The sequence below is a fragment of the Anabrus simplex genome, chromosome 1, assembly GCF_040414725.1.
Source record: "Anabrus simplex isolate iqAnaSimp1 chromosome 1, ASM4041472v1, whole genome shotgun sequence".
NCBI classification, from domain to species: domain Eukaryota; kingdom Metazoa; phylum Arthropoda; class Insecta; order Orthoptera; family Tettigoniidae; genus Anabrus; species Anabrus simplex.
In genome coordinates, this window is record NC_090265.1 from 1,216,876,476 (window position 1) to 1,216,943,190 (window position 66,715).

General features: G+C 39.0%; 3 protein-coding genes across 3 annotated transcripts; 2 read left to right on the forward strand and 1 right to left on the reverse strand.

Annotated features, from left to right (window-relative positions):
- Window positions 1-4,213: 4,213 nt before the first annotated feature.
- LOC136858194 (NPC intracellular cholesterol transporter 2) lies at window positions 4,214-15,368 on the forward strand. The gene is made up of 4 exons (XM_068225444.1): window positions 4,214-4,365; window positions 6,363-6,470; window positions 11,199-11,377; window positions 15,197-15,368. Exons 1-4 carry the CDS (start codon window positions 4,302-4,304, stop codon window positions 15,281-15,283), a joined length of 438 nt encoding a protein of 145 aa, XP_068081545.1. The 5' UTR covers window positions 4,214-4,301; the 3' UTR covers window positions 15,284-15,368.
- Window positions 15,369-33,027: 17,659 nt separating this feature from the next.
- Window positions 33,028-41,913, reverse strand: LOC136877582 (NPC intracellular cholesterol transporter 2). The gene is made up of 4 exons (XM_067151743.2): window positions 41,785-41,913; window positions 40,430-40,537; window positions 33,563-33,741; window positions 33,028-33,219 (listed from the first exon to the last, which is right to left on the reverse strand). The coding sequence occupies exons 1-4, from the start codon at window positions 41,846-41,848 to the stop codon at window positions 33,133-33,135; spliced, it is 438 nt and encodes a 145-aa protein (XP_067007844.2). The 5' UTR covers window positions 41,849-41,913; the 3' UTR covers window positions 33,028-33,132.
- Window positions 41,914-46,508: 4,595 nt separating this feature from the next.
- LOC136877574 (NPC intracellular cholesterol transporter 2) lies at window positions 46,509-56,655 on the forward strand. Its single transcript, XM_067151731.2, has 4 exons — window positions 46,509-46,615; window positions 48,786-48,893; window positions 55,939-56,117; window positions 56,463-56,655. The coding sequence occupies exons 1-4, from the start codon at window positions 46,552-46,554 to the stop codon at window positions 56,547-56,549; spliced, it is 438 nt and encodes a 145-aa protein (XP_067007832.1). The 5' UTR covers window positions 46,509-46,551; the 3' UTR covers window positions 56,550-56,655.
- Window positions 56,656-66,715: the final 10,060 nt, after the last annotated feature.

Consider the following 66,715-nt stretch of genomic DNA (forward strand, 5'->3'; position numbering starts at 1 on the left):
CCAGCGGAAACGGTTGGAAACTACTTTAATCTTCTCCTCTATGGTCACGTAGGGGTTGCGACCGGGAGCTGATATAAACGATTTTACTTTCTATCCAGAAGCCAAAATTAGCAGTTCAGAATCATTAATCCCCATTATTATGAGCTTAAAACCTGTGTCCTGTCTACAATGTATTGAGAAGTTAAAAAAAAAAAAATATTAATGAAGATTGGGAGGACACGTGACCCTGTGACCTAATGGGCCGGCCGCCACTGGTCTTTGCATGAAGTGCGTTTGTGAAATTAAAACAGGGTGTACGGGATCATGAGCTCTGATTCGTCCGGCTCCATGGCTAAATGCTTAACGTGGCTGGCCCTTGGTCTCAGGGGTGCCGGGTTCGATTCCCGGCAGGGTCGGGAATTTTAACCATAATTAGTTAATTTTACTGGCGAGGGTGGGGGGGGGCTGGGTGTGTGTGTGTTGTCTTCATCAACATTTCATCCACATCACAAAGCGCAGGTCGCCTACGGGGGTCACATCAAAAGACCTACACCTGGAGAGCCAAACTTGTCTTCGGACACTCCCGGCACCTAACCCATAAGCCATTTCATTTTTTAAATCTGTGATTCAAAGCTCGTTGGTATGATGTAAGTGTCATGCTAAAGGTGATGCTTTGGAGTGTCGAAAGATGATCACAATGAATCGACTGGAGGCCTTTGAAATATTTAAGATCCCATGCCAGGGCCACGTCTCGAACTAGGGGAAACTCCGTCGCGCCGAGAAATCATCTGAAGCCTTAATCCTCACGAAACTTAGGAGAACAGCCTATTACAGACAAGCCATCCAAAATGATAAAGTACAGCCTGATAAAACCGATCATAGGATCATAGAAGCCACGATGCAAGGGGAATGTGAACGTGGGAGGAGAATTTTATCCTGAACGTGCTACCTCCGAAAGTGCTTCGATATCTACGATAGGCGAGAAATACAAATCCATGATGGTAATGGTCAACATCTCCTGTGAAGAGACAGTACAAGAAGAAGAAGAGGAAGAAGGAGAAGGAGGAGAAGAAGAAGAACTGCGTAGATTTCTTGAATCATAAGGAACTACTGAACTGATCTGCAACTTATATAGAATTTTTGCTGGTAATTTTGAAATAAAACATTTCATCATGCATTTCACTTGGTTATATAAACTTAATTCATATTAGCTTTTCATAGGTCACGAAATTTTCGGATAATACTGGTGGTAATTTCATCAACTACCAACACATGTCCATAATAGAATAAGCGAACCATCACACACAACCAACTGATCAAGAACGAAGAGAGCTTCATTATCTATAACTCCTGTGAACATTCTAGCACCATCTCAGTAAACACCCTTGATCGATATGCCAGCAGTTTTACTTTAAACATCTGCCAAATTAAAATATGAAAACTGACCACGAATCAAAGAAATTATGCCAATCGTCCACTTTTGTTTCATGTTCATATACGTGTTTCGTACTTTGTTTCTGATCACTTACTAAAGTCTCATCCTCGTGGATGTTATGGATGTTGGATTTTAAGCTGGTTTCAATTTTTTACATGTCTAATGTCTAGGGTTCATATGAAAATTTGGGTCACAAAATTAGCGATACAAAATATATAACGTAATGTTACATAGCAACCGTGCAGGCTGTGATGTGAAGAATTGCTGGATGAACATTACTGAAAGATACTGTCAAAGAGGGGAGTTAGAGTACAAATGATCGATGTGATCTTGCAAGCTGTGATGTGAAGTATTAGTAGACGAACCTAACTGTCAGAAATATACACGTACAACATTCTTTTATCGAAGAGGCCTCACTTCATCATACTGTAGAGACGTGCTTATTCCATACGTGGCAGTTTCATAGACCCTGAGTCAGTTCCCCACTTTCGATGCACTGAATCCTACTCTTGTCGTCTCCAAATTCTGTATACAATATAAGGCTTAAACATTTTCTGTCTTTATTTATAGCTTTGAAGGCTATTAGTTTCGTTAACTTAAAGCCCTAAAGACGTCTATCGAAAACCATTCGTTTAGGTGCAGATAAATTCATCGTTTTCAATCTGCGTTTCATTTATACGATCTTTTGATTTTCCCAAAGGGAAATTTGACACCATGTTTTCTTTTTGCTTGAGAATTTAGCATGTTGCCACCAGTTTTTGGGTATTCCCTGCAATATGATAACTCTGCTGATCTTATTTGAGGATCCAACTAGTCCTTGGGGCTGACGACCCAACAGACACACATGTAAGATATTCCCGATGGCTGTTAGATTTCACGACAATAATCTAAAAACGTGGAGAAAATATTTGCAGGCAGTTTGAAGAGTTCTTATTATAATTCTAGCAGTTTTTAATGTCTCATAATAATATTAATACATATAAAACAGAACAAAGGGAAGTGTAAAATTTAAGCTTTCGATGTCGTACAATAACGTGCCTGTGATTAAATTTCTATCAGCCTTTATTTCTTTCTTGTTCTTCTCCTTTTGCATCATGAAATTTTTTCTTAAATTTTTTCTTGCTGTTGTAATTTATTTTTTAATTTTCCTTGATATGCTATTGTAAGTTTGTTTCAATGTAATGTAGATTAATCAAAGAGAAATTATAAATTTTCACTTACCGAAAAATTATAAAATTATAGTTTGTTGTTCTGACCCGGGTAAAGGTGAGAACATTTAGAGATACCTCAAATTATTTTAATATCAGAAGTAAATACTCAAAGATTTATTCTAATAAACCATCGAAATGAAGTAGGTTTGATGGCCAGGAATATTTCTTGCTAAGAAGGTAGCCAGGTAATAGAACAAACAATCATGTTGAAAAATTGCTCATTTTCTTTTGCGACAGAAAGTCTGCACGGTTATCTTGTAAGAGTAGCAACATACTCGAAGTAATTCAAACATATATTATGGTTTGAGGTATTACTATTAGTAATAGTATTATTTATATTTGTAAAATAGTATAAAATTGTTACCAGTCACAAATTCTATCAAATTATTTATTCCACAACGAATTTCAGAGATTTTACTCCGTCGGCAGGTGGTGACATCGTGACATACACACAGTAATTGTTACTCTACTTCATACACAAGTGTTTTCAGATAATATTATACTATTGAATTTAAGAATAGCAACTATGCACGGTACATTATGAATTTATTGCATCTATGTTGGATCAACTATAGGTATGTGTCCGTCTCAGAAATACAGGTATGCAGTTACTGCGTAAGCTCAACATTGTTTTTAAATATCAATTTTCAATTTTATCATTGAGCATGTGTTGTGATTCTATTAATTGCTGACAGTAAAATTTCTATAAAACTGAAAATTAAGTTTAATAATTAGAAGCAATCACATATAAATTTCTACAAAACGTAAACATGAAATATTCCCTTAAATTTAGCATAACATAATCACAACGCAGCCACTCAGAAATTCACTCAGAATGTAACACTTTCTTACAACGCATTCATGAACAAATTCACAGATAACTCAAATATTTACAGTATCTCAACACCACGATTTACGATATAAAAAATGCGGAAAGTCTTCATTTGAAAAGGTGGTCGTGGTGGTGATTGCAGTTTAAGGGGAAACAGGGATGGCAAACCATTCTTTTTAACACCAATCAGGAGTGAAATAGGAAGAGGCCTAATCCTGTAGAGAATGAAGGCAGCGGCTGAAGAAAGGGAAGGATCACGAAGAGTGTGAACGTGAAAGAGACCCTCGGCCTCATAAACCTAATATCATCGGCGTCCAAAAAGAAGAAGAGTTGACCAAGGGAGGTTGGATATGAAAGATAAATGTGAGGAGCTTGCTTGTCAAAAATAAGTGTAAGCAATGCCAAACTCAACTATGCGACCCTGGTCACCAACTCACGCTCGCAAATTCACAGCCCCTGGTTCCCATTTTTAGTCACCTCATACGACAGCCAGAAGATACCGCAACCGCTCATGTCATTTGGACAGCAATTTTATTTGCTTGTTTTATAAATTAATCTAAGAGCATTCACCAAATATTAATAATTGGCATGACCATTAGCTATGCAACAATCAGTTTCTCATTGTTTGAAACAAAAGTAGGATTCCTAAAGTTTAAATTTTGTAAGCTGTTAGGAGTGGTGTTACAACATTGTCTCTAGGCACTTGAGATAACAGGTATCATCAGGCACTCAAGAAAGACCACGTGTGCAGCAGACGCCCAGTCGTGAATCGTATATATACCTTCACTATCAGTCATCTTCGCGCAGTCAATAGCAGTCGACTACAGCTCCATAACATCTCACCATGTTCCGTCTTCTAGCAGTCACTCTTCTGGTAGCAGCCGCCAGCGCTACCTCATTCGACAAGTGTGAGTAGAACATGAAAGGGACATCATAATGGATGTATGTTAATAGGTCTACTCCATGCATTTACACACGTTACTTGTGCCTAATGTTAATCTGTAAGTTTGAAAGAAGCCTGGATAAAAAATGAGCAATACGTTATGATAAAAATCGAAATCTTTCATTATACCGTCCTAAATATGTACTGAAGCAATTTTAACTTGATTATTTACGAGAATTTCAAGCTATGCCCTAAGAATTAAATCAGTGGGCTTCGATTCCAACTTCAGAATGGAACACTTTATTCACTGTCTATTAAGCTGTCGTAAACACATACTCCTCTGTAAGATATAATTAGGAATCTAATGCATGTTCATAACTGAATCAATGTTATAAGACATACCAATCAAGAAAAAAATTATTTACACTTGTTTACGGAAGTACGAGGGACAACGTGATAATCAACTTTGAAGTGATCAATTGTGCATTCATAAGGTCTGTTTATTGCGATATGTGAAGTACTGTATTATGTGATATTTTCACTTAAGAATCAAATTTGTCGAAGTAATAAAATATAGGAAACCGATACTCGAGCATCAAGATAGTTCCTTAAGGGTTTCGGTTTAATCTCCAACGTATAAAAGTGGTGGTTGTGATTATTGTACAACTAAGTAACCATCCTCCCAACGTACAAAGGCGAGTTGCCTAACTTGTGGCAATGGCTGCATGGGCAATCATGATTTCAACACGTATGTTGTTGTTCAAGTTGAATTTGAGATAATATCACTTTATAGATAAAGCATTAATTTGACACAATTTGTCATCATTTCTTTTAAATGTTATCTTATTTATCTAAGCTCTTGTAGGTTATTTATCTCTTTGCGAGAGTTAAAAACAATTAATATTATTCCACCTTACGATGCACCTTCACGTCTTACCCTTCTTTTCCAGGGTTTAATTAAGACGTTAATTCTGTATTTTCCACGGAATTATATTTAAGGAGTCAAACTGAACTTATCACGCACGAACTATCCTGATAAAATATGTTAACGCACTGATGTATATAGTACAAAATTAGTGTTTAAATCCATAACGTTATCGACATTTTGTTTTCGTTGTAGATTATCGTAAGTACAATTGTTATAATGATAGATAACGAACGGAATTCTCGACGAATGTGAAGATTATTGTTGAACTAAATTTTTATCACCTTAAGTGAAGCCGTACTCCTAAAGCCACCATAATAGATTAAATATTCTTTACCTCTAAAGAACTATATCAATTCTTTTAGATATTACATTAGGTAGCCACTGCTTTAGTCTATGGATTAATATACCTTCCCTTCCGGTTGTTCTGGAGTAGCTACACGGTTCTACGAATAATATAAGTTTGCTTTGAGAGCCTGATACAAGGTGCACTCGCCAATGTGAACACACCTAAGAACATGCTGGTTTAATATCCCAAATAGGCACAATTATAAGTTGTTTTCAGTATTTACAATTCCAGACGAGTGATGGATGGGAATTCAAACGCATTTATCATAATCATAGCCTCCATTAATTACAATTGCACGCACCAAGAACAGGTACTGCAGTCACGCAGAATATATACCACACTCATAATATATTTTCAGGGGTACTGACCACGATCATTAAAGTTCCTCGCATGAATAATTGCAAAAAAATAGATAGAATTCAATATAGCACAGATTATTTTTAAAAAAAGTTAAGGTGAGTGGCACTTCATACTAATCTCTATTGCTCACCAGTGTAAGTCGTTGGCGAATTAGTTACGATCTACATGTTACCTGGGTTTTCTTCGTCTGGAGACAACTCGCACACAGCGTATATTTCGAATATGATAATTGTCACTATGGACTATTAAACAGAAATCTATCTCAGAGGACAGGATGAGTCATATTGATTTAAAGGCACATTTACAGATACTTACACGGCTTAAGCGTTTTATCGCCTTACAAACACTTTTTTCTAATTAAATTACAACTTAATGTCATTCATTACAGGCACATCAGGACCATCTCCTTTGGAAGTGCGAGTCAGCGGCTGTGACACTCAGCCCTGTGAATTCAAGCGCGGAAAGAACATTGTCGCTGAGGTAGACTTCGCCATTGGTAAGTATAAATCATTATAATTATAGTATTAACTCTTTATGAAACCTTTCATACGATAAGTGTTTAATTTTCTGCTTCTTCTGACATGCTTAATGCTAAATATTGGATAATGACTCGTGGTTATTTTCCCCATGTGGTACTGATATTGGATATGAGAGTATCTTTTTCTGGGTAAATAATGGAACATAACTGGGATTACGAAAGTATCTGGTATCTAAATATTTCAAGATTTTTCTGAAAAAATCTAGAGAATGTCGATAGTCACCATAGACACTATAAACTGCGTGGTATATGTGTTCTACGTTGGTTCTTAAACGCTCACATTGTTCTTATGGGCATTCACACTGAGAGAACCGTGGTATAACTATTATATGACGAATTCTGAAGGCTGTTCAGTGTAATAATTTTTTTTACGGTTTAATCTTCTCCGTAATAGAAAACTTTACACACTGTGAGACAGATTAGAAATTATAAACAACTCAATCGTTGTGTGCTATGTTCAACTGAATAACGTTTCTGATTCAAATATTGGACAACAGAATTCATTGGGATAAGAATTTTAATGATAATGAAATCACGATATTTGAGAGAGTGGAAAGAGTGGTAAATAAACCACCGATTCGTAGAGTGACATAACTCGATAAAATTCAAACCGAAATGGTCAAATAAAGCGGCAAAGTGTGGGTATAATTTATTTCATTGATACATTCCAATTAGACGAAAGGAGTAATTACAGTGTTCAATAAGAACTGTAATAGAAAACATTTCTTCAACAGTCGAGGTACATGCATTTCGTCGAGTGGAAAAAGAGGTAATATGTTTGAGGTTATTTTAAGGAAGCTGGTGAGACCAATGATGGAGGGGATTGTGATCATTGTTTTAAGAATAAGTGCAACTGGGCAGCCATCCTCTCTAAAAGGAATCCTAAATGAAAACAGAAGAGCACCCTTCTATAAATTAAAGGTATTGGCCAAAGAAAGGAAAAGACCACGAAGGACGCGAACATTAAAACTCCCTTGGCTTCATAAACCTTATACCATTGGGATCGGAGAACAAGAGTTGCCCAGGGGAGTCGGATAGGCAAGATAAAAGTGAACAGTCTGGCTGGTGGATATTAAGATGATCACAGGACATGTAGCTACTGTTAGGACCATGCTTTCATAGAAAATGATAATTAATCTTGTATATATGGAGAATACATATGGTGGAATTCCAGGAAAAAGTATATTTGGCACGCTGAGTTTATGTGAGATCAAGGATAGTTTTTCACAGCCAGTCAATAATATTGAAACTTAGGCTATAGTGATAACGGATGTTAGAAAGCTTGATTCAATGTAGTTACAGACATTAGACAAGACTGTAATATTTCACGTTATTTTTTTTCTTTCGTTTACATGAGACATTCACTGAAAGGAAGAGAGGCTGAGTTGGAATCAGTTGGTTAAAAGTATAGTATCAACCTTTGCAATCTGGTATAATTATGCCACTGAACTGGTCGTAATGGTATACCGCTTTTGAATTTCACAATCTAACACCAATAAAAACCCATATAAATACTGGGAGCATGATATGAAAAGTAGAATTCCTGTGGCATAACTGGTTCCATTAGCAAGAAAACTAAGAGGATTGATTTTTAAGAAGGGAATACGAAGCTAACATGTAGGCCGTTTCAAATAATTAAGGGGACTGTGTGTAAAGTATATTATTACCTCTCAAAACATTAATAATCACTACCATCTCCACACCATTCAAATACTTAGGATGTGAGTTCTCCAAGGATGGTAGTCATCATATTAGGAATTCACTCAGGGTGGTAGTATGGTAAATCAAGATACATGAAAGTTTCCTTCCAGCTAATATGTCTTATTTAAAAGCAAGATATAATAGGCACGAATGTAGGCTATTGAGAATTATTGCTGGCACTTACAGGCGGGAACAATGGTGTAATGGTGCTCACAATGAACAAATAAGGGCTGAGTTAGGAATGAACTTGATGGATGAAGCTGTACTTCTAAATCCACTTGGTTGATGGGCTCATATGACGTGACTTGAAAGGGGTAGTTTTTCTAGGACACCACGCGACTTAATCGTCTAGTAGGAGAATATTGAAATCGACCTTTGCAGGCAAGAAAATGAGACGAAGACGTGGAAGGCGTTCATCATATTCCGTTTTAAATATTACTTCAGGGTAAGAAGCGTAAAGACAGATGAGACCACAGTAATAGTTGAAGACGCTTAGTTAACTCATGGAGGATTGCAGATTGAACACCGAAGGTATAAAAGTCTGTAATGTTGATAGATAAACGAAGACTAGACATCAGACAGTCGATTTTTACCAAGATGTAATATAAATTCATGCTCCTTCCCTAGGTGCCACAGCTCTTTTCACCCATACCTCCAATGCAGATGAGCTGTATAGAACCTTTTCAACCATCAACCAGCCCTCCTATCAACTTTAAATTATATAAACAGATCAACTCTTCACCAATATGTGCAATTGTTAAGACATTGTAACTATATTTATTGACATAAATGAACAACATCTACTACTGCATGGTAAGGCATTGGCTAATAAAATTTCAAATGTCAGTCACAGAAATATTTAAATTAAGATACCGGTACGTCTTTCGGAGGATGTTATATCGATATAACCCATGAATGAATTTCGAAGTATACTCTATGGAAATATAAACACGTATGGCCATATTTTAAATGAACAATAAAGTCACTCAAAAAGTCAGTCCAGAATAATGAATTCATTGATTCTTCTCCTTATTCTACCGCTGTTCGTACACCTGTGGGATTGCGGATGTGAACTGTGGCGGTCATGTGTATTTGGTCCTGTTTACGGCCGGATGCCCTTCCTAACGCCAACCTTATATGGGAGGATGTAATCACTTTTGCCTGTATGAATATGAAGAGGAATGTGTTAGGGAAAACAAAAACACCCAGTCCCCGAGTCAGAAGAATTAATAAAACAGGTTAAAATCCCCGACCCGGCCGGGAATCGAACCCGGGACCCTCTGAACCAAAGGCCTCAAAGATGACCATTCAGCCAATGAGTCGGATAATGAATGTATTGACTATGTTAGTGAAAAATATAAATGCATTAAAAATGGATTCATGAATTGTATATTTTACATTTCTGTAATAAAATTCAAAGAAACAATGCATTATTCAAAGAATAAAGAAAGGAGATTTTGAAAACGAACAGAATGTATAGGGATTTAGTTTGCTGACGAGACTGAGAATATTATTTGAAATAGTGATATTAATCCAAACACAGACAGATTTTATGTGAATAAGATGACTAACTTGAACGGCAACATTTTAACTCTATCACAATATCCCGGTAGCTTCGCTTCATTATCAGTTAAAAATCCACTTAGCTTCCTAAAATTTGATTTGATCTCTCTCTTATTAGTAAGGTTTGGGAAGAAACAAGTTCAAAATTCCACTTTGGTCATTCAGATTTAGGGGATCATAGTATTATTATTATTATTATTATTATTATTATTATTATTATTATTATTAAGTACAGAAAATTAAATTCATATTCACTGATGACACTAATTTAAGTGAGTGTATGGATAGTGTATTCAATACAAAGATGAATTAAGTTTCTTCAGGGGTTCAAGGATATAAAACTGTAAAATAATATAAATTTTAAGTGTGAATACCTTTCAAATTTAAATTAATTATATTGATAAACTTTCCTTAGACAAAATCATTTTCTGTGCTAATACGTATAAACGTTTTTTATTCTTCCTTTTCATGGTAATTCGTAACTCAAGCGACCAGTGTTTTTCTATACCGTCGTTGCGCCTTCAGAAATCGCTGTGTGAAATAATATTTCACCTTAGAACTTTGGCCGTTAAGGTTCAATATTGTGCGAATATTTCCAAGAAATTATCCCTCTTCATAGTACAGTATATGTCCTGTGAGTCAGTATTTCTCCAAAACTGTTATCATATAGCGGTTTTCGCAGGCGCAACAACGATACAAATATTGACTGTAAAATAAATGGATGCTGGTGTTTAATTCAAAAGAAAGATTTCCAAATAAAGATTTAAAATGAAACAGAACGGTATACTTATCCAAAACTGAATTTCCTTCATTGATAGAGAAATACTTTTGTCCGACTCGTTGGCTGAATGGTCAGCGTACTGGCCTTCGGTTCAGAGGGTCCCGGGTTCGATTCCCGGCTGGGTCGGGGATTTTAATCGCTTCTGATTAATTCTTCTGGCTCGGGGACTGGGTGTATATGTCCGTCCCAACACTCTCCTCATCATATTCAGACAACATACTACACTACCAACCACCACAGAAACACGCAATAGTGCTTACATCCCCCCATAGAGGGTTGGCGTCAGGAAGGGCATCCGGCCGTAAAACAGGGCCAAATCCACATGTGCGACGCAGTTCGCACCCGCGACCCCACAGGCGTGGGAAAAGCGGCAGGAAAAGAAGAAGAAGAAGAAGAAGATAGAGAAATACTTTTAGGTCCACACTTATTAAATTATACCATGTGTGTGCGGGCAGCACTTTTTGATTCTATCGTTCGCTGCTGTTATATCAAAATTCATTAACTCCCTCCACTGAATTTTATGTACTCAGAACTTAAATAAGTGTGAGCAGTTTACTACCTGGAGAAGGTACATGAAATATTGATTGAAGAACGAGGGTTATTTGACCTCTGGTTACGTCTTAAAACCCTTTTCTTTTCAGACCATACTGTGAGCAAGTTGACTCCTCAAGTAAAGGCCACCGCTGCAGGTATCACCATCGACTATCCACTGCCCCAGCAGGATGGCTGCAAGAGCATCACCAACTCTGAGTGTCCTCTAGGTGCTGGTGAAGAAGTAACCTACCGCCTGGAGATGCCCATTCTGCAAGCTTATCCCTTGGTAAGACTAGAGCACTTTACAGCACATGGATCCGTGAGGACCCATAATATTTCACCTTGTATTAATTTTCAATTCATGACCACCAATTTGTATTGGTCAATATGCACAAAATACCTGTGTTTTAGTCAATGACGTTATCCAGAGAGAGTGTTCAAGGAATGATGGTCGTGTTTGTTGTCTTAAGAAGTGCAACTGTGCAACCATCCTCTCTTAATACTAATCAGAAAAGAAAGTGAAAGAATGAAGTTCTCGGAATTAAGGGGGCAAGGGACAGAGAACCAAAATGGAGGTCACCGTAGGCTCGGAAGGATGTAGTAAAAGAGGTCAAATGGTAAAGATGTAAGTGGAAACAATGCCAGACTCAGTTAGGGACTCTCTGATCACCAACCGACGCTCCTTTGTTGAGAGACTCTCGAGGTTTCCCCATCAGTTACCTCTTACGATATGTGGGGAATACCGCGGATGTATTTTAACGCTCTTACTCGCAGTGGGTAATCCGACCACTGAATATCTTCAGAATGATATTACGTTCATTCTCAATGCTACTGGAGAACAATTTATGGTGGTACCTTACACGTACTACACGTACATTTCCGTTCCTATTTCCTCTCTCGAGCACTCCTTTGCCTAAAGGCATGTGATGTCGATTTGTAGCAGCGATTAGCGATACATATACACTTTTCCTTTGGCTAGGATTCAGTGTGAAATTTATGTATTGCCCATTCCAAAAACTATGCCATCTGTGAAATGAAAATACATAAGAGGGAGTAAAATTTAAACTGACCTATGAAAGCAACCTTCATTATAACATGTTAATTAGAACAACATAGACGCATTATTAATAATTACGGAAGAACATGTTTTGTCCAATCAAATGGACACCTTTAGATTCCTCAGAGCATTTTGTGTTGTTTATTTTGTTAGTAGCGTTCAACAGACTGGAAAAGTTTCCAGTGGCGGCTCGTTTGGGAGGCGCTAAGGCGCGCGCCCCCCACGGGGTTCCATTAAATTCGGGAATTTTAATCTTAAATGTTAACAAGGGAAATATTTTACTATAAGATTATTATCAAGGGCGCGAGTTGTACTGTGCTGCGGCGCGATGCGCTGCTGGCCCTACGCAGGAGGGCGCTCTCTCACAGCGGACCAAATACTCCCGAGTCTCGCTTGACTGGCCTTGAGGGAGCCAATCAGAGGCGCAGTAGAGATGTGCTGTTCTACGGAGATTCCGGCGCGTTTCTGCCGCGGCCCATCGTTGCAGCCAACCTACCCGAAACATTGGTGATCTGATTTCTATTTAACAGGGGTCAGTTTATGCCATTTCTCTCCTAAAACTAGGAACTATTTTACTGAGGCACTTACCTGAGTTAAATGTGCCGGTATACATTTAAAATTGTCTTGTAATTTTTAGGATTATTAACTAACGAAACGAGTAACGACTGTAACTACTGGCTCCTCGCACTTGACTCATGTTGGCCATACTCACTGGAGAGCGCGATGTTTAACTTTGTGTTGGTGAATGACCGTGATGTGACTGTGATAAGGTGAAATTAGGAGAAAGGTTGTGATTTATATGTAGGCGTAGTGTTATGTATGCACTTCGTACAGTATGATTACCGTCGAACATATTAAAGAACTAACGTTTTCTTCTCTTTCTACCGAGAAGAAAGTCGAACTGAAGGAGTGTTTTAGGCCGACACCAGACTTCTTGTTGAAAAAACCGGAGACAAAGAAAAATGAAAATAGGGCTTTCCAAAGACAAATTAGTTCTCCTGACGTATATAACAAGAACTCGCGGATATGTGGAAGTGATATCTCAGAAACCTTTTACTGCTTTCCTTGCCCGCTATTCTGCCGTTCTAGGAAAGGAGATAAATGGATCACCACAGGGGTGATATCAATAGTACCATGGACTTTGAAATGCTTGGTGAAGTCAATGTCGTGTCTTGTGTAAGTGATCACTACAATGAAACTATTCGTAAACATAACTCGATGGTGGACAAGAACAGGCAATTATTATTATTATTATTATTATTATTATTATTATTATTATTATTATTATTATTATTATTATTATTATTATTATTATTATGTATGTTCAGTCTTCAGGCCTAAGGCTGGTTGGATCCTCAACAGCTCTGCCATCAGCTGTCATAGATGGCCTAGGCATCACTGAAGAGGCATACTAGGGAAATGAGGAGTGAGGTAGTTTCCCGTTGCTTTCCTCACTGAGCCAGAAGTTGCTGTTACATATCAGTCTGCGAAGCCCACTGAAATGCACGCACCAACCGACCCTATGAGCAACATTTTCACACCATTCATAGCAGGGACTGGCTGCAGAAGGAATGGAATTACTAGCATCGCTCATACCTCAGTCACTTTCATATTGTCAAAGCCAAGGATAAGACAGAGACAGATCAATGAAAGTAACAAAATTGCTCTAGCCCATACCAGAAGACATAGTGCACTGTAAACACTAGGTCCTGCCAGTAAAGGCATATAATAATAATAATAATAATTATTATTATAATTATAATAATAATAAAAACAATTGCGTATGCATTGCACCGTATAGTGTTCGAATTGTGTATCTTGATAACATGTTTTGAAGAACTTGAGATATTTGTGGAATTATGAAACTACGGTGCGCCCCCCACTGCTGATATCCACGAGCCGCCACTGAAAGTTTCATATTCTTACATTAGAAAATCGACGACGACGACAAGCATGGCTTTTATCCGAATACATTACTGAACATTTCAAGTCAAAGTGACCTCCATAGAGGTCATCAAGACCTTGGAAGAGTGGGAAGTAAAGGTTTCCACTATCCGTAAACTGGGAGCTAATTGGAATATAGTGGTTATATTCATGCTCGAATATCTTCATCTCCAGGGATAAACCAGGCACTCATTTGTTGTGCAGGCAAACTGAACACCAAGGATATGTGCCCCTCCAGAAGTGGAAGTCTTTCTGACTATGTACGTCCTTTCTGCCTCGGCTAAGCAGTCCCCAATTGAACATTTTAATGTAGAATTTATTTGCATGTACATCTCCGGCAATATTCTTCTTCCTACCCCTTTTCCTACTTCATGTGGCTTGATACACCACGTCTTCAATCATGTGTGGAGGGAAGATACTCCTCCAGGAATTTTTTCAAAAATAACTTTTCATTATTCTCTGGCATAAACGATAGAAACTGAATTTCATTAATATGCTATTCTAAGGTGATTGTTACTTTGAGCTACTTTTTAAACTTAGAATATTCGTCTCTGCCAGTAATTCTCACATAGTTTAACCAAAATTTTCTTACAGCACATTTTTAGCAACCCACATTATTCGCCCAGTCGGTATATCACACAGATGTTATATCGTCGCTCACCGGTAAAAGGTTGTATTCCACAAAGCTCTTCCTATCAATTATTCTCCTTAAGACTGGTCACGCCTCCCAGCCACGTATGGATATGCAGTCCATCAGAACAAATTTTGTTGTGTTCATTTTCCTATGCCCACATGTAAAGGAAAATGAACCTTACAGTACCGCACTGTAGGAATGTATGTTTGCATTACGTATTTAAGCACTCCTAGTGTACAATGCATGTAAGGTTCATTTTCGTTTAATCGTCGACATAGGAAAACGAACACAACGGAAATTGTTCTGATGGACTGCGTATCCATATGTGGCTGGGAGGCGTGACCAGTCTTAAGGAGAATAATTGATAGGAAGAGCTTTGTGGAATACAACCTTTTACCGGTCGAGCGACGATATGATTAGCAGTGTTTTAGGCCTATGTATAATATTAATATACTCTTTCTCTCTTCTAGATCAAAGTAGACATCCAGCTGACACTGGTCGACCAAGACAAGAAACCTGTGGAATGCTTCAGAATTACAGGCCAGGTTGTCAACTGAACTGTTGTAGCGTATCGACTGTTATACTTTCCACAGACACGAGTGTACCCAGCACTTGATAATAAACTGGAGTGATTTAACTATACTTATGAGTTTCATTATTTCTTTCACTGAATTACAATGAAGAGCAGTCACACAAAACTTCTTAACATCTTGTTTACCCTCTTATGAACCCTCCGTTCCCTTGTGCCTCTCCGTTGCCTACTTGATATACAAGCCTTGGAAATGCCAGCCAGCTGATGGGGTCATGGCGATTTTCAGAATAAGTCGAGGAAGTCACCTTTATGGGCTGTAACGCAACGGTAGTAAATGGGAAATAACTCAAATATACTGATATTCACAAGATAAGTCCAGAAAAAAGGTCATAAAGAACGGGAAGATTGACAAAAGTGAAACGTTTTAAATCACAAAATACTTATTACGTACCTGTTAGTCCATAATATTTTGAAGAATAGACCCACATCTAACGTTTATGTTTTCCTGTTCAGCGGTATTTTATAAAATTCATACGGATGCCATTTTTATAAGTGACATTCGATTCCTGATCATCTAATATACGTTTCAGGAATTTAGACACAATAGCTTCACACCATTTTTCTTGCTTTCAGCTTTAACACTTACAGACTTCAATGATTTAGGTCAATCAGACATTTTAGATTTTCTTAACCAGGTCTGCGTGTCATAAAAATATACTTTATGTACTTCTGGATGAATTCTAAAACAATTTTCAAAGACACAATAAATTCATTCCCAGGACAAGAAACGTTTTTCTCCTCGAACTTGTGCTTTAATTAAATACTTCAATGGACTGTCTGTGACTTGGGGAGAGAGTTTTTCCAAACAAGAGTCGCAATTCGCGTTTTCCCGAGCAATTATTACTAAATATCTGGAAAACATTGCTAAAAAAGACAGCTCTATGCTAACAGGGAAAGCTGAAACAAAATGTATAAATGTAAACTTAAAAGCTTTCCAGTCTGCCGAACACACATTCTCAATACAAATATTACACCATAACACGCCTGAAAAAACCCACATTATTAAACAAGGAATAAATACACACTATTAAACAATGAATGACACGTTTCGTTCTTAAAAGAACATCGTCAGATTCTATCAAGTCACATTCAGTATTTGGAAATAATAATAATAATAATAATAATAATAATAATAATAATAATAATAATAATAATAATAATAATAATAATAATAATAATAATAATAATAATTAGTGGACCCGTATTGCTCCGCAGCATTCTTTATAAATAGCTCAGATAACTCGTCTTGATATGCCTCTCGTAGTCACATAGTTTTGTCTACCCTTTTCTATAGTTTTATGAATATTTAATACCAGTACATAATAACTAATCCATTCGTAATCTAGTTTATAAAACTTATTTCCATACTCTGTGCTTCAGCCATTCGGTCGTAGTTGGATCTTAACATTTTCAAACGATCTTGCCAGAGATAGTGCAACATACAATTGGCCGTGGCTAAATACTGGTTCGGGTAAGTAGACACTCACTTTTTCAAGGGTTCGTCCCTGCCCTTATTGATGGTCATACAGAAGGCTAATCAACTTGATACTTTCCCATCTGTGCGTACGTAGACTCTTTTCTCTTAGCAGCATCTAAGTTATTAGGAACGTTCTGCCATCTGTTGAGTATATTCAGAAGCTGGTGAAGGTCAAAGAATCAAAGAGTATCTAGGAGAAAATAGTATCCTTCCATCATCAAAGGAAGTGTATACTCTACGGCTTAACAGGTAGAATCATTAATGAAAGTGTTAGTCACTTGGCAATCTTCTAAATACAGAGTGTATTGCGGGTTAGGGTAAGCGTTCGCCTGCAATTATTGGACTGATAATTTGATTATTTTATCTTGAAAATAAGTATATTTCCGTTCAATTTCCAAGAAATTCAAGATTTTGCCTGTACTAATGAGACGATTTGGAAGATTTTGGCACAAACTGCACCTCTTAACTCCCTCTGGTTTAAGAGCTTGAGTTTTGTGAAACATACACGTTATCGTTTGATATACATAAATATATAATAATAATAATAATAATAATAATAATAATAATAATAATAATAATAATAATAATAATTGGGATAGCAACAACAATGATACTATTAAGGGAACACTAAGGGTAAAGCACCTGTAGGGGAAGTGCAGCATGTCATTGATCTGACCAGGATAGGGGGCGTGACGTAATGGAGGGACAGAGGACTAACAGCAGTTGGATTCGAGCCAATGAACGAACAACGGTTTTTCGAACACCTTGCAGTGTATGCTGGAATGGTGACAAAGCAGACCTTCATTTAAGATTAAGTTCCTAATTTCAGATTCATAGATGTTTGAAGTTTGAACAGAGATTAGCATACATATTTCCTAATATTGAATGTGACTTGGATAAAATCTGATGATGGAAAGAGACATGTCATCCTTTGTTTAATAGTGTGTATTTATTCTTTGTTTAATAATGTGTTTTGTTACAGGTGTGTAATGGTGTAATATTTATAGTGAAATTGTGTGTTCGTTAGTCTGGAAAGCATGTAATTTTACATTTAAAATGAGCCGACACTGAAAAGTGTGGCTTCCTTCTTACCAGACAAACAATCAGTTGGTACAAATAATCTATACACTAATATATACTGATGAACAAATAATCCGTACTTTCAATGTGTGCTAGACGCGCTCTTGCACCACTGACGGGCGACACTTTGTATACACTGACTGACAGTGACAATGCAGCACCAAGGAGGAGTGGTTCGAAAGGGATGAAAGTTGGGGAAAAAACAGAGACGGCACGGACGAATAATTGATGTTTATTTCAAACCGATATGCAGGTTACACAATGCGCACGGCATCGACTCAGTAGGATGTAGGACCACCGCGAGCGGTGATGCACGCAGAAACACGTCGAGGTACAGAGTCAATAAGAGTGCGGATGGTGTCCTGAGGGATGGTTCTCCATTCTCTGTCAACCATTTGCCACAGTTGGTCGTCCGTACGAGGCTGGGGCAGAGTTTGCAAACGGCGTCCAATGAGATCCCACACGTGTTCGATTGGTGAGAGATCCGGAGAGTACGCTGGCCACGGAAGCATCTGTACACCTCGTAGAGCCTGTTGGGAGATGCGAGCAGTGTGTGGGCGGGCATTATCCTGCTGAAACAGAGCATTGGGCAGCCCCTGAAGGTACGGGAGTGCCACCGGCCGCAGCACATGCTGCACGTAGCGGTGGGCATTTAACGTGCCTTGAATACGCACTAGAGGTGACGTGGAATCATACGCAATAGCGCCCCAAACCATGATGCCGCGTTGTCTAGCGGTAGGGCGCTCCACAGTTACAGCCGGATTTGACCTTTCTCCACGCCGACGCCACACTCGTCTGCGGTGACTATCACTGACAGAATAGAAGCGTGACTCATCGGAGAACACGACGTTCCGCCATTCCCTCATCCAAGTCGCTCTAGCCCGGCACCATGCCAGGCGTGCACGTCTATGCTGTGGAGTCAATGGTAGCCTTCTGAGCGGACGCCGGGAGTGCAGGCCTCCTTCAACCAATCGACGGGAAATTGTTCTGGTCGATATTGGAACAGCCAGGGTGTCTTGCACATGCTGAAGAATGGCGGTTGACGTGGCGTGCGGAGCTGCCACCGCTTGGCGGCGGATGCGCCGATCCTCGCGTGCTGACGTCACTCGGGCTGCGCCTGGACCCCTCGCACGTGCCACATGTCCCTGCGCCAACCATCTTCGCCACAGGCGCTGCACCGTCGCCACATCCCTATGGGTATCGGCTGCGATTTGACGAAGCGACCAACCTGCCCTTCTCAGCCCGATCACCATACCCCTCGTAAAGTCGTCTGTCTGCTGGAAATGCCTCCGTTGACGGCGGCCTGGCATTCTTAGCTATACACGTGTCCTGTGGCACACGACAACACGTTCTACAATGACTGTCGGCTGAGAAATCACGGTACGAAGTGGGCCATTCGCCAACGCCGTGTCCCATTTATCGTTCGCTACGTGCGCAGCACAGCGGCGCATTTCACATCATGAGCATGCCTCAGTGACGTCAGTCTACCCTGCAATTGGCATAAAGTTCTGACCACTCCTTCTTGGTGTTGCATTTGCTCTGTCAGTCAGTGTATTACCAATTACTACCTTGAAAGATCTGATTAACTGTGAGGTGCCCATAAATCGCTACACTATTGAACATAGTTTCTGATACTTCAAATTATTACTTTTAATTAAAATAGTTCCGTGGTTACCCATCCAGGATTAACGTTAGTTCTCTCTTATAGGGTAATTGGGTGACAGACCGGAACTGAAGGCTCTAGGTCGAAGTTTATATTTAAAAGTAGAGACACAAGATATTGTCAGGGTTAGGGTGATAGGGCACTAACCATTAAGTACTATCTTGAGGAACAAGGATAATTAATGTAATCTGAATTAATAAAAAAGTAAGGAAATAGTTTATTCAAGTGAAAGTGAAATGCTTGTAATGTACCAAGAACTGAAAGATTACTGATTGAAAAGTGACTCATTAACTTTAATTGACTCGGTGAATGCTTGCTGCAATTTAATCAAACGCTCGCCGATTGTAGACTCGTTCATTTGTACATCCTTCTGATATGGACTTGTCCCGTGGTTGTTGCCTTCCTTCATGTGGGCTGCTCATCTTGTCATCTTAGTATTGGCCTGCCTGTTGCGTGCGTCAGTCAAGAGTTGAAAGACGTCTTCTCTAACATTACCACTCCCTATAACGCAGGTATCAGTCCTACTGAAACAGATCACCGTGAGTACTTTAGAGTGGAGAAAATTCCAAAACAGGATTTTTTCCAAATTAAAATGAAGCTTCCTCTAGATATAAAAATCTATCTATGCCTGGCTGAGACGCAGTACGTCTACTGTCCGTTTCGGACTGGATAATATGACTACAAGTAGTCGAATGAAATAATTCGCCATGAGTTAATGTACAAAGTACCAGACATCAAAGTATGACAGCTCTGCCGCTGTACTGCAATAAGTCATTGCAGCCGCAATTCATAAGTAAGTCTCTCCACTGAACTAATATCATGTCTCTCTACGTAAGTTATCATACCAAGGGAGATTCTCAAAATACTAATGCCAACTGAGACCGAGGGGCCTAAGTCTCTCGTATTTATCAACTTACTGTACTCCTCAGTTGATATATCCAATGTTCCAATCATATTGAAGTTTACTCTCCCTCTCCTACATCAATTAATCCCTCCATCAAATCCATTCTAGTGGCTTCTTCTTAATAGGTCGATCTTTCCCGCTTCTTACGTAGCGTCCCACGCCAACAGGCTCAAGGGGTGTTACCATATTCAAATTGAAGCGAACAAGGAAAGTCTTAAACGTTGGCCTTGGCTGGCTACTGTCTTGAAATTTCAGGAATTAGCTATAGGCCTACTCCATTTGGGGTGGGTAAATACCACTTGCTGTTGTCGTGAGCGGTCAAGTAAATCGTTAAGTTAATTTTAGCACGTATGTTGCAATATACTGCTTGTATGAAACCTTTCTTTTCAGCTCTTGCTAACATTTACCGTACAATGTAATGGAATAAAACGACAATATAAAATGATCAAATAACCCTATATTTTATCTATATATACACCTATAACATGATATTAAATTATATTAAATACCAATTTAAATTGTACACGCTATAAAATCTTTCAGAGGTTGGTAACGACTTGGATGTCACAAATGGGCCCATCTGGCACCTGCGATATTTACAATGGAAGCATTAACTTGTCAGATAGCACCTCTTTCTGGATTACCGTATTCCTTATGACATTCCAGGTGCTTCAAACATTATGTTCGGTGCTGGAAGTAACTGACGGATATAGTATATAGTATAGTATATAGTGTATAGTATAGTATATATATATATATATATAGTAGGTTCCGAAAGGTGAAAGGCTAAAGGCCCAGAAATGTTTGAAATTGTGAGTCTTGGATAGCTTCATCTTAATAAAAGTAAATTTAGAACATCACTTCCGGCCTAAATGCAGTTCCGGTAAAACACCCTAAAATAGCTTGTTTCTTTACTCGCTTTCTTTTTATTTAAAATCTACCCAAATTAATTTATTTGCGTAATTCTTTCTGTAATGTTTTCCTTGTTCAATATCTTCAGGCGGTTTTTGATTTTTTGAAAAATATCCACACCGAATGTAGTTATAAGGCCTTGAGTGAAACTCTGCATTGACTCACATTCGCGCTCGCAGAAAAGGGCAAACGGCTAATCTAATCGACCGGATAACGATGATTAAAAGAATGATTGTAGTTTTTAGGAATAAATAAATATATATTCTCATAATTTATTATATTTTATTTACCTAAAATTCGTAGCTCATATCCCTAGGATGTTTCCAACATTGAGTTGCTTGCGTGAAAGTCTAGAACTATGGATTTTTTAACGTACTTCGATTCAACAAAGGCAATATCTGGCATCCAACATATTACTAACACCATCAAAGAAAGAGGAGCTTACAAGGATCTGAAGAGCATGGAGATCTGCCGTGTGAAAACCTGCCTTCTGGGCAGAACACAAAATGATGGCCTCTACTATGCAAGTGGCTAGACAGCAGTTTAATTTCGTCCCTGCTGAGACTTCTACTTATAACGTATTTGAATTCTAGTGAGAGTGAATATTGGATACATTTCTCGTTAGACTCGGTGGCAATCACGAGATCTCCAGAGCTTCATATCTCCCTTGGTTAATCCACGCTTCTCTATTATCGGCTCTCTGAATTTCCTCCTTAAAATGCAATAAAAGTGTTCTTGTAGCCTGGTCAACCGGTCGTCGTCAGTTTGCGTATGTCCTTATTTCTAGTGGTGTAGGATTGCTTGATTTTCACACATAATGAATTTCATGCCATTTTTTCACAACGTCCAGAAATTCGGGTGGCTTGTGGAGACTTTCATGATCTATCACAATTTTAGGAACAACTACCTGTAAGGATTTCAGCGAAGCTATTACAGGTGTCCAAAGATCGTACTTGGCACCTCCACATTCATTTTCTGCAGACTGAAAGGGAAAGAACCTTTCTGATGAGAACTCTTGCAGGGGTCAAGAAGTGTTCCTTCTGTGCTTCATATAATTTTCTGTAGGTGCCTATCTGGAATTATTTTCCCCTCATGGATAAGCCCTTGTCCAGAAATTGTGAGCGTTAATATATTTAGATATGGCTCGTGTCTAAACTGAGAAAAAGTGGCCTGTTCTCTTTAACAGGGTGCGGAATTTCGCTCCTTACCATTATGAGACTTTTTCATCACATTAACGTTCACAGGACAATTGCCCATCACGATTCTAAGAACTTACAATCCAATTTATTCCACCTCGATGTCACCTTTCTTCGTCAGATCATGAAGTTGGGTGCCTGTTAGTTGGCACGTGAAAAATAAAAGGCTACAGGTAGGCGAAAGACAGTTGAGAGCCCTTGGAACAACAAAGGAGCTTGTTTGCAAACTTTATCGCGGGCACAAGTCTCTTAGGACTGACCTTTTGAATAACCGATGAACTGATCGATATTACGATCACACATTACTCTCGCCTTAATGGTCGCCTCTTTAATTATGATCGTACTAATCTATTCCTCGATATGGTTTAAATTCCGTCCTCCAATGAAGGTGACCAGTTAGATCTGGAATACAGTTTCAATTTCAATGGAGTTTCAAAATATCAAGAAAGGAAAAATTAGTCGTTAATGGTGTTATCTTCTTTTTTCTAGGGTTATTGGTGGAGGAATATTAGTCACGTTTTCAGGTAGAGATGGAAATGAATGATTTGCAGAGAGTCCCTCAGTATCGGCATCACTATATTTTTCTAACTTTCTAACTTTCAATTTTTTTAGAAAGGTCGATGTCTGACTAGGGAGGGTGCCTCTTGCTCCGAATAGCAGGCCTCTCACAATCCACCGATCGATAGGTATTTTGTACTTGGATGACAGGTAAGGCAAGCACGGATTATAAATAGCTTGCATTTATAGGTCCACATCCCGAGCCTGATTTAGGTCTCTTTAAAAGCGAATGGTGGAATCTAAGACCATTGCTTTAATGTCAGTGGCGGCTGGTGGTATCTGAGGCTGGGTGTTGCACCAAAATGTTGCAATTTTAAATGAGAAAGAATCCCTAGTATCCGTATGTAATGTAATGAACTGCATTCATATAAAAATTGAAATATATCCAGCAATTAAAACACAGGAAATAAGAGTATAACTACAGTTATTCTTACCCCACTTGAATTGAAAATTCGCCCTCCTGTTTTTCATTGATGCAAACTTGTCAGTCACCCGTTGATTGAAGTCTGCGATTTCCATCACCAGATCTCTTTCTATAGAAAGCATTGCCAAGGCCGACAATCTTTCCTGGGTCATAGAGTTCCTTAAGGAAGTTTTTATTTTATTCAAAGAACATCTTTCTTCTTCGACAGACGTCATAGGGATTGTAAGAATTAAACTTCAGCAGTTTCAAGCACTCAGTTCAGTGAACGTCCTCTCTAGGTTGTTGGTTATTATAAACTCTGCTAGACTAACAGCACCCGACAATGATCTGAGTTCTTGTGCTAAACAGGGGCTGCCTGGCCGAGTCGGTAAGGCGTGCTCGATTCGCCCGGAAGGACGTGGGTTCGAATCCCTGTCAGGAAGTCGTAAAATTTAAGACACGAGATTTCCACTTCCAGAGGTGCATATGGCCCTGAGGTTCACTCAGCCTACACCAAAAATGAGTACCAGGTTAATTCCTAGGGGCAAAGGCGGCCAGGCGTAGAGCTAACCACTCTACCCCATCATGTGCCGAGGTTAACAATGGTGGAAGCCTTTACCTTCCACTCCTTTAAGGGCCTTCATGTCCTGTACGGAGGTGACTTTGCTTTGCTTTCTTGTGCTAAATAGATGGACGATAGTTCATGGCGTAGTTTCAGTTTGTCCAAAACCGTATACACTATTTGTTGAAAATAAACTACACAAACACCGGAAGCTTAGTGACGAACTCTTACTCACAATTTAGAATCCATCAGTTTTAATCATAACGCACAGAAAAACTATTTAGAACCAAAACACTCAATCACCTGAAAACACACCAAGACCTGCACGTGATAAATGTAAACATAACGTCTACATTAACACCAACAACTCCATGTCGCAATAGTCCAGCCGTTTACCAACTTGTGCCAATGTTAGCACAAAGCTCGTTTTACGGTTGGCAGATGTATAACATGAAGTTTGATGAGAAAACGTTTCCTCCGAAAGTATATCCTCAAAACAAATTTTGGGATTTAAAAAAAAGGGTTATGATTGCCCATGAAGTACTAATGTTGGTAACATTGTGAATGGTGCGACCCTAGTGGCGTTGCGAGAGGAGAGAAAGCAGGGATGACGTCATGTCTGCAGAGTGGTGCAATCTAACGGGGACATTTGGAGTTGTTTTTCGATGGGGGACTTGCTGGTCTCGTGCAACTCCCTAGGACGGATACTGGCGGGTTTGCTACCTTATGCTGTACATCGTATACAGGCTTAGGCTCGACCCTGCTGAATCTAAATAGCGGCGGGCTGTGCGCTAGGGAGTTGGCGTAGGAAAGTCAACTCCCTGAGTTTGATTTGAAGACGGCGGAGTTTAATGGTTCGTTACGAAGCATTAGTACATCGAACGACAAAAGGTGGTTGGTTTTAACACATTTTAGAGTACATGTTAGGTTTATTAAACTGCAAAATAGGAAGAAAAGACGACAAATGAAGCGTAAAATTATTGGGAGTTGTGCAACCCTGCAACAATACCACGCACCGCCCCTGTTTAATGTCCTTTCTGTTGATGGCTATGATGTCAGCCCTCCGATTAGCATTATGCAGTGAACCTCCTCGTGCACCTCCCATCCACGTTGTCTCAAGCCTTGAGCAATCGACGTTCTTACACGATGGTGGCGATGGTTGCGCATTAGGTCAGTGCTCCGGCAGAATCCCAGTACATGAAGGCATTGAATTCTGTAAAAGTATTACCTAATCCTCCTACTGAATCCTCCTCTAATATAATTATCCTATACAGATTCTTGCATACCGGGTTTTGTTTTACACTATATATCATCTGTGAAGGAGCAATACTTCGTATGTCATAATGCTCTTCCTATCCTTTATTTTCCTTAAGAATGGTCACGCCTCCCAGCCACATATCTTTATTAAGTCCATTAGAACTACGTTCGTTGTGTTCATTTTCCTACGCTTACGTATAAAAGAAAATGAACATTAAATGCATTATGCCGTAGAAGAATGGACCTTAAATACATTACGTTGTAGGAGTGCGTAAATACGCCACACAAACGTACATTCCTGCAGTACGATGCGAAAATTGTTCTGATGTACAGGTACTTTTAGGCAGAAACAGGTTCCGGGATGGCCATTCCAAGGATCATCAATGAAAAAGGGGAGTTTGTTTGTGAGAACTTACAGAAGCCAGAAGAATTCAGTCAGCAGTGAGTGAAGATAGTTGGATATAAGGGCAATATCTAGGTTGAGGACGTGACTAACAATTGCGAAGTACTGAGATTTACCTATGATCATAGACACATGACACATTTACAAAAAAGTAATAATTTGAAAGATAAAAAATGCAGCTGAGATTGTCAAAGATTTCTAGGGATATGCAAAAGGCAGTTGGTTGGGATATAGTGCCATATCTGAAATACTTATTTGATTACTGTTTTCATGAACGAGCTATACCGAATGAATAGGGAGTTGCTGTAGTAGCCCCAATGTACAAAGGAAAATGTTATAAACGTAAAGCGGATAATTACAAGCCAGTCAGCTTGACATGTATTGCGTGTAAGCTCTGGGAATGCATTCTTTCTCATTATATTAGACACGTTTGCGAAATTGATCATTGGAATGATAGAAGGCAGTTCAGGTTTAGGACAGTTTATTCCATTGAGAGTCGACTTGCTGGATTTCAGGAAAATATAGCGGATATTTTAGAATTAGGAGGCAAATACACCGTTTCGCTATTTACCACTCTAAGGCTTTGATAGGGTACATCATGGGAGACTGTTGATAAAATGAGTGTTATTGGAATAGACAAAACAGTGGTTGAATGGCTGGCTACATTTCTAGCAATTAGAACTCAGAGAATTAGAATAGGTGGAGCATTATGTCGTTGTGTAATGATTGGGAGGATGTCTCGCAAGGCAGTGTTACTGGGCATATATTTTTATGTATAAAAATGATATGAGTATAGAACTGGAAACAAAGATAACTGTTTTTTGGATGATGTTATATTAATATTAACAGAAAAGCGCACGAATGTACATTATATAGATGACTTATTACTTTATCACTGCTATAATCGTACTGAAATCTGTGGTTATTTTTGTATCTTGTAATGTGGTATATATATCAATGAACTCTCCGCATAACGAGCACACGCAATTTTCACTTGGGTCGTGTTAAGACATATTATTGCACATCTTCTTGTAGTGCCCGTGTACTGCTAGTTTTATTACCACGTGTCTTATTCTCTGGTCGGCATTGGTCCAGTTCCGATCCAACATGGCATACGAGCTGTATTTCTTATCTCTTCTTCCTTTTCTCCGCTAGGTGCGCTTCGACGCTCTTTCTGGACGGCAGAGTTAAGGTAATCGCCCACTGCAGGGAACCGCGCCGCGCCGCGCGGAACTAGCTTGTGGAACATTCCACGGGCCATTTTCCGAGACTTCGCCCATACAGCACACCTCACCGCACCGCGTCTCTCCACTTGGGGAAGTGCAGCTCACACAGAAAGATGAGTTCCATTTCCGAGGAGGACTTATTATTTGCGGTTGCGCTACTTGCAAATAAGGAAGAAGAAAAACGTGAAAGAAAAGTTTGGGCCCACAACATTTATGAGAAAAGAGAAACGTACGGAGATTTTCACCTTTTATTTCCTGATCTACTAAAGGACCGAAGTAAATTTTCCCACTACTTTCGTATGTCCCAAGAAAAATTCTATGAACTATTGAACCTAGTTAAGCCGTGTGTAGAGCGAGAAAATACGACCTTTCGCCGAGAAAGGCGTACAGTGCACAATACCACTAACCGCGTGAAGGTACGAGCGTGCCGGCACTAGTTGAGGACTCACAAGGACTGCCGAAACGGCATGAAACCACTCTCTTTCCGTTATTCCTTCCTTCTACCCTCGCCCACACAAGCCCGCCGAAAGGAAAAAGTTCCGTTCCAGAAACCCGGAGGCTTCTGGCGCGGAAATTCCACAAGCTTGCTCCGCGCGGCGCGGCGCGGCGCGGCGCGGCTCCCTGCAGTGGGCGTTTAGCCATTTCATTTCACAAGAAGCAGACCACGGAAATTTCTTCTCGGCTGCGCTGCGCTGCGCGGCGCGGCGTAGTGGGCGATTACCTTTAGTCTCAGTTCCTCGATGAGGAAAGGTTCCCGTGCCAATTCTTATATTAGGCGGGAGCGCGTATATTTTGAGATTGTTATTATGGTATTCAAGAATTTTGCTTTTACTAATTTGATGATGACAAGTTCCTTCTTCGTCACTTTTCCCAATATCAGGTGTATTCACTAAGTGAGTAAAGGTAAGATATTTGTGTCGAATAGGCGCACAGCTGTTTTTATGTAAATCATTTATGTTGCACATGGCTTTCATGGCAGTCACTGGTATGTATTTGATGGTGTTATATTGTGTAGAGTAGTAAATAAGTTACAAGGTTGTGAGTGACTGCAAGAAGTATTCGACAATGCCGTGAGACGTACTGCAGACAATGAAACGATGGTAAGCGGGATAAAATGGCGTGATGCAAGTTTCACCATGAGGATAAGTCCACTCAGTTTTAATTAATGTGTTGATGGGGTGAAAGTACCCCACGCGGATCACTGAAAGTACATAGGTGTTTATATAAGGAAAGATTTTCATTGAGGTTATCGCAGTAATGAGCTTGTAAGTAAAGGTTACAGATCGCTTCATACGTATAATTATGTGAGTAAGAATGTAAGGGTGTGGGCGCCGTCTCTGGCAAGGAACGTTTGATACGAGAACTGGAAGTACAAAGGAAAGCAGCACGATTTGTTCTTACTAGCTGTCAATGCAGAGATGGCGTGGAATTACATTTGTAGATGAATAAGCTTTAAATTACCTTTTAAATGTAGGAACTATCATTATGAAGACGGAATTCATGAAGCAAATTGGCAAAATATTAATTTACTAGCAAATGTACCCGTGCTTCGCTACGGTATTCTACATTGTATTCGAATATCGAAGTAAATACTGTACATGCAGTAAATAAGATTGTTTTAAAATGGAATGTCTCTTAGCGTTATCCGAGAAACAGCATAGGGAGGTTCCCAATACGGTGTTTTCAATGTAAAGTGCTTGTTAAGAATTTGTGATGATAACGGCAGGCTCACTTGCCTACTGCTATTCACAATCGAGTGTGGAAGTTTTCATTATAATTGCAGGTCCCATCGCCTATTGCGCTGTCACAATCGATTTGGGAGTTTTCGTTACAATGGCAGGCCTCCTTTCCTACTTCCAGACAGATTACAGTTTTCATTAGAATGTTTGGCAACTTCGCTAATACCAGTCGACATTGAGTTGTGCAGTTATAATTATAATGACAGGCCCCTTTTCCTACAGCCAGCCAGCTTACTACCAGTCACACCAAGTTGGTGCGTTTCCATCAAAATAGCAGGCCACTATGCCTAATACCAGTCACATTTTAGATGGATACATTTGTTTATAACGGCGGGTACCCTTGCCTACAGCCAAACACAATCGGATAGGGGACTTTTAAACAACAATGCATGCTCCCTTGCCTTCTGCAAGTCAAATCGAGAAGTGAATTATTCACTAAAATGGTAGGCCTTCCTTACTAATGCCAGTTACACAGGTGTTGGAGAAGGACCCCATTCCTACTGCCAGTCAAAGTCGTTGTGGGGAGTATTGATTACAATAGCAGACACACCCTTTCTCCATCGCTACAACACGACATCAGTGAATATATATAGGTCGACATAGGAAAGTATATGCATGCTTAAAATATTGCAGACCTTCATTTACAGATTGACTGCTGCAAAACGGTACGTCATATCGACAAAAGATTGTACCATAAGACGTCAGATTTAGCGGCCTAAATGGCTGGTCGTATGATATCTGATCTATTCATGGTTCAGATTGAGTTAGAAACGTTGAATAGGGTAAAATTTTTGTAAGATTATCTCACATTGCATTACTTTTCAGATAATTATGTGACAGCTACATACGTAGCATTTGGCTCACATATGGCTACAGGGTGGGCCAATTTTCGTGTAGGATTTGATGATTCTATCTTTCTTATAAGTGATTGAATGTATGAATTATGCATGTGAAAAGTCCAAATTTACTTAACATCGAGAAATAGACAAAAACCAAAGGTAAAAGGGATACAGATACAACAAAAAGTCATAAGACCAAGGTTGTAAATCACTCCAAATTGAACTGAGATTGTGCCTTCCCTTATGTGATAGGACTTCGCTAAGATCTGCACCATCATTAAAATTGCCTCCATATTTCGATATTCTTCGGGGAAAAAATGAAAAATTTAAAGCTCTTGGAAATGTTCTGTCCGTTACAGGCTAAAACGTATAATTTTGCCAAATTTATGTTCTCTTATTCGTCTGGCAGATTATGCCGCAATGTGGATTTTGGGCGAGGAGGGTTAAAATTAGGTCTTTCAGGAAACTAAACCAAAAAATTATGCAGATGGTTGTTATTATTACCCCTTAATCGCGTAGCTGTGCGAACATTTCGCCAAAATAGTCAATGTACAGGCACACAGTCTTTAGGATTTTACTTATATAGATAAATAAGGAATCTGCTCCACGTACAACACCTTTTGGTCTATGTCTGCTGGACTTAGCCTGCAAAACCGACCATTCATGATATCTCCGTTATTAATATTTCTGTCGAGAAAATACACATTAAAAATGTTTTAGAAATGGATTTCCAACAAATTTGGTCGATTTCCAGTCAGGTTGGTCATGTACTGTATATATTGTGGAAGAGTAAATTCACCATTTCGGTTCCCTATAAACCGCCAGTCCATCCCAGGAACAGGAAATGTTATTGACCTTTAAAATCTACCTTTGGAAAGGTGAATGCTAAATATAAAGTTTGGTTCAAATATCTTCAATAGTTTTCAAGTTGTAAGAAATACGCTCAACACGCACCCGTTATTAAGTTAAGTCCGGTTAATGATATCTCCCTTATAAATCCTCTTACCGAAATGATGCACATGAGAAAAAAGGTTTAAAATTGATTTCCATTAAGGCAGGTAGATTTCTATTAAGTACATTTTGTGGGAGTGCAAAATCACGGTTTCGGTTTCGTATAAACCGCCCAGTCATTTCATGGATTTAGAAACAGTATTTGCCCTGAAACCTACCCAAGGACAGGTGGATTCTAAATATGAATTTTGGTGGAAATATATCCAGTAATTTCCAAGTTATAGACGAACAGACAAACAGACAAACAGAAAAACAGACACCAAAGCTAAAAGTATGCAGATGGTCATTATTACACCTGAAACGGGTAATTGTACTGAAATGTCGCCAAAATAGTCAATGTACAGACACACTCTAGAAGAGCAGACCTTTATTTCGAGAGTTACTGCTTTGAAACTCTGCGACATATCTGCAAACGGACCTCACTATCAGACGCCTCTTTCAGTGTTCTACATGGCTGGTCCCATAACATCTTCTCGTATCTCCTATATTTATGGGTTAGATTGAGTTAGAATCATTGGGTGTGAAATTTTGTACAGTTTTCGCATACTACTTTATATTTGTGATAAACATGTGACAGATAGAATCATAAAATTTGGCTATCACATTTCCACTGGTCATGCCAATGTGCGTGCCGAATGTCATGATTCTATCTTTCCTATAAGTGTGCCAAATTAATGTTAACATATACGTGTGAAAGTACAAAATTAACTTGAAATCGAGAAATACAGCTCTATTTAACGTATAAGGAATAGAAATACGATAAAAAGTCATAGGACCAAAGTTGTAGATCTCTCCAAAATGAAAGGAGATTGTGCTTTCTGATTTGTGAGAAGACTTACAGATTAGCCACCAATTATCCCGAAACGAAGGTGTGCACCGTCGTTAAAATTGCATCCATATTTCGATATTTTCCGGGGCCGAAAGTTATACATTTGCATAGCTTAGAATATTTCCTCAAAGGAAAGAGTGTCAAGCTTTCGGGATTAGCACTCGCATACATACGGTGTAATTAAGGAAGAAATTAATTCAGTAAAGAAAGTTGAAATTAATAGAAAATGGATTAAAACTGAGGACAGTCGGATGACGACAAATATGTAAATACGAAGTGAATGTATTGGAAAATCAAATGCCCCTCAATAAAATATGCTGGTGTGAGTTAAGGATATAAGAAATAGGTAACAGAGGAGAAATTTAGGCACAGGCATTCTTAGGTCAACAGATAAGATGACTAATGTTGTTATTACTTAAGCTATTCGAGGACTGTTATAAACTCCAACGATATTCCACCAATATCCCACAGAAAGGCCGCTTGACGCCCTCTCTTGCCTTCTACCCAAGGAACAACCATGAATATAAAGGTATGATGAGGAAAATGGCAATACGTTACTTCCCTGCTGGCGTGCAGTCAGAGACGTTGCCATGGCAACCTGTACGTTCGTTGTCGGTCTGTCGGTCACACACGCAGACCATGATACCCGCAGAAAATAGTCAATTTCTCCGTCATTTGAATAGTATGGTAAATTATGAACATAACGAAAGTTGTTTATAATGAAGAGATGTTTCCCATACGGTCCACGGAGTTTACAGGAAGTCAATAGTATAAGAGAAAATGGAGGAAAACCGTTCTGATTTTCCTATAAATCCCCGTCTAATCAAAGATTTTAAAATGAAATGCACATAGAAACCCTCGGGGTGAGTATACTCCAAATATGAAGTTTGGTTGAAATCTATCCAGCCGTTTTGCCGTGATGGTGGAACAAACAAACAAACAGAGAAACAGACACGAAAAGTAAAAACCACCGATTCGGTCTTGAGTTGACCTAAAACGTATACATATCTGAAAAATTGGCAAAACAAACGAAATTACAGACAGCGGACCCCCTACAACTTTATTTATAAGATAGGAAGAGGAATTAGCAAATGGAATAATTTATGGAGGAAAATGTTCGAAATACGTCATACCTCTTTAAACTCATTTAAGAAAAGACTAGGTAAAAACCGATAGGGAATCTGTCATCCGAGTGACAGTGCTAAATGAAGGCGGACTGCGTGGATCAATTGGTGGATCAATCTAAGCTCAATGTAGCGTGTTCGATTCCGGCTCAGATCGGTGATATTTGGAGGTGTTCAAAACACGTCAGTCTCGTGTCGGTAGATTTATTAGCACGTAAGAGTACTCCTGTAGAGCAAAATTGCAGTACCTCGGAGTCTCCGAATACATGACAAGTATTTAGTGGAATGTAAAATCAATGACATTATTATTCCTAAATCCATAACCGTGGGGAATGACTGACCTAAGGCGATGTGGCTATGATATCTGAAGGCAAAGCAAAGGATACATAAATCTGTTATGGTGGACGGAGGGTGAGATTGTCAATGTGATGGAAGTATGAAGGTAGAAAGCATTAATGAGTGATTAGATAGTCATTGGAGGACGGAAAAGTGGTCACCGAGTGGTGAGTGGTATTAAGTCAGTGTGTTAGACAAAAATCAGAGAAACATTTATTAACAAAGTTAGATTTATATTAATTTTTGTTACAGCGGATGTTTCAGACAATAACTTCAGTCGATCTGTGAAGACAGTTCAGTTGACAACCTGGCCCGTAATTTGGAAGCATTCAACAGCTTTCTTGTCCTGGTCGACCAGAGTAAATTGTATGTCCACCGTAACCTGAGGAGGAGAAATAATACATTGTCAATGTCACTGTAATGGTATTGTTGTTGTGGGTATTAACGTTTACGTTTTCATCTCTATCACTGTTGGTATACGGTTATCCTTCTCAATCATCCTAATTTTAATTCAAAGGTGTGTACGATGTAATTTACTCTTAGCTTGGTAATAGAACAGGAAATATTGCTTTATAATGCTGGATTAAACTATGAGCCCCCTCAGTTACCATAGGGTATACTGAGCTATTGCTAAAAATGCACGAATATTGTCTGTCAGGGGACGGATCTTAAATAAACAATTAGACTTTCAGATAGGAGTTCAGGTTTTAAATCTTCAGCCTTACCAGAGGATAAGCTTCCAGAATAGGCATTTCCAGGCGGTAGGTTACTTCTTCACCTGCGGCTAGTGGGCACTCTGAGTTGGTGAGACTCTTGCAGCCGTCCTGTTGAGGCAGTGGGTAGTCGATGGTGATACCAGCACTTGTAGCCTTCACCTGGGGAGTCAACTTGCTCACGGCATGGTCTGAAACGGAGAAAAGTAGAAAATTAATACACTGACTGACAGAGCAAATGCAACACCAAGAAGGAGTGGTCAGAACTTTATGCCAATTGCAGGGTAGACTGACGTCACTGAGGTATGCTCATGATGTGAAATGCGCCGCTGTGCTGCGCACGTAGCGAACGATAAATGGGACACGGCGTTGGCGAATGGCCCACTTCGTACCGTGATTTCTCAGCAGACAGTCATTGTAGAACGTGTTGTCGTGTGCCACAGGACACGTGTATAGCTAAGAATGCCAGACCGCCGTCAACGGAGGCATTTCCAGCAGACAGACGACTTTACGAGGGGTATGGTGATCGGGCTGAGAAGGGCAGGTTGGTCGCTTCGTCAAATCGCAGCCGATACCCATAGGGATGTGTCCACGGTGCAGCGCCTGTGGCGAACATGGTTGGCGCAGGGACATGTGGCACGTGCGAGGGGTCCAGGCGCAGCCCGAGTGACGTCAGTACGCGAGGATCGGCGCATCAGCCGCCAAGCGGTGTCAGCCCCGCACGCCACGTGAACCGCCATTCTTCAGCATGTGCAAGACACCCTGGCTGTTCCAATATCGACCAGAACAATTTCCCGTCGATTGGTTGAAGGAGGCCTGCACTCCCGGCGTCCGCTCAGAAGACTACCATTGACTCCACAGCATAGACGTGCACGCCTGGCATGGTGCCGGGCTAGAGCGACTTGGATGAGGGAATGGCGGAACGTCGTGTTCTCCGATGAGTCACGCTTCTGTTCTGTCAGTGATAGTCACCGCAGACGAGTGTGGCGTCGGCGTGGAGAAAGGTCAAATCCGGCAGTAACTGTGGAGCGCCCTACCGCTAGACAACGCGGCATCATGGTTTGGGGCGCTATTGCGTATGATTCCACGTCACCTCTAGTGCGTATTCAAGGCACGTTAAATGCCCACCGCTACGTGCAGCATGTGCTGCGGCCGGTGGCACTCCTGTACCTTCAGGGGCTGCCCAATGCTCTGTTTCAGCAGGATAATGCCCGCCCACACACTGCTCGCATCTCCCAACAGGCTCTACGAGGTGTACAGATGCTTCCGTGGCCAGCGTACTCTCCGGATTTCTCACCAATCGAACACGTGTGGGATCTCATTGGACGCCGTTTGCAAACTCTGCCCCAGCCTCGTACGGACGACCAACTGTGGCAAATGGTTGACAGAGAATGGAGAACCATCCCTCAGGACACCATCCGCACTCTTATTGACTCTGTACCTCGACGTGTTTCTGCGTGCATCGCCGCTCGCGGTGGTCCTACATCCTACTGAGTCGATGCCGTGCGCATTGTGTAACCTGCATATCGGTTTGAAATAGACATCAATTATTCATCCGTGCCGTCTCTGTTCTTTCCCCAACTTTCATCCCTTTCGAACCACTCCTCCTTGGCGTTGCATTTGCTCTGTCAGTCAGTGTATATCAGCTCTCTCCATTTCCCCTTCATACCCAGGTATATTCTTAGGTTTCGATAAAGTTACAGAAAGGACGGGAGTTACAGCATTGTGAATATATGACATGAAAAACTGGAAAACTGGAAGATCAAGGCTTCCACTTTCCGCTACCTTGACAACAGGTGAAATACAGTAGAACACTTTAGTAGCCGTCTTTGCCTGCAGGCTGAATGAACTTCACGCCCAAACACTCTACGGAAGTACTCTAATTTCTACATTTTTAACCTTTCTTACAGAAAATTGGATCAGAATCCTTCCTTTACTTATTATCGTATGGATAGTCTCATCTACAATTTGTAATATTTGTATATATTCAAATATATTCAAATTAATGTAGATGTGAAATATGCAAATGTTTAAAAATATGTACAACACGCTTTTACAATTCAGTGTCTTAAATAATCACACTATTCATTAAATAACTGTAATGTTCATTATATTAAATATGGCTACGGATTATCCACGGATAATTTTCTTTAACAGTAGTGCTTTCTTTTGATTTTATTACAAATACTGGAGAAATTGTTTCCCTAATATTATATTCCTTTTATACATAAATTTCAAGATAATCAGGTGATCACTAGGTTGCCTCTATTTCTGATTAAAAAAAAGTTTACATGATTGACTGAATTATCTTGTTGAAGATTGTGTTATCCCTACACTTTTAATGTAATGCAACCGCAGATAAATCAATGATTATAATGTAAAATAAGCTTCTCCTGAACAAACTGGAGAGTGGGTGGTGGTGGTGTTGGCGGTGGTCATTGTTTTAAGTGGGAGTAAAATTGGACAAACATCCTATATTAATACCAGTGAGAGGGAAAATTGAGGAGAAGCGACACTTCGAACAATTAATGTATCGGCAAAGTATAGGTAAGGGCCACAAGGCTTCCTAGACCTTCGTGGTCGGAAGAACACGAGTTGACTAAGGCAGGTCGGATAGTACAGATGAAGTGAGGAGCCTAAGGCAACTCAGTGGAGACAATGCCTTACATAGAGTTGTGGTCCCCAAAACAAGCTCTAAATTTGAGAGCTGGTCCCAATTTTAGTCGCCTCGCCTCTATTTTAGGGCGGTGATACAACGGACGTATTCTACCAGCGCCGCCCACAGGGGGAAATCAAATGACGTGAGAGCACCACTATAGAGGGGGTAAAGATGTGTTTAGTTCACTTAAAAAGAAGCATGGGTACGTTTCCTTTCCAGAGAGTTGGGAATTTTAGAAACACGGCCTCTTCTCCTACGTAAGATGAATGAAGATGTACGGTATATTCATCTGAAAGTTCTTCTTTTCCCATCCGAATATATTATTCTGTACTTCCCAAAACATAAATCTATACTGTTCATTTGTATCACGTGTATATAGGATAAAATAAATACCGTGAATAATTTTCTAAATAACTAAACTCTTGATGAAAGGCTTGTTCATTTTAAAGTATGCTGTATTAGAATAGATGTATTTTGTCTAGCAAGATAAGGCCAGTCCATCCAACCATCAACAAGAAATGAATGATGATTACGAGGAGAATAACGTACACTTTTATAACATGAGTATAGTATTCAGAAATGATAAGGTAGCTAATTTATTTTATTCTTAATAATAACACTAGAAGACCCGTGTTTCTCTGCAGAATTCGTTATAAATATTGTTTTTTGCTAGTTGCTTTACGTCGCACCGACACAGATAGGTCTTATGGCGACGGTGGGACAAGGAAGGACTAGGAATGGGAAGGAAGCGGCCGTGGCCTTAATTAAGGTACAGCCCCAGCATTTGCCTGGTGTGAAAATGGGAAAGCACGGAAAACCATTTTCAGGGCTGCCGACAGTGGGGTTCGAACCTACTATCTCCCGAATACTGGATACTGGCCGCACTTAAGCGATTGCAGCTATCGAGCTCGGTCGTTATAAATAGGTCGGATAACTCGTCTTGATATGCCTGTCGTAGTCATGTTGATCTGCTTGCCTTTTTCAATGGTTTTGTGAATATTTAATAAGAAGCGCTTTATGGCACGCTGCAGTTCGTAATCTGAATTAATCAATTATGACGTCATCATGCCGTCTGTTTGGTAAAAATATATAGGTCTACATATATTCGGTTTTTTTATCATGCAGTTCTTGATGTGTGGTATTGTGTTGTAGAAGGCAATGGTATTTTTAATAGCAGTTCTTCTATAAAGAGCGGTTGCCTAGGTTAGTCTCGAAACACCGATTTTTGCCAGGCAGGGAACGTTTTCAAGATACATGGCCTTCTCTCTTTCAAGTGTAGCTAGGTTATCCTTCGACATGTGTTCCCAGATGGACGTATTTTATGATGGGTCTGTTTATACGTAGATTCTTTTCCTCTTAGCAGCATGTAATAACTAGGAACGCTCTGCCATGTGTTGAGTATATATGGTAGCTGGGAAAGGTAACGATTTGATTTTATGATTCCTCAAAGTTGGCTGAACTTAGAGACCTGCCTATGTCTCATGATTTACCGGCAAGTTATTCCAGAGAGAGAAAAAGAACAGAAATGAAGTAAATTGGTCTAGTAGAACAGACGGGCGTATTTGCCAAAGAAGTTTCTATTAAACTCGTTTATACCGGGCGAGTTGGCCGTGCGCGTAGAGGCGCGCGGCTGTGAGCTTGCATCCGGGAGATAGTACGTTCGAATCCCACTATCGGCAGCCCTGAAAATGGTTTTCCGTGGTTTCCCATTTTCACACCAGGCAAATGCTGGGGCTGTACCTTAATTAAGGCCACGGCCGCTTCCTTCCAACTCCTAGGCCTTTCCTATCCCATCGTCGCCATAAGACCTATCTGTGTCGGTCCGACGTAAAACCCCTAGCAAAAAAAACCTCTTTTATTGTATAAAATATTTGTTTATATTTTCAGTGCATAGCTTGAAGAAAGTCTTATCTCCAATATCAAACAATATATGAAAAACAATCTAGAACTTCAACTATTACCTAGTAGACATGCCAAATGAATTCAACAGATAGCAGAGTGATCCTAATAAACGGGGTGAAAATGAATGTGAAAATAACCGAGAATATGGATGTATGTGGGTATGTTCCAGAATAACTCACTACGAAACTTTCTACACATATGACTTAGGGCCTACATCTGGAAAAGAAATATTAAGGAGATGAAACATCTCAACCACCGCTCGGGGTGAGGAATGGGAGGGAATGATATGTGAAAATATTAGAAAATAACCGATATTAATGCCGAAAAATACATTGTTTATATGCTGCTGAGAAGAATTTTGACGCTCTGGATACCGTTTATGTTCGCATTCAGCCTTTATTGAGACGGGGGGATGAGACGGGCTTAAATGTCAATAGTTTAAAATGACCGAGATTAGTGTTGAATCCACTGATTTTGGTGCCACAAGGATGATTTGTGACAGTCGCAATGACACTTGAAATAATGTACATCATATCAATGGTGCGGCGGGTAAATAAACCTACATATAACTATAATTTTTTTTTTCGGAATGATCAAATACTTCCCAGTCAGATCGAAATTCCACAAGGACAAAGGTTTGCTCTAAAATTAGAAAATCTAAAACTAAAAAATCGAACACATCTAAATAACTAAAATTACATAACAGACACTAAAATGTCAATCAACATCTCAAAAAAGTAATTCTATGAAAATATACTTCACACATAACTACCTGTAAAAAATTCTAAAGGTAAACATTAAAATACGATCCGGGCAACGCCGGGTACTACAGATAGTTATTAATAAACGTTACAAGTGTGAGGCAGATGTCTATCGAAGAAAATGCCAAGCTTATACTGAACTCATTCTTCGGTGATAATGTTGCTTGAAAGTAGCAAGGAAATCTCCTTTGGCAGAGACAGGTGCTCTATTCCACTGCCGTGCTGAAGAAATAACATATGAATTTGTGTTTCTTGTGATGCAATTAGATAGTATCAATAGGAGTGTATCAGTTTTAAGCTATGTTCCGAAATTATGATTTTATAAGCGGTGGTGACATTGACAGTACAAGTAAGGAAGCGAGTATGAGGAAAATATTCGCGTCCTATTTATCTAATGAGCTCACACAATTGAGTAGTTTAATGTTATCGCGTATCAAAATTGAGATCTGAAGTAACACAAGAGGGATTACTTAGAAACACAAATTCATGTTAATTATTCAGCACCGCAGTGGAATAGACCACCTGTCTCTGTCAAAGGCGACTTACCTCCTAACTGTCAGGCAACACTATCACCAACTCCGACTCGTTGGCTGAACGGTCAGCGTTCTGGCTTTTGGTACAGAGGGACCCGGGTTCGATTCCCGGCCGCGTCGGCGATTTTAATTTTAATTGGTTAATTCTAATGCCATGTGGGCTGGGTGTATGTGTTGTTTTTATCATCATTTTATCCTCATCACGACGCGCTGGTCGCCTACGGGCGTCAGATAGAAAGACCTGCACCTGGCGAGCCGAAGCCGTCCTGGGATATCCCGGCACTAAAAGCCATACGCCATTTTTTTTTTATCACCAAAGAATGAGTTCCGTATGAGCTTGGCATTTTCTTGGATAGACACTGTCTCAGACTTGTACTGTTTATTAACATATAGCTGTTATACGTGTGATACGTGGAATTCCAAGCCAAAGTAGCACAAATGACCTAGGCCCCACTGTGAGTTGTTCGGAAAAATTCAAATGCGCTAAATGCCCGGATAGTTTTTTAATATTTGCCTTTAAGTTAATCATTATTGCAAAAAGGGAATCTTCGAGTCAACTTAATAGAATCATATCCGACGAAGGCTCGTTAACGCAGAGAGGCATATAAAATATATCAATTCAGGAACATACGTATACCTTCCAAATTCTATTCCCATTTAAAGATGTTCAGGCTCTGGTAGACTGCTGTTATGATGTACCTGGTCTCCAAATTGAGTAGTAAGAAAATGGTCTCACTGACGACCTTTACGGTTTTTGCCGAGGTGTTGGAAGTTCGTACCACAGGCGTTTCTATATGTGTCGGAAAGTGTACGGACACGATATTGGTGCATTTCAACTACTTCGGCCAACATATTTCGGGGTGTAGGTCGTATCCGCTGCTTGGACTTGGAAGGCCAGCGCTATTCTTTCTGAACCACTCTAGCACGTTTAGCACAATCACGTTTAATCGCCTTTCACTGACAGAGCTCCATGAAGCTTTATCGTCATATATGTAGTTATCATTGTAAGGAATTTTGTACTTACCTATGGCGATGTCCACTTCTGCGACGATGTTCTTTCCTCGCTTGAATTCGCATGGCTGAGTGTCACAGCCGCTGACCCTCACTTCAAGAGGAGCTGGTCCTGATACACCTGAGAAAACACTCTTGTCATGATGTAATTAACTAAGATTAGACATGTGTAATCCAGGAAAATAATTTAGAAATAATCCGTCGATAATTTGTGTCCTCATGACATAGTCTACACATTATCCACGGAACTTCAACAGAACGTACATTAATATATTTTCTTTTAATTTCAAAATATTTCTTCAAAAATAATGATCGAGTTGCGTGCAAGTTAAAAAAACAGACGACTATTCCGAAATATTTTCCTTATAGCCCATGAGAATGATTCCTGAATATGCAAACATACAAATAGGATTAGAAGCACATGTACAGGAAGGTTAAGTCCAGAGAATTGATGATGAAAACTCGCCATTTGTATTTTACCGAGAGCTCATTCCCGGCAGATGGTGAGGGGATACATTTTTAATCAATGGAATGCTCTCTCAATTATTGCCCCACAGTAATTCAAGTTACTAAATAAAACTCGGGTATAATACTAACTCATGACTGCCAGATATTTATCCCATACATAAGACTAATTTAACAGAATATATATACACCGAGCTCGATAGCTGCAGTCGCTTAAGTGCGGCCAGTATCCAGTATTCGGGAGATAGTAGGTTCGAACCCCACTGTCGGCAGCCCTGAAAATGGTTTTCCGTGGTTTCCCATTTTCACACCAGGCAAATGCTGGGGCTGTACCTTAATTAAGACCACGGCCGCTTCCTTCCCGCTCCTAGCCCTTCCCTGTCCCATCGTCGCCATAAGACCTATCTGTGTCGGTGCGACGTAAAGCAATTAGCAAAAATAACAGAATATAATCTATTAGAAATCATACCATCCTTAAGCTTTTTAAATATATTCTCTATGTCCAATGGCTTCGTAAGTGTCGATAAAATACTGACATTAAAATGAACCCCTTTTTATAGTACGTTCAACTCCCTTCATGTGCTTCATACTCAATGAATAAGGATTGCTGTTATATCTTGATTAAGAAAAAGGGAAGAAAGGATAAACTATATTAATAAAATGAAGTGTACTCTTGAATATTTCCGCAAATAATCGCAGATAAATTGTGAAACATGTTATTCATCTTCGAGTACAAGTTGTGATTTTAATATTTATCCTTATGAATTATGTAGTATAAGAGATACATACAAAACGTATCTTATGAATGCATAATATTTTTTGCACTTAAAGAAATGCCTTTCATACCTCTTTTGATTAAGGGATATCAAACGAATTTCGGGAGGGGAAGAGTGTTCTACTCACATTTGTCGAAGGAAGTAGCGCTGGCTGCTGCTACCACAAGGGTGATTACTAGAAGATGGAACATGATTTGATTTTACGGTGCTGTAGTCGGCTGCGATGGAATGCTCGAAGATGACTCGAACAGTCTAGGTTTATATACCATATCTCGGCTAGGTTTTTGGCGCACACCTGGGCATTCTGAAGTGTCCGATGACCTACGTTATCTCAAGTGCTTCGTGTCGAAGTAATTACATCATGCTACCGGATTAGATATTCACTTATGTGAAATTTTCTTATACCTCCTTAGTTACAACATGTTGTTGGTCCATTTCAAGATTTCCTTTTATACAGATCGTGGAATGCTAAGTGTTGGTTTTTACAATTAGTTATATGGTAATGTAAATTAATATTATAACGTAATAGCTCACAAATATTTAGGATCAGATGCACACGTGGAACGTCACACCCTATATCCTCTGTTTGGAAGACAAATATAACAATTTACTGTTATGTGGGATGTTTTAACTATATTTTGTATTCTAATTGAGGATTAAAGTTTTTGGTAGGGACGAAAACCAGAGATCGGGCGGCGTGTATTTTCATCATCTCTGAAAATTGCCACACATGATTCACATATAGATCTAATGAAAACCTACAACCTGTTTTCCAGTCATTGACCGGGTCAGGGATGGAATGAATGAAACATATATAGGCTGTTATTACAATGGGGTCGCCACTCCCAAGGTGATTTTATTAATGAGTGATAAATGCTATGAAATGATAATGGAGAGTGTTGATGGAAAACCGGAGTACCCGGAGAAAAACCTGTCCCGCCTCCGCTTTGTCCAGCACAAATCTCACATGGAGTCACCGGGATTTGAACCACGGTATCCAGCGGTGAGAGGCCGACGCGCTGCCGTCTGAGCCACGGAGGCTCTATATAGATCTAATATTCTAGCAATATCATAATTGCGTTTTAAACATATTCTAATTATCTATGCTCATACTTTCCTGTGCGTCTGTGTGAGAGTACTATCATCGATCTCCCCCAGTCTCATTATTGACCTTGGCAATATAAATGTGAGTGAAGCATAAACATTCTATTTGAAGCCGATACCTGTTACGAATGGTGTGAAAGAGTCACTTGTAAATTTGGTTTGTGTACACATTTTCAGTTGGTTTGGCAGGCTAATATATAATTTAATTTTCTGTCTCAATGAAAAGCGCAATCGAAAATTACGTCATTTTTAAATTTTAGATCACACATCTTCAATGATGCTTAGTTTACCTCTGAAGATGATGATGAACCTGCTTGTGGAACCAATGAGCCTTCAGACTGTAACTCAATACACCTAGTTGATTGCATTTTTAATGTAGATATGAGTCGATGAAATTAAGTACCATTCTAATGCTCGTCTTAGTAACTCCACGCTGGGGTTAGAACTTCTCATCTCCGAGGTCTTCAATGTCAAAAGCAGCTTCTCGTCCATTCAGACTCATAGGTGTATTTTTGGTCTAGGTACAGTAGTTCGAACCAATATAGTCATAACTATCACACGTAAACTTACAGGAATGTAAAATACATTGTATCCTCTGCCATTGAATTGTCAGCAGTGTTTCACACAATCAAAAATAGTTAGATGTTTACCTCAAATAAATGTAGAGAATGCTGTATTGGTAGGACTGTGAAGTGTTCATATTATTTTTCAGTATTACGGTGGAGAATTAAGCACACATTACACGAACATCTCCTGCATAGTATTTTATGCCTTTCATGTGCAGAATGAAAGCCTCTATGAATTAACTGAGCCCCACTGCAATCGTCTATTTGCAACTAGCACTGTGGGCCGAGGTCCACAATTCGAATAATTAAATCATTAAACATTGAGCGTACTATTCGTCGTCCTACTTTTTCTACTTCTCTTTCCCTCAATGACCAAGTCCATTAATCTCCTAGGTAATATATATCCTCCTCGATTCGACTCACATGTCCCATAACCAAAGCCGATTTGCACGTACAGATTTATCCATCGTGCGTAACTCTTACAGCCTTAATATCCTCAACCGAGAACCGTTTTGCCTTTGTTCCCAGCTAACTTTCATGTCTCTTACTTGTAAGATATCCCGTTTCAGCCCAGATTTCACTGTTCGAATAATTTGCTTGTTGCTTGTTGCTTTAAGGGGCCTAACATCGAAGGTCATCGGCCCCGAATAATTTGAACAATAGGATGCACGTGCAGTATATTCACACCCATTTTTAAACAATTATTTGAATTATGATTTTTATTTGTCCTACTTTCATTATAGTAACTTATCTAACCAAAATTATTCTCAAAAATTACATCTTGGCCGAGTATTATAATGTCCATGATGGCTAATATGATATAGTACACTTGTCACTAATAAGGTGTAAAATTCAGTATTTGTCCTTCCAAGTTCCAAGAAATGTTGCGTATTAAGGATGTTTTGACCATAACATGGATATCGCAGTTTTGTACCAGAAATAGTACTTGAATTGCTGTACCGAACTTCGACTCAGACAAGTGACACATTCCAAGTTTCCAAAACTTTTCAAATTTTTATTTTTATTTTAGTTCTTTTTTCTTTTTTTGCTAGCGGCTTTACGTCGCACCGACACAGATAGGTCTTATGGCGACGATGGGATAGGAAAGGCCTAGGAGTTGGAAGGAAGCGGCCGTTGCCTTAATTAAGGTACAGCTCCAGCATTTGCCTGGTGTGATAATGGGAAACCACGGAAAACCATCGTCAGGGTTGCCGATAGTGGGATTTGAACCTACTATCTCCCGGATGCAAGCTCACAGCCGCGCGCCTCTACGCGCACGGCCAACTCGCCCGGTGGTGCTAACTTGCCCAACAGGTAGTGTATCCATGGGTCATTATGGAAATTGTATTGTTCTTCCAATATAACATTTCTGGGAGTAATACATGTTACATCTGCTAGGAATGAGGTGTTCCAGTTTTCAAATTCTCGAACAGTGAAAAGTGGGTGGACACAGGATATATTTCAATAAGTTAGAACTTAGAGACATGAAAGTTATAAGCAGGTGGAAACAAGGGCGTGAGGTTGCACGGATGAGGAGATAAGGATAGTAATAATACACGTCGGTGGGTGAAGATTTGTGCGTATACCGACTTCGGTGGTGGGTTAATGTGAGGCAAATGGAGGAGGATAGGTTACCTAGGAGAATAATGGACTGGGTTATCGAGAGTAAGAGAAGTAGGAGGAGACGAAAACGCAGCTAATTACGCGCAGTTTTTATTATTAGAGGTGTAGACCTCAGGCCACAGAGATAATTGCAAATAGATGAATTTTGAGGGGTTCAATTAATTTATAGAGTTTTACCGGTTGAACGCTGAAAGGCGATCATTCTATAATGAATTTGTTTGTATGATGTACACCTAATTCCCCAAAGTAATCTGAAAATAATATGAAAATTAAATTTAACAGTCCCTACATAGCATTCTCCTCATTTATTTGAGGCATACACCTAAATATTTTCGATTCTGTACTATACAACTGACATTGCAATTGCAGAGGTTATGATGTCGGTTATATTACTATAACATTTTAATGGTGATGATTGTGTTTATTCCAACATCCTAACCGAAGATTACTCCTATGATTCAGAGAGGATGGAATGAAGAGCATTATATCGGAACACTCGGAGTCCGAGGTTGTAAACCCAGCACTGGAGTTGCCAAAAAATAAATTAAAATTGTATCCAATTTCAACCTCTTCAACGCATATATACATCTAAAACACAAACCCTTACATGTATTAAGTCCTCAGTCTTAAGTCTGATTGGAACCCCAGCAGCTCCACCATCAGATTACATAGATACTTTGTAGAGGTGTACTAGTAAATTAAGAATTGAAGTAATTTCCCATTGCATTTTCCCATAGAGAACGATAATGCAATTAAAAGCTATTCCAAGCCCAATATAAATTTTCACACGAAACAAATCTATAAGTGACTATTTCACACCATTCGTAACAAGGACTGGCTGAATATGGAGTGCTCATACCTCATTCTTTTCTTATTGTCAAAGCAAAGAAATAAAAGGAATGCAGGTTTATGATAGTAACATACATTTCGCCAACTCTCACACAGCTGTACTGAGGTTTTGAGCAAATATAATTAGAATGGTTGTAAAATTCAATTGGTATAATTCTAAAAGGTTTGGTCTGACAGTTTGCAGGAAGGACGTCAATCCAAATGGCCCTAACATCGTTTTCCGTCCCTACCAAGAACTTTTAACCCCAGTGATAATATGAAAATATTGTTCAAAAATCCTAAGAGGGCTAGTGACTAGTATCCAATAAATAGTTACCTTTATCTTCCAAAAAGAGTATGGAGGATGTGTGGCTCCCGACTTATTGTTCCTTTGTCTGATACAGCTGAACCTTAATATTTTTAAATATTATACTTAGTGAGCTATAACGTTATAATCGTAATTGTCATTACCATTTAACCCAGTAGCATAGCAACACTCCTATCCTTTTTTTATATAAATGAATAAAGGCTTGAAATATACTTGTAACTGAGGAGGTATGAGAATATTATGTTCACATTAATGAAGATCAAACACGATAAAGTGATATTAATACTTTGACACTAAACACTTGAGATAACGTAGGTCATCAGACACTTCAGAAAGACCAGGTGTGCACCAAAAACCTAGCCGAGATATGGTATATAAACCTGGACTGATCGAGCCATCTTCGGGAATTACATCGCAGCCGACTACAGCTCCATAACATCTCACCATGTTCCGTCTTCTAGCAGTCACCCTTCTGGTAGCAGCAGCTAGCGCTACCTCATTCGATAAATGTAAGTATAACATCATCTTATCAAACACACTTCCTCTCGTGAAATTCGTTTGATATAATTTCAATATGAGTGTGAAAGGCATTTCTTCACGCCCGCAAAATTTATTATGTACATGTAAGAGAGTTTTTGTATGTGAGAAACAGTTATAATAGATCATTCAAAAAGTTAAATTGTAAAACCAGTGTTTTTACCCGAAGAATATCATGCCTCACCTCTTCTCTGGAACTATTTAACAGTATATTTAATTACTTACTATATTCTCCTCCATTCTTCTCTTTTCCTTGAACAAAATGTAACAGTTATATTTATTTACTGACTTCTTATGATGTTTCTGAAGGAATTTGGACCAATCATAATAAAATTTAAACAAAGAATTTTAAAGTGGGGTTCCTTACCAAAACTTAAAAAGCCATTAGATAATGAAAATGAATTACAAGCCTAAGGTTGAGTTCTCAATTTGGACAAATTAATGATATGTCATAGGATGTATTCTGTTGACTTCTGCTTATGTAAAGGATGAATACCTGGTGCTCATAAGTTATTAAACCAACTGAGTTGTATCTAGTAATCTGAATTATTGTGGGGAAAAATAGAGAAGGTATTCCTGTGATTAAGGATGTATCACTTCACCAACGAGTTCTCGGTAAACATAGAATGGACTTAACACTCAAGTCTAATCCTAATATTAGTACACGCGATTCACTATGCAAGATAATGTATTTCATCATTTATTGGTTTAAATGAAACATAGGCCTACAAATGTATCTCATTATGCTTTCTGAAACACCTTCCCTGTCCACACAGAAGTCATGAAAACACAAGACTGAATGTACGTTCATCTTCAGTACCAAGCACGTCTTCATAGTTTTCTGATAATCAATCAATCAATCAATCAATCAATCAATCAATCAATCAATCAATCAATCAATCAATCAATCAATCAATCAATCAATCAATCAATCAATCAATCAATCAATCAATCAATCAATCAATCAATCAATCAATCAATCCTGATCTGCATTTAGAGCAGTCGTCCAGGTGGCAGATTCCCGATCTGTTGTTTTCCTAGCCTTACTTAAATGATTGCAAAGAAATTGGAAATTTATAGACGAAGAGAATTTTACTTCTTTCCGAAAAACATCCCTGCGTCAAATAAATAAATAAATAAATAAATAAATAAATAAATAAATAAATAAATAAATAAATAAATAAATAAATAAATAAATAAATAAATAAATACATAAATAAATAAATAAATAAATAAATAAATGTCCATGTTCTCAGTTTACGATGTCTGAATTGATTGCTATATTCAGATTCTATCACTGTAACTACTCCTAACAACCCACTATAGGAGTAAGACGAGAAACAACTGTTCTACTCTTCGGAAATGTTGAGAAGTCAGTACGCACGCAGAGCACTCCGTTACACCAGTACATTTTTCAGAGTTGTTAACAAAGCACATGATTGCAAATCTAAACGTGTGACTGACAGAAAATGGCCAAGGAAATGTATCAGAAAGGTACACAGCGTATCAAAGTAAAAAGTGGTGAGGTTCTTAGCAATGAAATAAAACTACTGGATCATTATTGCGCTCCGTCTGTCTACTGGAGGGTTAATAGTTCCTCTCGTAGGCTGAAGTCATTGCTTGTTTGTAATAGCAGATTATAATACACTAATGGCGTTCGGCCTCGGAACACCATGCGGCCAGTAAACAAGCAGAAAATGATAATATAGAGGCTGCGACTCTAAGTGTTTGAAAGTTGGTAGCCAGAGGGTCCATCCTTAAATTATTTAATGATTTCTGTTGTAGAATCAGTCTCCCCGAAGCCTTTATTTCAACAACAGCTTGAATTGCTCTCAAGGTTCTATTTGTATATTAGGAATCATACTCGTGGACAATAAGAGAAATATTCGTAAATAGTCATCTGTTTCCTTCAAATTATTTCCTTGCACACAATTCAATTATTCTTTTGGTGCTTGGGAAATACTGCAGAATGATTTTGGAATTAAAGAACATATTAAAGTACGTTCTATTTTATTTCCTTGACTAATACGTAGAAAATTTCAATGAGGACACAAATTGTCGACGGTTTATTTTTAAAGTGTTTTCCTGGATTACCTATGTATACTCTTATTAAACTGTATCATGAAAAGCGGATTATTTCAGGTGTATCGGGACCATCTCCTCTTGAAGTGAGGGTAAGCGGCTGTGACACTCAGCCATGTGAATTCAAGCGAGGAAAGAACATCGTCGCAGAAGTAGACATCGCCATAGGTAAGTACAATATACCTTACAATGATAATTATATGATGTTAACGATTCATTGAGATATGTCAATGAAAAGGAGTTAAACTTGATTGGCTTAAACGTGGCAGAGTGTCTTTGACTGTAGAGCGTTGTCTTCCAAGTCTTAGTTAGTCCTGGCCCCGACTTGTGTTGTTAGAAAAAGCTCAAATGCACCAGCCTTGTGTCAGTACATATTCCGTCCCGTAAAGAAGCTCCTGTGTGACATAATTCTGACACGTCGGCGATCTTGAAAAGCGTAAATGTAGATAGGAAGACATAATATCAATAAAATTTTTTTAGTACTCTACCAGAGCATGAACATCTTTAATTATGAATAGAAATTCGGACGGTATACGTATGTTCTTGAAGTTACATACTTTATGTGTCTCCGTGGCGTTAACGTGCCTTCACCGGATATAATTATATTTGGAGTTGGATGAATAGATGGTTGGCCTTAATATTTCTACTCTATTCATACATCACATCCTTTACATTGTTCACATATTGTATCATGAGATCAATTAATAGAAAATGACGCACGGTTTTTGTTTTATCCCGTATGATATAATTAAATAGCATTGATTTTTGTTTTGGGTAATATAGACCGATATATTAGGATAGGAAAAGAAGTACTTTCAGATTAACATACTGTACACATACAATCACCTTGCCAACAGTTATAAACTAGAGAACGCTTCGTTTCTAAAATTAATAACTTTTTGAAAGGGAATAGTACCCATGCTTTTCTACGTGAACTAAGCAAACATTAGCCACCTCGAGATAGAGCTCTCAGATTTGTTGCTTTCCCCAGTGAGATGGGCCGGTAGAATACATCCTAGGTGTCCTCGGCCTCCAGTACAAGGTGACTAAAGGGGGACCAGAGGCTGTAAATTTTGTAGTGCAGTTGGCGACCACCGCTTTGCTAGCTGAGTCTGACATTGTTTCCACTAATTTGTGTTAGGCTCCTCACATCATCTGTTCTATTGAACCTTCCTTTGTTAACTCGTGTTTTCTTCCGACCCCGACGGAAGATGTACTCTCGCGGCTTAAAGAGATTTGTTTTCATGCACTTCGTGAACCTTCCCTTTATTTTGCGGATACCTCCATTGTACGAAGTGTCGCTCCTCCTTCATTTTGGCTCTGATTAGTGGTAATATAAGATGGTTGTACAGTTGTACATTCTCTTAAATAATTGACCACCACCACCTCTCTCCAGTTTGTTGAGGAGAAGTTTATTCTACATTGTAATAATTGACGTTATCTGCCGTTGCATTCAATTATTATTGCCCGATTAGCACAATCGTTAAGAAGATAATCCAGTCAATCATCAACACTTCATTTTATGGACTACTGAGGCATCCAAGAGGTCACCTCAGGTGACTATCTTGAAATGTAAATATAAGAAATATAACTTCAGGGAAACAATTTTTACAGTATTTGTAATAAAGTCAAGAGAGGGACCACAATCATTTTAGAAAATTAGCCTAGAAAACCTTGCCCTCTATTATAGGATACAATTGGTGCGCGGGGAACGGTACCGAAACTATTACACAGGTTTTGAATGAGCCAAGATTTGTACTAGAAATTGCTCAATTCAATTACTCTCACTTACTTTTATTCTGAGGAACCATCTTTATATCCTGTAAAATTATTGTTAATATTATTATTTTTAAAGTAGGTAATTGTTTATATAATATACTTTGTAGTGAGGCAGACCTCAAATGAGGAAAGTTTAAATAAATTCAAATTGAATGAACCGAGTGAATGTCTAAGATATTGAACTGTAAAGGTGGGTTGTTTATAAGTGTATTTTGAAATTTTCGAAATAATAAGAAAAAAAATAAACAGTGTCAAGTTAATAGACAATGGAAAATAGCATCAAATAAAACGGTTTATAAGAAAATTGAAACAGTATTGAGCACGATCAGGAAAAAGCGTATATTATTCTTTGGACATCATATCGGAACTCTTGACACCAGAACTAGCAAAAGAATAATTGCAAAATTACGACATAGCAAGACCAAGATTAAATGGATCACGAAATTAGGGAGGATATTAAAGAACTAGACCCTCAGTGGCTCAGACAGCAGCGCGTCAGCCTCTCACCGCTAGATACCGTGGTTCAAATCCCGGTCCCTCCATGTGAGATTTGTGCTGGACAAAGTGGAGGCGGGACAGGTTTTTCTCCGGGTACTCCGATTTTCCCTGTCATCTTTCATTCCAGCAACACTCTCCATTCTCATTTCATAGCATCTATCAGTCATTAATACATCACTGGGAGTGGCGACCCCATCGTACTAAGCGTCTATATATGATTCATTCATTACACCCCTGACCCGGTCACTGGATGGAAAACAGGTTGTAGGTTTCCATTAAAGAACTACAAAAACAATAGACGATATCAAAAACAAAACAGAAAAATTAAAATGCTTCAATACACACAAACCAGGCTACAGACCAAGATCAATAAAAGGTCTAATGGGAGGGTATTTTCAACATAACAAAAGAAGACAACATCTCTCAGAATGAAAAAAAAAATGGGATGACAGGAAATCCTTTGTATCATTGACTAGGGTGGTGCAATGTCGGCCATAAAATGTAAAATAATAATAATAATAATATATCAAAAGCAAAGTCATCTCCGTACAGACCATGAAGGCCGTTGGAGGGGTGGAAGGTAAAGGCTTCCACTATCCGCAATCTCGGCGCTTGATGGGGGTAAAGTGGTTAGCTCTATGCCCGGCCACCTTTACCCCCAGGAATTAACCAAGTACTCATTTTTGGTGTAGGCTGAGTTAACCTCAGGGCCATGTGCACCTCCCGAAGTGGAAATCTCATTTCTTGAATTTTAGGACATCCTGACGGGGATTCGAACCTGCGTCCTCCCGGGCCAACCGAGCACGTCTTTACCGCCTTAGCCAGGCAGCCCCTGTATATATACATATAATACATATTCCAATTGGTTGATCAAATTATCCATACGATATTAAATGAGGACTGAAAATGTAAAAGGGTGAAATTGCCACGATGATGAATTGTATTTTTTTTTTGCTCGGAATCGGCTGAGCACACTAAGAAATTCCAGCCTTCACCATGTTGCACCGTATGGTCCTTTCAGCCAATTCTGAGCAAAAAATGCAGTTCACCATTGTGGAACTTTCACCCTTTTCCATTTTCACTCCTCAAATGACCAAGGATGTTGGTTTTGTCCCCTTTTTCTACCATCAAAGTAATCTGCCCCAGACTAGCCAGTCGCTCCCTGGCATGTTCAGTTCGCACGATTCAAACTACGAAGACAACTGAAAATCACACCGTCGATTAGATGGGGAACATGTATCTCATATGGACGAGACAAGGTCAACTAACAGCTAAAAATTATACAAGTCGAGGTATGACGTCAGTTTTGAGGAAAACATGTTTATTAAAAATAAACACGAAATTCGAAAGGTATAGCAAAAAAATCGCCGAATGTGACAAGAAATACACGGCTCAGATCTTTATCAGTAGTTAAAGGGTTTATCTTGAGGATCAGTACATAATATTACAGTTAACCAAGTGCATGCCTACACACATACTTAATATTTAGCAAGAAAAAATTTCTGAACTTTTGCACTTTAACAATGTGACCTGCGTGCACTCACCACGCTTCTGGCTGGTTTGTTAATTCTTTGCACTTTACATTGCAGTTGGTGGTCCCCAACTTTAAAAGGAAAACGAGTTTGAATGCACTTCGGGGTGAAAATAACTAATCTAACTGTACACATAAAATATACGTTGAGTGGTAAAACATACTACCAATAAATACACCTCGATAACGAGTATCCATACGTACACAAAAATAAAACAGCTGTGGATCGGAGCCACACACAATTTAACATCACGTAAATGACAAAATATACACAAATCAAAGAACAAAATCATGTTGTTATATTTTCCCTGGCATCACAAAGGAAAACATGCCGCATTCAGGCAGCTCTCAATCATAGTCTCGATGGAAAATATTAATGAAATGAATTTCTCACTTTGAGCAATTACTTCCTATTCAACGTAGGTTCCTGAATTACATGACACCAAACCAATCATCTGATGGACCTTACAACGTCAAGAAAAGAAATTCATGGCACAAAATTCAAAAAAATAAACAGAGTAGGCTTTGACCTTCATCACATAACTCAGCGCAGATTTCTGAAGAAGATTATATGACACAACTAATTCTCAGCGCGGTCATATCATAAAGGACTAGTCAAAATCTAGGCGTCGCGCTATACCATTACAAATTAAAAAAAAACAGGTTGCTATACAAACTCTCCTCGGTAGAAACACAAATCATCCTCCCCTACCACACGGGCCGAATGACTTAAAGAGGAGAATCAGTCTCCCAAAATTGCAGCAAATACCAAAAATATCCGTGGTCCAACCCTTAACACACGCTGCTCACAAGTCTACCCGAGACAAGTTACTCAAACATGGAAATGTGGGCCTTTAAGAATGAGGAACGCGTCCCCTTACTCAACATCACACATTATATCACATGTCCTAAAGTTGCCAAACCTGATACGAATATAAATGACGCCATCTTACTTTCGCTCAAAAAAAAAAAAAAATAAACCACTACCCTGGTCACATACAAGAGCACTCACGCTCGTTAAGTTAAACTTTAAATAAAATGACCGACTGTACTATAATACAACAACTGGAAACAGACATACAGTAATTCCTGTTTGAAAATCTGTAAGTTACTGAAATAACCTACACGTTCAACTCGAGAAAATCGCATTAATAATAATAAAATAATATTAATAATGACAAGATTTGAAGAAATCTGATTCTAATATTCGGAACTTGAAATACGAAATTGCGATCGAGAAAATTGTGAACTGACCACAAATGCACACCCATAATGACAACGAGCTATTAGTGCTACGAAGTACACTCATATTTATATTCAAATAACCATGAAGATGACGCTAACAAAGGTCGTGGATCCAAGCTCCACCAACACACACATTCTCATCCACACTTCATGCAATAAATCGGAAAACGTGACGGCATGTTCTCGCACAATTTAAAATCCCATTATCTAATGAATCTAGTCTTTCCTGACTTTAATTTAAATCCCTTTTACATTTACATTTAAGCTCGGAGACATTAACTGAGTCTCGAACATCAAAGAAAGAAACAAATCATAAAATATTGCTAAAATCAAGGACCTGAACCACTCAGCTATAAAATTACGATAAAGGAAAACAGCAAGCTGGGACCTCATGCAATCGGTCCACGTGTACTTTGCTGTTATTTACATTTAAATGTAGAAGATTCCTTACGGTTTACTGAAACCAACCAACAGCTGAACCTACTTACAAAATGAACACTAACCTATTCCCTGTGCAGTTTTAAAACACGTGCACAAGCACATTATGATATTGGAAATCTAATGTTCATCTTTCGTCGATTCCGCCGCGTACGTTTGGTCAGTCAGCCCCCATTCCTTCTAGCCGGCCATTCTTACTGCGATGTCTTCAAACTTAAACACGTGCGGTCCCTGGATCTCCATCTTGGCGTAGAATTCACGTTCCCGATATCTTGCTGCGTCTGCAGTTTCGGAACTTCACTGAAACATTCCGTTCATTCGGCTATTGCAACTGGGTCAATACAGCTTGCCATATACTATTTACAACGCTCTGGCGTAGTTCCCGAGATCGTAAAACCAGTTCTTGTTCTATCGCGCGACAACTCACTGCTTACCTGGCACCATAACTATGTCAATTTTCCCCCTCACTCCGCACTTCACCCGTATTATGTCACAACTCTTTATATGGTAACAGTACACAATGCTGGACCAGGAAATGTGCTGTCCATGAGTCGTTCGTGTCCTAGGAAGATCTACTTTACTCCACCCAGGTATAAACTTGAAATATGCAGGCAACCATACGTGTGAATGTTCATATCGAATTGTCCTTTCCAACTAAATTTTACAGACGCTAAAATGTCGAATGTATCAAGTTCAGTTTCACCCACAAATGTTAGTGCGTAATGATCCAGTTTTTTTTCTTGGCATTGATCTTACAGGCCCCCATGCCTGTTAACTATCCTTAGCACGCTTCTAATGATGAAAAGTAAAGTCTGAGCATATCGAGCTAGTGTAAGAATGTCCCAATACACGATCAAGACTTAACTTCTCTAATTCCCCGCACGTGGTAAATAGACACTTAATCTCCCTACTTGACTACTTCGAAGCCTCCTGCCGAATAGGCCGCAAACCCTCGCGCTGTTCACTTTTATTAATTCGCATCCATAGATGTTGTCCTATGCTCGTTCAGGGCACATCTCTCGTTTTAACCAATGCATTGGCAATACTGAAATTATGTTTCCTTTTCATTGGTTCAAATCATCGCGTCATCACCTACGCTTATTTTAAACTCATGTCTTATGACATCTATCCTCGTGTCGGGCTTCCGAAATGAGGTCCGTTGGCCTCTGCCGTTGTCTTCCGTCATTCCCTTGTTCTGAAGCATGTACGTTAAGGTCGTGCGTGCGCCAGGTGGCAACCCATTTTTCTTAATTTAGCTTGCGGACAGTAGACCACCGGCGCAAAACATCCTGTCGAATTGTGAAACATATGCCCTGATCACTCCAAGTGTTTCAAGACTTAATAAAATGAATGTTCACTGTACTCTCAACAGATGATAGTACAACAATAAAATGAGCACTTTAATAAGGACTCATTTTTATTTCTGTCCAGAAGCTTAGAAATGTTGAAATTAGACTACCATTTCCGTAGAGTGCTTGGCCGTGAAATTCACTCATCTTGCAGGCAAAGGCAGGGTACAGAAAATTATTTCACTGTTGCCGATGTTAAGGAAAGTTCTCCATAGGTCTTAATGACATTATTTCACATGGTGTAACTACTTATTCCGTCTGCTACGGTACTTGTTCAAAACTCAGAACATCCACCTAAGTGCAAGAATAGACCGGAGGATGAAAAGGAAGAGGGATAGGTGATATAATAATTTTTTGCTTTCCTCCGTTTCAGACCATGCCGTGAGCAAGTTGACTCCCCAGGTGAAGGCTACAAGTGCTGGTATCACCATCGACTACCCACTGCCTCAACAGGACGGCTGCAAGAGTCTCACCAACTCTGAGTGTCCACTAGCCGCAGGTGAAGAAGTAACATACCGCCTGGAGATGCCTATTCTCGAAGCTTATCCTCTGGTGAGAACTGATTGCTTTAAATCTTAACTCGTACCTGACTGTACAATTATTTGACAAGAATCCGTCCCCAAACAGAGAATATGTGTGCTTTATTTCCAATAGCACATTATATCATATGGTAATTGTGCGGAGCTCTAAGTTTAATCCAAAATTGTAAATGAAAAATTCTCCTATAACGAACCTATGAGTAAACTATATCGTAATCAGTTTTGAATTAAAAGTAGTATGTGTGAGAAGGATCATCGTGTACCGTCAGTGATGGCGATGATAACCTCGAAGTTAATGGGCATAACAACATCAATACCATTACAATAACACTGACAATGTATTCTTTCTCCTCCTCAGGTTACGGTGGATATTCAATTTACTCTGGTCGACCAGGACAAGAAAGCTGTTGAATGCTTCCAAATTACCGGTCAGGTTGTCAACTGAACCTTCCTCACACACCGACTGAAGCTATTTCCTCAAACATCTGCTGTAACGAAATTGATATAAAGATAATTTGGTTAATAAATGCTTGTATGATTTTTATCTAACATACTGACTTTATATCATTCATCACTTGGTGTCGACTTTCATCGTCCTCTAATGACTATATTTTCACTTCATCAAGGCTTTCTACCTACATCTGTCTCATCGACCGAATCACACTCCATCCACAAAAACAGATACATGCAACCTTTGTTTTAACTCAATCAATCAATCAATCAATCAATCAATCAATCAATCAATCAATCAATCAATCAATCAATCAATCAATCAATCAATCAATCAATCAATCAATCAATCAATCAATCAATCAATCAATCGCCTTCGATATGCATATAGGACTGTCGCCCAGGTCGTATATTTCCTAGCAGTTGTTAACCTAGATATTTCTTTAATTATTTTAAGGAAGTTGGAAATTTTTACTAAATTTCCCTCTGTAAATTATTACAATCACTAATTCATCTTCCTATAAATGAATATTTGTCGAATTTGTCCTCATAAATTCCAGCTTTACGTTTATATCATGATATTCCTACCTTTGAATGCTTATTCATCTACTAATGTTATTCCAACGCCATCTCTCCACTGACAGCCCGGAATAGACCGCTTAGTCGAGCTGCTCTTATTCTTACTCCAAGTCTGCAGAGCCCGAAGTTTGCAATATTTTCATCACATTACCTTCATATCGGAAATCACCTAGAGTAAATCGTGTTGATGTCCTTTTGATCTTCTCCAGTTAAAGTGATTACCCCAATGTTGTTTGTTCATTACATCAATAACCCAGTACTTACAGTGATCCCCGTGAGGTCTTTTCACCCCATCAACACAGTAATTAAATATGAGAATTTTTCCTTTTAGTCGAACTTAATGACTGACATTTCATCCCGCGTACCATACTACCTTTTTTTTCTGGTGTCCATTGGGCAACATTGTCGAGGTCTTTTTTCAGTCGTTCACAGTCCTGTAACTTATTTACTAATCTTTGATTTCCGTTATTTACTGGCATAATGTTTATACTGTCCACAGAAAGCTTAATGGTACAATAAAACTGCCTTGGGAGACACCGTGTTAATCATTACAGAATGAGATAAAGCTTCACTTACTATAATTTTCTGAGTTCTGTCTTCTAGATATGTAGCCACCCAATCAACCACTCTTTTGTGTATTCAAGTAGCCCTCATGTTCATCAGTAGTTTCCCATAACCAATCCTATAGAAAGCCTTGAATTGGTCAATAACGATGCAGTTCAATTGACATTCTGAATCTAAAATATCTGCTAAATCGTGCTAAAATCCTACAAGTTGAGTTTTACCGGAATAACCTCTCCTTAACCCGAACTGCCTCATATCAAACCCGTTAACAAATTCGCAATCTTGTCTAATATAATCAGAGAAAATGTTTTCTCAGACTTTACAAGCAATACATATCAAGCTTGGTGATTTGTAATTACCTGCTTTATGTTTATAACCCTTTCCTTTGTACACTGGAGTTACTATAACAACCCTGCATTCACTCGCCATAGCTCCTTCATGAAAACAGGAATCAAATACATATTTAAAATACGCCACTATATCTCGACTCATTACCTTTAATATATCCCCAGAATCTTATCAATTCCAGCCGCTTTTATGGCTTTCAACTATTGTGCTTCTCTTGTAAACGTCTCTATGAACACAAGTAAAATTCAGTATTTCGTCAGTGTTATCCGCATCTTCAACCTCCGTATGTGCAAGAATGACAGCCTCACCTCGTTGAACGAGAGGCATTTTATAGAGGAAGAACCAAGCATACGAATTCCATCTCAGCCGAAGCATGTCTCTACCCATAACAAAGCATCCACGATCAACATTTGTTAATATATCGCTCCACAAACCCTTACGGTTTCAGAAATGAAGTGAGATGAATCTTCGTAGCGAGTTTTTACGACTGGATGCCCTTCCTGTCATCAACCTCATCAGAAGAGTTAATGAGATAAAATGAATGATGTAATATATTGAACCCATGACCTTTGTGCCCTAAGAACATTATGCATAAATTAACAATTAAATTAAAAGTTGGATTCTTGATAGCATGGATTTGACACGTGACGAGGGGATGATTACCTTCGGTCCCACGCTCTGGGGTACGTGACGTCAGCCACACGTGTCGACGGCGGAAGAATCTCAAGTCATTTTTGTGAACTATTTCAAAGCGCGTGTACATGGCGTGACCCAAGCCAAGTCAAAAAAATATAGTGCCTATCAAAGGGGGTCAATCATCTCACAAATCGAACCCGTAAAAATTCTAAATGTCCATGAACACTACCGCCAGAAATGTAGCAAGCATGTAGTCACTTTCAAAACTCTTGAAATTACAGTTTAGTTAAGTCAGAAAATTTATAGAAATTTTCTTGGCGGCAAAGGGAGATATAAATATGAAGGGACGCCATGACGAAGTCTCCTTCTCCGGCATTTGTGATACAAAGCGGACGAAAAATTGTTGAGCTGCTCTGCGAAATCAAACAACAAAAGTAGACTGAGTTCAACTGCAGATTTTAGCCATTGTGGCTAGGTCTTGTCTCCATGAGGAGATAGTTTTCTTGAATGAAATAATTGTACCAGATAGGACGGTCAAAGTACTGAATAAATTCTAATGTGATTAAGTAATTCGTGTGCGGAAATAATTATAGGCCATCGTTTGCGCTCAGCAAACAAGTGAAGGTTATTTTATTTTTTTAATGCTTTATTCCAGGAAACCTGAAGAAACGTAATGATCTGTACAGCCATGAATGTAAAAATGGCTAAATAAAATGCCAGGGTCGCAGGTGAGTCCTATGACGAACAATGGTGTGACTACATGAGGTAGGTGACTTTCCATCTTACTACCTCTTATATCTTGTCTCATGATCTCTAAAAGTGTATTTGAATGGGGATATACGACGCAGTGGTCACCCCTACTAAGTTTTGTAAATGTGAGAATACGACTAAATGAGTCATTTGTTTTATTTTCCACTTGGATAAAAATTTTGAAGTATTGCGAGTGCCGTATAATGTTGTAAAAGTTATTGAATAGGGTTCCGAAGTGATGTCACGTCCAATGTAGATCGTCATCCGTGTGAGTGTACTGCCTGTATTTTGTGATGCCAAATTAAGATGTTCAGTCGACGTAAAATTTTCCTGTCTGCAATTTGAGTTAATAATGTAGAAATCCATGGTCACTCATTTTCAATCGAGTGGAAGCGCGCTGTCGGGTGAGAACCTAGGGTGATGAATTTGGTCACGGAGAGAAACGTTTTTCTAGGCCCATTTTAAACTGTGTCTGACTGACAATGAAAAGATCTAGTAGAATGTTTCAGTCATTTTGTTCGTAAAAATCAAGTTATTAAATACGATATCATTTATGCGAAGTTATTCATGATTAATGCATTGTGCGATATTAGACGTCGAGATTTCTAGTGAGGATTTTATTCCAGTTCTTTGTCGATGATAATTGTGGAGCTGGGAAACAGGGGTTAGTTTTGTTGATATGAGATTTGTGAATCAGGTTGGACCTGCCATTGAAGCCGTGACACGGAAGCCCGAGGAATATTTTATATGAGTTGAGATGAGATGTGCGAATCAGGTTAGAGTCCTGTCATTGAAGCCGGGACACGATAGCCCGAGGTATATTTTATAATGTTGGGAATGGAAAGAAATTCATAGAAATCCATAGCGGTATTAATTGGCCACGCGTATAATTAGTGTGGGCATCTTGAAGCTTAATCTGTGCATTTTGGTGGTTAGAATATCGTATTTTGTTTAATTATGTCGGCAGAGTTTAGGTGAGCATTTTGAGAAGCCAGTCAACTGGAACAAACCAGGTGTTTCATGTTACTGCCAAGCGAACTTGGGGGACGAGAGGCCTCAGCTGTGATAACGGGACAGGCGTGGAATTGAGATTGTACTGTATTCTCGGCCGGGGAAAACGTTAAAATGCTGGATTTAGTTGAAATTCATAGCCGGTAATGATCTGAGTATTGTGAAATACTGTAAAATTTGTTTAATTGGGGACGTAATGAACATTTGAAATCACGAACTTTGAGTATAAGGAACAGAGTAACCAAATTCAGGGTTGTCCAAAATATAGAGCGATGGTCGTGATGATTGGTTTGTCTGTGAGGGGTATGCAAAATTCTTAAATGGTATGACGAGATATGACATCGTAATTATATGGCGAGTTGTTTGGTTTGTACGTAGATTATTAGGATATCCAAGTGTTAATAACGGTTAGGACTAGATTAGATTTTAAAAGTGTGAGATCAGGAGACAAGATATATAACTGGACATGAATTATGTATCAATTCTTTTCCAGCCAGATAAACATCACAAGATTGAATTCACATCACAGCTGCGTAGAAATTTGTGAAGAAACCAGAGTCGGCGGAGATAAAATTTACTGTTCTTTAATATTTCGTTAAATCATTTAAATTTATTTAATTATTAAATTCAGTGAAACCGCATTTTGAAATAACTTTAATCAAGCGAATAACTTGGAGATGCATTCTGGAAATTTTAGTTTGTTTTCTGGGGAATATTTAAATGTAAAGTAACGATTAAGGGGACATATCCGAAGGAAATGGATTTTACTGCCACAAAGTTTGTGAGCATTGCTATTGTTGTAATTATTGAACTTTGATTGATTGAGCAGTGGGGATAGTAAAGTGGAAACTTTGGCCATCAACCGATGTAACTTAATTGTGTTTAGCCTTCAGCCTAGAAACTTGGATGGTCAGGGGGTCATCAACCTCAGTGACTTAGATTAGGGCCGTATGCCATTGTAGCCTCATTTCCTTGCGGTCATCATCCACAATGACTTTAAAATAACTTAGAAGATTAGATGTCGGTCCATGACATAGACGCAGGTCACATCGATTCAATTAAGGGTCCATGCCGTAGAACCACTGTGTGGCACACACCAATTGGACTGCCTTAATTATACCCAGAGTCCAGAGTTCGTGTTACGAGGGCTGGAACATAACGAATCACTATGATGGTACATGTGGTCTCACATGGAAGCCGAATTTAAGGATTTCCAGACTTTCCTTACTTAAATGATTAATAATTGAGACAATGGTTTCTAGTAAGAATGCCCATCAGGCAGTTACGTTAAAGTCTCACACCAGTGTTCTGACCTTTATGTAAAATGATTGTGGTGTCCAGTGGACACAATTGACTTCTATGACACCGTTGACATATCAGATTGCTTCAGAATTTTCCTGAATAAATAGGAATCCTTTAAATAGACCTTTCATTCCAGTAGATAGATTAGAATTACTGAACCCTACCTTTACCTCAGCAAGTGACGAAGAACCCGATACGACCCAAGAGACAGATCTCATGAACTTTGCTGATAGGTAAGTAAGGTAGGTATCCCTTAAGAGAGGACCAAAGGGTTTAATATGCTAGTGGAAAGGGAGAGAGTTAAACCCCTGCCGACACATAGCCTACACCTGTCTATCAGCACCAAAGTTTCTGCTCAAGGCTTTACATTTATATCCCACAAATCACCATCAACACCGTAATAGGCGCTCCCTCCATATGAGTACTGCGAAAAGTTTTGTAATTTAATCCAGGCTTTTGGCACGCAATCCAGTAATTAGAAAATGCATACAACCACCTCTCCTACCCTTCCGGCCAACATTCTATTTTCTTTTTCGATCAACTAAACTCGAACCAGCCTATCACGGCGTCCGATCATTTAGCGTGCTCTCCTAAACGATCATCGCCACCATGTGGGCTGTGCTAACCATGGAGTCAGTGTGATTTCATACCCCGAAATGGAAAAATGTGTCATTTATTTCACAAAAGTATTTTTAACTAAATAGTTTAAGTATGATCACCATCATAGCATTGTTCTTGTAACCCATATGTGTTCCCAGTTCTAGTCTTTAGAACGTTCCCGTTACCTCCATAAACAATACTTGTGGAAGGCAACAGAAGTTACGATCACGCCGACTTGATGCGTCGCTCTAGCTAGCTCTTTACCGGCCGGTGACAATTGGGTCCACGCTCTGTAATCGTAGTACTTTCATAGCTCCACGCGTGGCGCAGGCAGCCTAAGTTTTTGCGGTAGAAATGCATACTCCTTTGTGGAACAGATATTGACTTTGATTGCCGATTTATAGTAATTTATGGGTGTGAAAAATGTTACATATGTTAATACTGTTAAAATGATTAATCCTAGAGGCTACTTTCGTTGATATTTGCTAAAATAACGTCGTGAAATGAAACAGCAGTAGGGCAACTGACGTTCCTTAACTCTGAGGAATTATTACAATTACTTTTATTATCCATAGCATTTAGAACTTTCCATAATACTTTTGTATTCTGATGTTAATCTTGAGATTAAGAGTCCTTGTTCAATTATAGTTTTAAAATATTTCAAGTGCTGCTGTCAGTAAAGGGGCGTGGTCAAAAGATAAAAGTCTTATTTTTTTCTAGTTAAATACTCAGTGTATAGATACCATAAATATTTTGACTCAAGCACGTTTAAATTTTAATTTCAATATATATCGTTTCAGATAACATGTTATTCATGCTTTGCACTAGAATTTTAAATTAAAATTCAGTAAGAGAAAAGTATTTTGATTAAATACTTGGTAAAATGTTCATTGCACAGGTAACAATTAGCCTCTTACTTTGGCCTTACTGTGATAAAAGTAATGGTTCCTACTTTTCAGTGTTTAAATGTTAAAGTTCGCATTATCGTGTACACAAATATGATGTGTTACTGTCATGTGGCACATATGACTCCGTCTAAATGATTATTCAATGAAACAAAATTTATGGGTAATAAATACCCGAAAATAGAAATGGAAAACTCAAGATGAAAGTGCTAATACAAGGGTGGTTGTAGGGAACTATAATACAAACGTAGGTTTTTCAGTCACCCTTGTGCTTGTAATGACATTTCTGCTTCAGGCATATCTTTTCTTTATGCTAATTGTTCTACAGTGAAACTGGCAATTTAAAACGTGCCTGTACCTTCGTTATTGGTTGTTGAACAGCTTGCATCAGGATTTTGAAAATGATAAGCAGCGTCAACTCTTTTGCGTTTCTTGGGTGAGGGTGGTGCGGTTCTAGTAATTTTTATTCTAGGATATTACAATTAGGATAGTCAGCGAACCCTGATGGTACAGAAACTTTTTTCAGCACTCTTCTACTTTTTCCTACAGATGAATAATCATGCTCTTTGAAATGATGACTACAGACAACAAAAGAAGCAGAATTAGTGTTAGGAACAAAGTTATCGAGAGAAATTGATTTCAGCCACTCCTTAGTTTTGTCCTAGTCTACAGGAAATTCGTGAAATGGTAGTATCCCTTTGGTCTTCTTGCTATTCGAACTACAAAAAGGCATACAGCAATACATAATCGAATATTTCTGAACACAGTTAAAGAATAACAAATCACTACACTACACAATGTACAAAACGAATCAGCGCATACATTAGAATTCTTGTTTAAGTCGATGTTACGGCGAGTAATCACTTTGATCCATTCATTACATTTGTTCTTGTTTGCAGAAAATTTCTGTTCGAAGTACAAAAAGGCGCACAACAGTATAACATACTCCAAAATTTGTAAACAATTTGAAAAATGAAATAAAAAGTAAACTAATTAACACATAACTATCAACTCTCGATAACAAGCCAACAAACACCTCATTACAAACACATTACCAACACTTACGACAGTAAAAAATATCAAAGAAACTGGAGATGCGGTAATTCGCGATATACAGCTTCCTGTCAGTGACTTAGGTGGCTAGCGTTCCAGCAGCATCATGGGGAAACTTTCTAAATACAGCTTTATGCTAGGCTTCACAAGCGATTGTCAAGGACGGTATAAGGAGTGCAGGAGGGATCCAGTCGGCCGTTTCACGATAGATGTAGTTCGACCGCATGCCGACAGATTTAGTTATGTACCAACATCGTCATGGCGAATGAGACAATAACTTCGCTGAAAAAAAGGTGTTTCCTTTATAAAAATGCAAAAGTCCTGTCCGTGAGAGGTTAACTGTATTTTTCTTGTTAAGACGGCGTAACGATCTATAACTGGTAGGCCTACCAATTTCAGCTGTCCATTAGAACAACGACCGTTGAAATGAACCCCCAATGCATTATACTGTAGGAGTGCGTAAATACGCCTCGCAAACACTCACTCGTTTCTACAATGCGGTGCGAAAATTGTTGTGATGTACGGGTACTTGAAGATAGAAACAGGTTCCACGAAGGGCATTCTAAGGATCATTAATGAATGAGGTGAGTTTGTCTTTGATGAAGCTGGAAATATTCATTTAGCAGTATGAGAAGACAGTTGGATAGTTGGATATAAGGGTAATGTTCAGGCTGAGGACGTGACTAACACTGGCGAAGTACTGAAATGTACAATACCTATGATCATAAAGACATTTACAGGAAATTCATAGTTTGAAAGGTAAAAGGAAAGGAGCTGTTAAACATTTCTTGGGATATGCAGAAGGCAGTTGTTTGGGATATAGTGGCATATCTGAAAAAAACTTATTTGATTACTATTTGCACGAAGGAGCTATACCAAATGCATAGGGAGCTGCTGCAGTAGCTGCAGTGTACAAACGAAAAGGTTATATTATAATCGTAAAGCGGATAATTACAGGCCAGTCAGCTTGACATATGTTTCTGTAAGCTCTGGAAAAGCATTTTTTCTCATTATATGACACGATTGTGAAATATCTAATTGGTTTGATAGAAGGCAGTTCGGGTTAAGGAAAGTTTATACCAGTGAGGCTCAACTTGCTGGAGTTTGAGAAAACATTGCAGATATTTTAGACGCAGGAGGTAAATGCACCGTATCACTATTGACCACTCTAAAAGCTTTCATGTGTAGATCGTGGGAGACTACTGATGAAAATCAGAGTTATTGGACTAGGAAAACAGTAGTTGAATGGCTGGCTACATTCCTAGCAAATAGAACTCTGTTAGTTGGAGTAGGTGAAGCATTATGTCGTTGTGTTATGATTAAGAGGGTGTACAGCAAGGCTGTATTATTGTACCTTTATTCTTTTTATGTATAAAATGATATGAGTAAAGAACTGTAAACAAGGATCAAGCGTTTTGCGGATGATGTTATATTAATATTAACAGAAAAGCGCACGAATGTACATTACACAGATTGCTGATTACTTTAGTCTTCGCAGTATTCACACAGAGATGTATGATTCCTTTTGTATCTTGTGATGTGGTATATATCACAAAACGGTCCACACAACGAGCACACGAAATTTTCACTTGAATCGTGATAAGGCATATTCTTGCATTTTATATGGTGGTACTCATGCACTGCTAGTTTTAATACCACGTTTCCTAGTCTCTGGTTGGCACTGGTCCGGTTTCGACCCAACATGGTATCCGTGCTGTAGAAATCCAGAGGGATTTCGTTTTTCTTCTTCCTTATCTCCGGTAGATGCGCTTCGACGCTATTTGTGAACGGCAGCGTCAGTGTCGCCCTCAGTTCCTTCATCAGAAAAGGTTCCCGTGCCCATTCATATGTTAGGTGGGACTGCGTAGACATATTATGAGATTCTCATTATGGTTTCGAGTATTTTGCTTTAACTCTTTCGATGGTGGCAAGATCTTTCTTCGTCAGTTTTTTCCTATATCAGATGTCCGCATAAGTGAGTACTGGCAAGATATTTGTGTCGAAATAGGCACAAGGCTGTTTTAAGGGTAGATACTGTAAATTGTTTATGTTGTACCTTTTCTTCCATGGCTGTCACTGCTTTGTCTTTGATGGTGTTGTATTCTATAGAGTAGTAAATAAGTTACAAGGTTGTAGCGATTGCAAGAATTATTCGACAGTGTCGTGAGACGTACTGCAGACAATGGTACGATAATAAGCGGAATGAAATGTGTTGAAAGTTTCACTATGAGGCAAAGTCCGCTCAGTTTTAAATTACTGTGTTGATGGGGTGAAAGTACCTCACGCGGATCACTGCAAGTACCTAAGTGTTTATATAAGGAAATGTTTTCATTGAGGTAATCACATTAATGAGGTAGTAAATAAGGGTTGCAGAGTATTAGATATTGGGGATTTAAGGGTAGTAGTAAATACT

Coding starts and splice junctions, on each gene's coding strand:
- LOC136877574 (XM_067151731.2), top strand. CDS start 46,552: ATGTTCCGTCTTCTAGCAGTCACCCTTCTGGTAGCAGCAGCTAGCGCT. Junction 46,616..48,785: donor CGCTACCTCATTCGATAAAT/GTAAGTATAACA, acceptor GGATTATTTCAG/GTGTATCGGGACCATCTCCT. Junction 56,118..56,462: donor TTCTCGAAGCTTATCCTCTG/GTGAGAACTGAT, acceptor TCTCCTCCTCAG/GTTACGGTGGATATTCAATT.
- LOC136858194 (XM_068225444.1), top strand. CDS start 4,302: ATGTTCCGTCTTCTAGCAGTCACTCTTCTGGTAGCAGCCGCCAGCGCT. Junction 6,471..11,198: donor TGAGGTAGACTTCGCCATTG/GTAAGTATAAAT, acceptor TTTTCTTTTCAG/ACCATACTGTGAGCAAGTTG. Junction 11,378..15,196: donor TTCTGCAAGCTTATCCCTTG/GTAAGACTAGAG, acceptor TCTCTCTTCTAG/ATCAAAGTAGACATCCAGCT.
- LOC136877582 (XM_067151743.2), bottom strand. CDS start 41,848: ATGTTCCATCTTCTAGTAATCACCCTTGTGGTAGCAGCAGCCAGCGCT. Junction 33,742..40,429: donor AGAAGTGGACATCGCCATAG/GTAAGTACAAAA, acceptor TCTCCGTTTCAG/ACCATGCCGTGAGCAAGTTG. Junction 33,220..33,562: donor TTCTGGAAGCTTATCCTCTG/GTAAGGCTGAAG, acceptor TCTCCTCCTCAG/GTTACGGTGGACATACAATT.